At 33.6% G+C, this 53,766-nt stretch overlaps 2 protein-coding genes across 3 annotated transcripts; one reads left to right on the forward strand and one right to left on the reverse strand.

The window, feature by feature from the left end:
* Window positions 1–1,388: 1,388 nt before the first annotated feature.
* Window positions 1,389–4,671, reverse strand: LOC105060709 (uncharacterized). Of its 2 annotated transcripts, none has more exons than XM_019845850.3 (5): window positions 4,521–4,671; window positions 3,713–3,764; window positions 3,561–3,633; window positions 3,381–3,446; window positions 1,389–1,658 (listed from the first exon to the last, which is right to left on the reverse strand). In XM_019845850.3, exons 2-5 carry the CDS (start codon window positions 3,742–3,744, stop codon window positions 1,599–1,601), a joined length of 231 nt encoding a protein of 76 aa, XP_019701409.1. In that variant the 5' UTR covers window positions 3,745–3,764; window positions 4,521–4,671; the 3' UTR covers window positions 1,389–1,598. The 2 variants fall into 2 exon arrangements, with proteins under 2 accessions (XP_019701409.1, XP_073103707.1); XM_073247606.1 differs by lacking the exon at window positions 4,521–4,671 and adding an exon at window positions 3,956–4,506.
* A 4,131-nt stretch (window positions 4,672–8,802) lies between these two features.
* Window positions 8,803–31,116, forward strand: LOC105060710 (vacuolar-sorting receptor 1). The gene is made up of 12 exons (XM_010944519.3): window positions 8,803–9,318; window positions 21,405–22,097; window positions 22,382–22,470; window positions 22,623–22,692; window positions 22,761–22,844; window positions 22,952–23,028; window positions 23,103–23,184; window positions 29,099–29,181; window positions 29,320–29,386; window positions 29,671–29,799; window positions 29,885–29,994; window positions 30,647–31,116. Exons 1-12 carry the CDS (start codon window positions 9,009–9,011, stop codon window positions 30,746–30,748), a joined length of 1,896 nt encoding a protein of 631 aa, XP_010942821.1. The 5' UTR covers window positions 8,803–9,008; the 3' UTR covers window positions 30,749–31,116.
* The last annotated feature ends 22,650 nt before the right edge of the window (window positions 31,117–53,766 follow it).

The raw sequence follows: 53,766 nt of genomic DNA on the forward strand, positions 1-53,766 counted from the left end.
GAGAGAAAATCCATGAAGAGAGAGAAAATTTTAGAGAGAGAAAGTAGAGAGAGAAAGTGGAGAGAGAAACTTTCGTATCCTTCCGATGAGGCACTCATGATCGAGATCATCAGAGGTCCTATCAGGGTAACTAAATATGAATCAAGTGTTACAAATTTTGAATAGGATCGAACTGGGATCAGATCTACTACACGAATTTTGGAGCAACCTCAGATCATCTTATTTTCATCTTCAAGTTTATTCTAGGATTCATGATGCAATCAGAGAGAAAGAAAAGATCCTAGAGAGACAAAATTCGTAAAGAGAGAGAAAAGTCTAGAGAGAGAATCTAGAGAGAGAAAATATAGAGAGAGAAGGTAGAGAGAGGAGAGAGAAAAGAGAGAGAAAGAAGAGAGAAAGGAGAGAGAGGAAAATTCTCTCCTTCTTCTTCTTTTTTTATTTTATTTTATTTTATTTTTATTTTTATTTTCTCTTTCTCTTTTTCCTTTTTTTTTTTTTCTTTTCTTTTTCTTTTTCCTTTTTCTTTTCTTTTTCTTTTTCCTTTTTCTTTTCTTTTTCTTTTCTTCTTCTTCTTTCTTTCTTCTTTTCTTCCTTCTTCTTCTTTCCTTTTCCCGCGGCCTCCCTTGGCTGAAACAGGGGAGGACCGTGAGGTCCCCCCCTCGGTGGCTCGGGCTCCGGTGGCTTGGCCGGAGATCCGACAACGGCCGACGATGGGGTTCGGCCGGCGGCAAAGAGGAGGACGGCGGCAAAAACAAAGAAAAAAAAATCAGAAAACAGGGGATCCGTCCCCTTTCTTCGTGATTTCCGGCCATTGGCCGATCGCCGGCGGTCGAAATTTTCAGAGAAGAGAGGGAGATGGGGGTTCGGTCTCGGGAATGGGACGCCGCAACCGGCGGCGCCGGTGGCCGGAAAAGAGAGGGAAGAGTTCGGCCGAAACAGAGCAAAAACAGGGTCATTTTATTCATGAATTTTCCGGCGATCCTGACGGCCGGCGAGGGTGCACGAAGCCGTGGAAAAGATGGGAAGGAAGAGAGGAAAGAGGAGAAGGGCTTACCTCCGACTCCGGTGAGGTCTCCGGCGAGTATTTGAGATGAACACGATGAGGACATCCGCGGCTTCAACGGAAAAATTCGAGAAAAATAAAAGAAAAATCCGGTGCTCGTCGTGACCAACCTTAGAGGGAAGGAGAGGGGGGTTTTATAGGATGTAGGGGAGGTCGAATCCGCCTCGGATTCAACCTCTCCACCGGTGATTTGGGTGGAAGAAGACTCCCAGCGGGAGTCTTCTTCATCATTTTTTTTTTTTTTTTTTTTGTAATGTTTTGGGCTTTTTGGGCTGATTTGGGCCGGGGTGTTACATAAATTTTTCCTCCTTTTCTTGCACTCCTGTTGATCCTCCAAGAGAAAATAAGAAATATATAACAAAAAACTTTTGGGAACACGCAGGTTAGGCAACTTGATGATCATCACAATTGATTCCTCAAAGAAGGCAAAAGCTATGCAGGGATGAGCTGGTGACAGCAGCTTAATTTCAACGGTCGCACCTTATGAACGGCAAGCCTGAGGAACGAGACAACACCAGTGTGATTTTCCAGTTTATCAAGGTGCCTGTGGTGATATACTTTCACCCTTTTTTGTATTACTTTCTCCTTTACTCCCCTGCAAAAGAGAATGGGGGCAACTAAAATAATTGACGAAAAAAAGAACAAGAAAACTAGACAAAATTAAAAACCAAGATGCATGTATCAAAATTATTAAAGAATGCTTTCTACCTTCCAATTCCATCTAAGATACTAAAACCATTTTGTGGAAGCTATCAAAATGGCACGCAAATAATTTTCTGAATATCTTCAAAGACATCCAGATCCTTCTTAACAATAGTGATCCTATATCAATGTATGCATGCTCATCAGTAGGCTATGTTATATGAAGAGGTGATTGTAACAGATTTGTCCAACCAACTGGTGATATATGGTGGTTTGAAGAGGCAAGTCCAGAGGATCCACTGGAATGAAAATGAAAAAGTGCTTTTCATGATAAGTCAGTCATGCTGGACAACAACAAAACGACATTTTTAACAGAGTATTACTTGAAATAATCATATATTGTTTTTCTTTTCAAAGTCTCCACTAATTCTATGCAATGTTTATTTTTTTAAAAGAAAATGTGCATAGAAAACTGATACCTTCATGGTCTTAACCGCATGAAACTATGTATCACAACCTGGTCTCTGGATATATCTCTACTGGAAAAATAGAAATTCAAAAAGGACAAAAAAAATGTAACATGGCTGAGAGAACTACAGATCTCTGCAAAGTCCTCAAGAAAGAAAATGATATAAACGTGCATGTAAATAGATAGTCAGAAAGATAATTAAATAAACAGAACACCAGCCACATGCATAACCCCTAACTGTAAATATTGGCATATTTTAGAGGAATAGTAAGAACCAAGCAAAGCAACCCAGTCCAAGCCTGAGACCGCTGTGGTCTAGACCAACCTGCTTGATGTGCATCCCCAAATACAAGTTTGGCATTCTATATGAACATTCTTTGCTTCTATGGCAACTACAACGATACTCCAACAATAATAATGAAGAGGCTCCCACTAAGGAGAGGTGCTTAAAATATAAGTTAAAAAACTAGAAAAATGATTTAGAACCATCATGACATATTTAAGTTAAAAAAAGCTATGAAAAGTTACATCAACAGTGCTGTACATCTGTCAAAAAGATTTACTATGCTTCAGATAGCAGAGTTATATGAATAAAACTTAGAACTGACAAAAGCAAATCCCAAGCACATATAGCCACCCTCAGCAAGCCCCTCCAGACTTATAAATGCATCTTTTACCAATAATGCAATACAAACTACAGAATGTTTAAAGCACCAAAGGTAACTATTGATCCTGTATTGTTTCTCATATATTAAGAAAAGTGCTTGTTCATGTTTTGAGATTATAAGAGTTCATTCATCCATCTGAACAATCTAATTTGATATTTATGTTTTCCGCAAAAAATTCAACTGTCACCTCACACTAGCCCTAATGTTTTAGGTGCCTTGAACTTTGTCAGAAAAGTTTTAATATTTTAATGGGTCAACTGCAGTTTCAGCTGTTATTAAGTCAGCTAAGTGCTAAAATTTGAGAGTATCCCACTTCGAGCCACTAAGCTTTGATTGCTGACATGCATTTTAGAGATAACAATAATCAAACTTTTATAACTACAAGAAACTAAACAAAAATGTTCAACCATGTTTATAGCACATCGATTCCACTCAAGTGTATAACTGCCAACAGCAAAAAAGAATGGCAAATATATTACTACAACAATATACTGCATTCTAGTTCAGATTTTTTTAACAAAATGGCAACAGAATGTACCTTTTTAATTAGTCCTTCAGCAGACATGAGTTCATACAGTTTGTGCATAAGCATTTCTTCTTCCACCTTCACATCAATAGGCATAAAATCAGCAAGATAATGAAAAATAACCATCAAAGAAATCTTGTATAGCTGGCATATAGAACCTAACAGAAGAACTTCTAGAACAGATAACTCAACCTGAAGTCTATGTAGCTCATGGGACATTGCACGATAAGCTTCCATAAGGACTTCACTTTGCTTGTCCAGATGTCTGCATATCAAAGGATGATACAAACATATATAATGGTTACTACAAATGTTGAAAGAAGAGTGGCATGCGAAAATTTTACTTGAACATTTCGGTTGAGTGTCTTGCATCCATTTTCAGACAGAAAAGTGAACCTGAAATAAGGTTTCAGAGGTGCAAATAACAGTTAGCCACAAAATTCATGGCAGAGATCGCATATTCGAGGCAAGAATAATGAAGTTTCAATAGCCGTAGCCAAACATCTGGTCACCACTTCTAGTCTGTGATAGTATCAAATATGACTAGCAAAAAGGAAGAAAAAGAAAAGGGAAGAATAAGGAATAACCAATGATTCCACCCTTAGTAGTAGAAAGCTTCACTTAAAGATCTCTTCAAAAACTTGTCCAAACACTTGCCCCGACACCAATTTCCTAAGTGTTTCCTGATTCGAAATTCTTTTAAGAGATTCGCATTCTCGCATCTGCTCCTCCTACTTCAGGTAACTAAGATTCCACCAAAACCAAAACTCAACCTTATCCTTATTTAAGTTCCTGATTCTTGTTTTAATCAAAGAAAAAGATCAGTTCTTTGAATAAAGTTATACATGATAACCAAAATAAACTAATTCTGGCCATCAAGCTAGAGCTCGAAGTTCTAATCTTGTAGAATAATTTCTAGCCCACTAAAATGAATGACACTAACAATTTTACGTGTTAGATGAATCAAAAGTAATGATTTCAGACCACCACAGCAAAGCCGGCACCACCACGACTATTGCAGAGGAGGCACCGCCACGACGATCATAGCGGCGGCACCACCACCCCGGGAAAGAGAGGAAGAGAAGGAGAAGAGGGGTGGCTGCCACAGCTGTGACGGGAGAAGAAGAAGAGGAGGAGGAGAGGGGAGGATACCAGTTACGATCGGAGAAGAAGAGCGGGCCGGAGGACGGGTTCTTCTCGAAGACGAGGAGGAGAGGAGAACCAGCGATAATCCGTCCCTATCTCTAATAAGCGGTGGCAGGCGAACCGGCCCAGGTTATACGCGGCTTACCGAATTATGTTATCCCAGCCAACAACTCACACGGTTTGGCAGGTTAACCCGGATAGAGTGAGGATAAACTCCCTTTATGCTATTCCCAAAGTTGAATATGCTTTATTTGGAACACATTTTAGGAGAACAAATAATTTTTCTTTCTAGAATTCAACCCCTCACCGACAAGTTCCAACAATTCTATCAAACTTTTGAATATTACATTTCAATTAAACTTTTGGTGGGTCTATGTGGGTGACAATTCAATTTGTCACCTTACCAAAAAAAAAAAAAAAAAACAATTCAATTTGTCATGGTAGCTTTGAACCTTGAACATTGGGTTATAACCATTAGACTAGCTTTAATTTTAGTCAGTTGACCAAACTTATTTCCATCTGGACTTTGGTGTCGTATCAGATAAGCAATTTCTTTTTTCAGTTCTGCGGTCAAAATTATATTTTCTATAAAAAATATTAACCTTTTTTCTAAAACACGGTGCGGTTCTATAGAAGCCACTTGCACCTTGTTTGCAAACTATTCTTTTTGAATCCTTAAAAGTCCGAATACATAATGTTATTGACGTGATTAATAGAAAACAGGGGATTTATCCATAAGATTGAGTTTTTGTTATAGGGTGTTGTACGTATAATGTGTTAATAAAATTATTTTACATGACATTGCAAATATAAAAGGATTTTTCTACGTATGTTGTTCTGAATCTTGTTAAATGACATAAAAATCACTAAAATCTCTGTAACTGAATTTATCTCCTTGAAACATGATGAGCGTTTAAATGTGAGTGATGGGAGTCAAATTTTGTTTCCTAAATTGTTGATTGACATCAAGATACATGATTACTAGAGCTATTTACTTAATGAAAATAAAAATAGCTCCTGGAGTGGCCAAATAGAGTTTAGCTGATCTTATAACTAAAGAGTCCACATGAACAATTAAAATTTGATCAGATTTTTTTATGTGTGATTTGTATTTGAATAGACATACATTTTCGAAAATAAATTATCCAATACTAATTATTGTAGATGTCTCTTCACAATAATCGTGATGGAGAAAGCACCAATTCAAATAGAATGGATTCAAAATTATGTTACTATACGGATCGGGATTATAAATTTCTGAATCACTTTTTTTTACTTCAATCAGCTACTTGTTTGAATCTTCTTCACAGGCTGAACTGACTGCTTTCGCTTTCCCGATCTTCTCCTACTCAATCTCTTTCTGAGACTAACCCTGCACTTTCAAACAAGCGGTCTACTCAGATAGGAAAGTCAAGCTCATGTGAAAGCTTCAGTCATAGGTGGGGAAGCAAGAGAGAGAGAAAGAAGCTTGGTTCGACCAAACATTGATCCTCATTCCTTTGAAAAACTCTGCATTGTCTCGATGGATGCACCGTGAAGGACCAATGCTTGTGGTCTTAGATATATTGAGAATAATGTAGATGTAATATTGGTAATGTTTGTATAGGTTGGTTAAAAATTATTATTCAAAAGAATTTATGTTTGGTTTTGAGCCCTCTTAACCATAAACATCCCCTTTTCTTTTTTTTTTGATAAATGAATCATTCAACCTCTTCTAATGTAAATACATCTAAGATAATCAAAAAATAAAACATCTCTAAAAGATATAGGAATCTCATATAAATCAATCCAAAGACGTGATCCAAAATGCTCAACAACAAATACAGCTATTCAGTCAGCTGCAGCATTCGTCTCACAAAAAATATGTCTAATAATTAAAATTATGCAGTCCAATAATACTGTCATACAGTAAGGAATGACTAACATCTCCACACATAAACCTCCTTCATCACCTATGAACCTGTCATGCATTAATATCCATGGTGGATAATTATTTTAATTTATTTAGAATTGCTTCATTTTATTCTTCTATTTTGTTATCTTCTTGTATTCAGATTTTTATTCTGTATTCTTTGAAATTTTATGGGATTGACTGGCAAATATATTCAAAAGTTTTTAGTACACTACGAGATTGACAACCGGTAGTACCAGATGCTTCCTTTAAGTTTTTAGTACAATACAACTATGATTCTAGCAGCTTCCATCCGAAAAGTTCAAAACCCTTATTCTATTGCTTATGAAAGATACAAGTTTTACTTTTTCTATGAATATTATATGCCCAACTATAGCATTCTCTTTACTTAGGTGATTGGCTTTGTTCCATATTCTTGATTGCCACTTAATTTGGTAGAATGCGAGCCATGAACATTATTTTGCATCCTTGCAGGAGTTCAGCTATATAGTCAATCTCTGTTTTGATCAATTTTCATCTTTGGTGAGACCTTGGATCTCAACTTGTCATGGGTCTTCAATGACCAAACTTGATGATGATATGAAGATATTGTCCAATATCATCTGTAAATTATGTTGGTACAATAGTTTTGTTATTGCTCTATCTCACCTAAAGACAACATGTATTTATGAGTCAAAACATTAAGGATCTGACCTGAAGTTAAAATTGCCATTATGCTTATGTCTAGGGAAATTCTTAGTTAGATTAACTTTCTATTTTTCATACAAATTTTTCTATATTGTTAATTTGATGAACAGGGATGCAATTCTGTTTTCCACAGCGATTTCTCGGATAATTCAAGCCTAATTTTGTGAAAAGGAGATGAAACGATTGGACAAATGATAACTTGTTTAGGTATGTCCTTTAAATGGTTGGATTTTATATGCTATTTCTGATGGATGTTTTGTAATGTATGTCATTTCATTCTATAGATTTGTTTGAAAGTACCTCATTCATATATATGCATTATTTACTCATCATTTTATTCTGTAAATACTTATTGATTCACGAGGTGTCTTATAAAATGTTTTTGTTTTTGTCTCTCTATATTACATGATGCTGTCATTGCTTATGCAAAAATGCTTGAGTATTGCATTTGTTTTGGCTATTGATGGATCTTCAGTCCTTTAGTCTTGTCAGCTTTTAACTACTCATGTCTGAGTAGAATGAAGAGCAACAAGTTGTAAATGACCATCATGAACAAGAAAAACAGAAAATTGATAAAATATTTTTAAAGTAAGAAAATATCGACAAAATACTAAAGTTTATAGTCCTCTTTTTAGGATTTTTTGGAGTATCATGTAGTTTTCGGATCATTTACAAAATGTTAAAATGTTGTGGTCCTTCCCTTTTCGGACTTTTTTTGGATTATTATATTGTTTTGAGAGTTGTTAAATTACCCATGTACTTCAAAACTGTGCTACAGTTTTTTTTCCTGAAACTAAAATCATGAAATTGATGGGGATGGACGTACAAGAGGCGTATAATTTATGCAAGAATAAGCACTAGTATTATAACTAGTTGTGATGAATTATCAAGATATTTGAAAGCAAGTGGAAACTAGATATTTAAAATAAAGAAGTTTTGTTAAATCATTTATTTAGGATATGCTTGAAATTTTCTATAGAATTGAACTGAAAATTTTATAGAATTGATAGATTATGTCCATAGAACTAGTAAAATCATAAGCTATAAGCTGGGTTACATAAAATATCAAGAAACAGGTTTGCATCAGGCAAAATAATTGGTATTTTTTTTTTTTTTGGTATGGAATTTGGATTAGTTTACTCCCAAGTTATTTTTGGGTGTTTTATGAATACAACCCAATCTAGCATGTAGTCTATGATTTTGCTGGTTACGCTAGTCCAGTGAAAAAATTTTATAAAATTCTCAGGTTAATATTAAAAAAAAAATCCAAACAAATCTTTACTTTGAAGGCTCCACTATAGATTTATTTATTTATTTATTTTTTAACTCAAATCATGAATATGATTTCAGCGGGTCCATTCATAAAGACACAGACAGAGACAAGCAAACAGAACGAGAGTTTGTCTATACTATATCCAATAGTTACCAGCCATTCTAAAGAAACCCATTAGCACTAAGAACTAGGAAAATTTCATATCACTAAACAAGACCTCGGGGACCAACATGCAAAACGATTTAAGAAACAAATATAAAAGAAAATTTTGAATTAAAAAATCCAGACCTTTCACCGTCAACATGCCCAAAACGTGCCACGAACGGTACGGCAGAACGATAGCCTTGCGAGCATCAACCCCCAAGCCCCGTTTCTTCAACACCGACGACCGGTGGTAAGTAGTAACAACATCTTGTTGGAAAAACGCCCACCCCACGAATCTCCGTGCTATTTAAGCAACGAAGAAAGAAAAACCCAGATACTCCTCTCTCTCCCTTGGGGCTCCCAGAGCGCTGTCTTTTCGATTAAAACCCTCCCTCTATTTTCGATCCACGCCACCTCTTCTCATTCTCTTGTTCCCATCGCTCTCCTTCTCTCAGGCTTCGGCCTTGGGTCGGGGGAGATGGGCCGATCGGATGGGCTCCTCCTAGGGTTTCTCCTCGCGGTTTGGGGGCTGGGGTTTTTGGCCTCGCCGGCGGCGGGGAGGTTCGTCGTAGAGAAGAACAGCCTGATGGTGACCTCGCCGTCCGATATTCGGGGGAAGCACGATAGCGCCATCGGCAACTTCGGAATCCCGCAGTACGGCGGGAGCATGGCGGGCACGGTGGTGTACCCCAAGACCAATAACTACGCCTGCGAGAAGTTCTCGGCTTCGGATTTGTTCAAGCCCAAACCGGGGGCGCTTCCCAACTTTCTTCTTATTGATCGAGGAGGTAACCCTTTCCGATTCCCTGGTGTTCTCGAAAAAGAACGGTTGAAGTCTGAATCTTGTTCAGATTTCTGTTGGTTTTTAATTGGCCGCTTTTAAAAGCACGAGCTTTTTTTGAGCGATTTGAAGGAACAATCTTTGGATCGGAAAGATGCGCATGAACTGTAATATGATTTGGGGTGACAGTTGTTATGATGTTCCATGAAAATTACGGTTAATTTATATATGCTTAGTTGTCTTCTCCTCTTTTTGATGTTTGATTTGATTGGAATTTCCCTGAAGTTTGCTTATTAGGAAGTTGGTACCCAAATCAACTTTTAGCTGGCGGAGTGACCTGCAACAGATGAAGTTGCATGCGGCGATGTTTACTGTCGCATGAGGGTGTTTGTGGACTAAAGACCTTGTCAATCAACATAGGTTTTTTTTTTTTTTTTTTCCTTTTGTTTGGATGTGAGAGGATTGTTTTGGGGGGAGGAGGGGCGGTGGTGGGGACAGTTGTTGGGGTGGGTGGGGGAGTGGTGCGTGAACATAAAATGCTTGGGTCGCTTATCATTGTGAACACATAGTACATAAGGGTACTGGATAGATGTTACACTTGTCTTCTTCTATTTAACATGAAAAAGTTCTGTAGTAGTTGCCATTAGGGGCACCGAGTCACATGTCATCCCAGCATTTGTTAGTTCACAACCTACATATCGGTCTATTCTAAATAGTCATGTGATTTGAACTGAAAGGCATAACCATGCATGTAACTATACTGACCATATGATTGAGAAAATTGTCCATTGTGACAACTCCAGAATGGATATTTTTCGATATATTTATGTGTCCAAGCCTCACATTTTATTCATCAAAAAGCAAATTAAGTAATTTTAACTTACATAGTCAAGTTTCAACACAGATCGCCGAAGCTTTCGTGGAGATTTAGAGCTTTATTTACCAAGTGGAGCTAAGGAAAACTAACATGCCTTCATCATATTTTAGAAAAAGATGTAGGCATTGGACTTTCATGAAATTGTGTTTATGGAGGGGTTGCTGGCTTGCCCCCTTTATTGGAGTGGGTGGGTGTCCTTTTTTTTTTTTTGGTGGGGGTGGGGAGCGGGGTTTCAAGTTAACTGAATGAGACATCTAAAGACACTATGAGGTGCATTTACTTGCAGCATGCAAAACAAGTCAGGTGTTCTTGTGGATAGGTACCTGAACTTAAAAAAAAAAAACTTCTGTGGCATCTTGATATTCCTAAGAATATTGCTAAAAGTAGCAATAGGAAAGTGAGGGTTTGTAATTTCAAAGATTATCAAAGGTATGGATGGGTCCTTGAATCGGCACAAAATACTAGAGAGAGGAGGGGGAACTTGAAGTGTTAGTTCATGTTGTTTATTTATCTATTATTTATTAAATTCTGGGTTTTGGGAGGATTTTTCCATGATCTCAAGTAAGATTATATGAATCAGCAATATAAAACCTATTTCAGAAATATTAGTAGGTTTTATTGTCCATTGATTAGGTTTCTGATTTTCTTTTGACCTGCTAAAGAGGTTTACCTTGACAGCTATCTTAGCCTGGAGTTGACTTTGTTACTCCTCTAGGAAGTGTTGAGCCTAAGCTTCATTTTTTTTCCAAAAAATAATATTAAAGGTGGTTTGTAATTTCGATATCAATTGTCCAAGATAGTGGGAAGTGGTTGTGCATCAAGAAATTGGGAAACTCAATCAGTATTTTGCTTAGAAAGCTGGGATATGTGAAGAGAAGTTGAAGGAAGTGGATGTGTTTCACATGTCAATGGAATTTGAAATATAAATTTTCTGAACATTTGCAATTTTGACATTAACGTGGTGATTCAGGAATTATTAGATTTCAACAGACCCAAAAGGGAGGAACTGTTGATTTGAAAAGAGAGTAAAAATGGGCTAAAGAGGAAGAAATTGCTTTGAGGCTTAGATCAAACTTAATTGAGCTTATAGTGAGAGAGAGTGAAATTGTATGGTAAAGTGGTGAGCAAAATATCATGGTATTCAGAGAAATATTTTCTTAGATATAGAGTAAAAGGTGTTAAGCTATAATTCTTGAGTTGAGGGGACGGCAATGAGAGAGAGGATTTTAAGGCAGAATAGATGAAAGATGCATGTTCCATATTTTAGGAGAAGAAAATCCCCGAATGACTATATGCTTGTTGCTTAATCCAAAAATCTAATATGAAAGGCAAAGTGATGAATCTTCTTAACCTTTTAACAAAGAATTTCCGTTAAAGGAATTTTTGTGCCGCTTAATATTCTCTCGAAAGAAGGAAGTCATGGATAGGAAGCATGATAAACCAATATGTTAGGTAGTCTTTGGCATCAATTCTAGTTTTCATTTTCTTAAAAACTAAAATCTTTTTTTTTTTTTTGAAAACTGAAAACCCAATAGTCAGTTGACAGAGGAGGTGGTGACAAGTGGGGGGTGATAAGGTTGGGGATAATGGAGGCAATGGTGGATATGGGTGGGTTCAGTTTTCAAATGCTTTAAAACTAGCTTTTTAGTTTCCGCAATTTCTAGTAACTGAGAAGGAGTTCTCAAAAAACTGAAAATAGAAGTTGGGTTACTAAACATCATTTCTGCCTCGCTTTCTTTTCCTGAAAAACTGAGAATTGGAAATGGGAAGTGATGCCAAATAGGACTTAGTTAAGCCAAGTGTTGGAAAGAGGTTAAGAAAGAGTTTGGGTCGGTGAAACAAATTGCCCATTGTCGAAGTTAGATGCATGCTGAACAAATATATACTCACTTACAGTTGCATTACCACTCAAGTCAATAAAGGCAAGGTGGGTTTCTGTTGCGGAAGTGACCCTCATAGAGAAAGCTTCATTCATGAAAAAAAGGGTTTTGGATGGAGATGACTAAGGTGGACAAAGAACAATTGTTATGACATCTTCATTCCATGAGCTTGTTGATTACCCATCCACAGGTTTCTTTTACAAAATGCTCCCATTTCCTTTTCATTTTCTTTAATGTACTGCTAAAATGTTTCATTGTGCTTGACTTGGAAAGAATTAACGAAAGACTTGTAACAAGAGATTTGTGATTGGAGGGAGATGCGAATATCCTGCATGTAAATCCAAATGATGCCCACATCTTCGTGAGGATTATCTTTCATTTTGGATATTGGGAAGGAAGGGGTAATGCCATACATCATGTAAATGGTGGTTGAAATATGATATGGGGAAGAAAGGCTTGTCAGACATTGGTATACAGGAGCATGTGAATGGATTGACGTTAAGTGGTTTTATAAAATATTCCATGAGATCTAGAAGTGGAATTGAGCACAAGTTGGGGAGGCATGATAGGGTAAATTTGGCTTGCTTGATAATGTGTCTAGTTCTTGACATCCTTTGGCCCCAAGCTGTTATATGCTATGCTAATCCTTGGGCTATGGCTCGAGATGATTGGTCACTGGGGTTTATAGTGTAATGTGTTGATATTCTCAAGAGAGATCATGGTTGGGTAAATGAAGTGGGAAAACAATCGCTGCGTTTTCCTTGATCAAGACCGGTGAGGGAAGAACAATTCTTGTATTTGGAGACAGGATAATAAACCAACTCTACTGGGTTTTGGTATTGAAAAGTTGCTCCTTGCTTTTATGAGCTCGATTTGTGACAACTGAGATAGGCTCCTTGGTTGTTAATTGACCTTTTAAGTTTAATGGAAAGATCAAACATCATGACTAGAAGTTGTATAAATCTGCTCAACATTGACATGGGTCCTTCTTAACTTGGTGGTACATTAAGATGCTCCGTAATTGACCTCATGAGTGATGAGTGATGAGAAAGGCTTGGATGATGATGTAAAGGTGTCAACTTTCCCAATTTGGAGGGAGTTGCATGTATATTATGATGCGGGACAACCCTAAAGAAGAGAGAAAAAAAAAATCGATCCTAATGATCAAGCTCTCTTCTGTTCATCAACAACAAATCACGTCTAGCCAGGGGCTTATTATTCCCAAGACAGACAGTATAGTTGCCTATACTCTGCTCAGGAGGCGTGATTGATTGATACGAGACTAAAGTGAGATCAATCTAAATGATACAGATGAATGCCATTTGAGAGATCAGTAAACAACTAGTAATAGAGAATTTCATAAACAGATAGCAGAAATTAAACATGCTCACGAGTAAATGCAAAAAAAAGAAATAAGAATGGAACGAGAGAAAATAAAATATTAAACCTGTGAGAAAATCCAAGAAGATGATAAGATTCCGGATCGTGGTAGTTAAGAAACTACTCTGATTAGGACTTTTAATCTTTTAACCAAACAGATCCATCGATAAAGAATTAGGTCTTTACCAACATCGGATTAAAAAAAAATCAAAGATCAACTGTTAAGAAACGAAGGTCCTTGACAGCATATGATCTGTAGAATAAGAAATCACTCCTCTCAGCACGACAGATGAAAATTCTGGAGGAGACAGATCTTCTTTTGACGGAATAGGCTTGCGTGGGTAGATGGTGGAGTCGATCAGAGTCGCAGGAACACTGAATCTTAAGTAGAAGGAATAGGATAGAAAGTGGGCCTCACACCCTCCTCTTGTGGGACGATTTTGGGTCTCACACCCTCTCCCTCTCGGAGCGATTGACACAAGTATTTGTGGAGTTTGTAAAATCATTCATTGTTTTCTTCATGAAAAATACAAGGATTTATATAGGACTCTAAGGGTCCTGTTTGTTTAGGAATCTCTTATCTTTACAAGGAAGAAATCAACCCTCCACAAAAAAGTAAAGCATTATAATCTACCATAGGAAAGAAATCAGCCTTCAACAAAATAAGTAAGTAGCCAAGAACTCTTAAGAAATTCTAAGGAAGAAATGGAACTCCATGTGGGTGCTTGATGCTTGACACAACTTGGCATGAGCACGGCACATGCTGGCATGCATATTTCTTCTCTTGGCATGTAGAGAGTGGTGGCTCCAAAGGTGACGTGGACAAATCCAAGTATGGCCCTATGGACCCAAAGCCAAATGCATTAAAATTTATTTACTGAAAATAAATAACTGAAGTAGAATCAATTTAATGAGGCTTCTTCGATCCAAATCGAACTTAAATTATGTTGCCGATTTTTGATGGCTCTGGTGTCCGCACCAATTCTCCCGGGGTGGGAAAAACTCGACCCTGTCGAGTGTGGGTCGATTCCGCTCTGGTGACGCTCAAGTAGATCGAGATCAATGCGTTGCAGCTCTTCTCGAGTGATCCAGGTATCTTTAGACTCCGGTCGACCTCGCCATCTGACCAGATACCGGGTGGAAAGGATCTGCTCATCCAAAATTCTCTCAATCTGATCGTGTTTTGCTGATATTTTGGCTGGTGGACACTCAGGGATAGGTTCGCTTTCAAAGGTTGGTTCAGGCTCAAATGGCTCACTAGGTATCCGAGTTAGTTTTTTTATAGGCGACAAGATCTGTAATGTTAAAAGTAGAGCTAATTCCAAAATCAGAAGGTAGGTCCACAACATACGCATTTGATTTGATTTTCTTTATGATCTTAAACGGACCTGCTCCTCGGGCATGTAACTTCTCCACGGTTCCGGGGGAAAACCGTTCAGGCCTCAATCGAACCATCACATAGTCTCCCTCTGCAAACTCTTGAACACGTCGATGAGAATCTGCATTCTGTTTATAAACTTTATTACTCATACTAATTTTTTTACTGATCTCTTTATGCAGACTCTTGACATGCTGTGCAAATGACTGCAGATTCGGAAATCCTAGCATGCATGGGTAGTGGGATGAGGTCTATTGATTTTCTAGGTTGATATCCATGAACTACTTCAAAAGGACTCATGCCAATGGATCTATTAACAGAGCTATTATATGCAAATTCGGCTTGGGGCAGCAAAAGATCCCAGTTATCCATATGTTCCCCAATCAAGCAACGCAAAAGATTTCCAAGACTCCTATTAACCACTTCGGTCTGACCGTCTGTTTGCGGATGATAGGCAGAAGAAAACTTTAGTTTTGTGCCTAAAAGATGTCATAGGGTTTTCCAAAAATAGCTCATAAATCTAACATCCCTATCAGAAACAATGGTTTTAGGCAATCCATGTAGTCTAACAATCTCATCAAAGTATTCTTGCAACTTTCGACGCATCAGACGTTTGGCAACAGGGCAAGAAATGGGCCATTTTTGAAAATCTATCTACAACCACTAGAATAGAATCATGCTTCCTAACTGTCCTAGGTAATCCCAAAACAAAATCCATACTAACATCTTGCCAAGGACAGTCTGGTATAGGTAAGGGTGTATATAAGTTGGTATTTTATTTTCTCTGCTTGGCCACGGCATATGTTCTACATTGGGCAACAATTCGGGCGACATCTCTTTTCAAGCTTGGCCAAAAGAACTGGGCTTCTACTAACTCTATAGTTTTATTCCTACCAAAGTGTCCAGCTAATCCTCCCGCATGTAATTCCCAAACTAAAAAATCTCTTAAAGATGTACGGGAGATACACAGCCTAGTTTCTCTAAATAGGTAACCATCCTGAAGGGTATATTCACTACGTTCTCTAGATGGCCCCTTACGTAAAGCAGTAAGTATGTCACCAAAATCTGGACACTCATAATTTTCTTTAACCTTATCAAAACCAACAACTTCTATACTAACGGTGGACAGCAAAGTATGACGACGACTCAGGGCATCAGCAGCACGATTCTCTACACCTGCACGGTGTTTCAAAACAAAAGTATAGGCTTGCAAAAACTCGACCCACCTACCGTGTCTATGATTCAATTTCTTTTGAGAATTCAGGAATCTAAGGGTCTCATGGTCAGAGTACAAAACAAATTCTTGCGGTAGTAGGTAATGCCTCCAATATCTTAAAGCTTGAATTACCGCATAAAATTTCTTATCATAGGTAGAATACTTGAGTTTAGAATCGTTAAGTTTCTCGCTAAAGTATGCTACCGGATGACCTTCTTGACTAAAGACACCACCAATCCCAACTCCTGACGCATCGCACGCTACTTCAAAAATCTTAGAAAAATCAGGGAGACGTAAGATTGGGGCATGAGTCATCTTGTCCTTAATGTCTAGAAAGGCTCTATTGGCTGCCTTAGTCCATTCAAAATTTTTCTTTCTAATGCAGTCAGTGATGGGAGCGACTATGGTGCTAAATCTTTTTATGAACCTACGATAAAAGGTTGCTAATCCATGAAAACTCCGCACGTCATGCACACTCTTGGGCACCGGCCACTCAACTATTGCTCTAATCTTTTCAGGATCAGCAGATACACCATTGGGGGTAACAACAAAACCTAAAAAGATGATATGGTCTGTCATAAAAGCACACTTCTTAGGATTAGCATACAAGCTTTCTGTTTTAAGAACTTGACACACTCTTTGGAGGTGATCTAAATGGTCTTCCCTAGTTCGACTATAAATCAAAATGTCATCAAAATATACGACTACAAATACTCCTATAAATGGTCGTAGTACTTGGGTCATCAACCTCATGAAGGTACTAGGGGCATTGGATAATCCAAATGGCATCACCATCCACTCATATAAACTATTTTTTGTCTTGAAAGCAGTTTTCCACTCATCTCCTGGTCTAATCCTTACTTGATGGTAACCACTCTTAAGATCGATCTTAGAAAAGATAGTGGATCCGGCCATCATATCTAACATGTCATCTAACCTAGGGATGGAAAAGCGGTATTTAATGGTGATTTATTAATGGCACGGCTATCTATGCATATCCTCCATGTACCATCCTTCTTTGGAGTCAGTAGTGCAGGAACCGCGCAAGGACTCAAACTCTCCCTCACAAATTCTTTTTTTATCAGCTCTCCAACTTGTCTTTGTAGTTCGGCATGCTCATTAGGGTTCAACCTATAGTGGGGCAAGTTGGGTAGGGTAGATCCAGGAACTAAATCAATGGCATGTTGAATGTTTCTCATAGACGGTAAGTAATCTGGAAGATCCTCAGGAAAGACATCATGAAACTCAGTAAGAAGGCTAGCTACTTCCTTAGGATAATCCACCTTAGAATCCTCACGAACTTCTCTAGCAACAAGCATCCAAACTGGTGATCCTTCACTCATGATCGTCTCTAATTCTTTAGCACCTATCAGATTGAGGCTTTTCTTTTGGTCCATCGCCTATCTTTCTATTAGTAGCCTTAGGTGGGGAAGGATTAATCGTGATCTTCTTATCCTGATGAGTAAAACTACAGTTGGTACGGCCATAAATCGTAACATCATTGTCGAATAGCCAAGGCCGACCTAATATGATACTTCCGACTTCCATGGATAAGACATCGCACCACACATGATCCTGATAGGAATGAAGCTGGATGGGCACACGGCATCTAAATTTAATGGGAATAGAGGAGGAATCAATCCAAGACACATGGTATGGACTGGGATGATCTACAGGAGTTAATCCTAATCGCTTAACCGTGTCGGTGGAGATGGCGTTGATACAGCTACCGCTATCAATGATCACTTTACAAATTTTATCGTCAAATTTTATGAAGGTATGGAAAATAGAGGTCCTACGCCAGTCTTCACTTTTCTTAGTTTGGGCTAGGACATACCTAACGACTCCAAGCCTAAGGTCTGACTCAGGTGTGGCATAACCTAGGATGTCCTCAGTACTCTCAAATTGCTTGGCTAAATCTGGATCAGCTTCGTAAACTTCCTCAATATTTTCTAGAGTTTCTCCTTCTAATTCTTCTACGAATAATGATCGGTTGGGGCATTGTGCAGCAAAGTAACCGTAACCATGGCATTTGAAGCAATGAGATCGAGAACTACTTTCTTTTGATAACTCTCCTATAGCTCCTTTTCTTTTATCTTCTTTTCTCCCAATAGGATTTGTAAGTGGAGGTCCGTTACTAGGAGTTTGATTAATATTAGGTCTCGATCCAGAAGGGGTTACTCGGTTGGGTTCAGGACGACGGAGAGTCGAATATCTAGAAAATCTTTCAAAATCTAAGGCAAGTTGATAAGCTTGTTCCAACGTAGTTACCTCTCGCAGAAAGAGCTCACGCTGAATATCCTCTCGTAATCTAGCTCTAAATCTAGATAAGGTAACAACTCTATCTTCGGCTACTCCACATCTCATGAGGTATTCATCAAATCTTGTGATATACTCGGTGACTGATCTATTCCCTTGAGTAAGCCTCTGTCATTGATCTAAAAGTCTTTGTTGGTAAGAGGTGGGGAGGTACTTCTCTCTGAGTTTTTCTTTCATCTCATCTCAGGTTTCTATCGGATCTTGTCTTCTCTGATTGAGAAGACGCTCAACACTTTCCCAATAAAGTCGGGTTTGCCTTACCAATTTCATCCTAGCAAACCTAACTCTCCTTGCTTCAGACATTTCGTACCATCCAAAATAGTGGTCCATACCTGATTCCCAATCTAGGTACTCTCTCGGATCTAGACAACCATCAAAATTTGGAGCTTCGACTTTCACATTCCTAAGAATATGCTCATCTTGATCGAACTGGTTATGGTGTGGGCGTGCTCCTATAGGTTGATCAAGTTCTAGATTCCTACCTCTTTGTCCTATAGGTAGTCGGGGAGACTCAGGTTCAGGTTGTTTCTGCCTAGCTTCTTCTAATTCCACTATTCTCTCATCCATGGCTTTCATAAAATTTTTCATGTTATCAAACTTTTCAGTCAGAGCATTAATGATGGCTGCTATATTGGGATCCATATTGGTGTTGGGTGGGGAAATAGGATGTTGGTACCAGGTACCTGATCTAGTGGTCATGCAACTCTAAGATGCAGAAATAAGGTGCAATAAAAATTAAAATGCTTGAAAGTAAAGTACGAAATTTAGAGTGCGAAAATTTAACTTGCGAAAATTTAAATTGCTGAATTTAAACTAAATCCCTAATCAACCTGCTCTGATACCAAATTGATGCGGGACAACCCTAAAGAAGAGAGAAAAAAAAATCGATCCTAATGATCAAGCTCTCTTCTGTTCATCAACAACAAATCACGTCCAGTCAGGGGCTTATTATTCCCAGGATAAACAGTATAGTTGCCTATACTATGCTCAGGAGGCATGATTGATTGATACGAGACTAAATCGAGATCAATCTAAATGATACAGATGAATGCCATTTGAGAGATCAGTAAACAACTAGTAATAGAGAATTTCATAAACAGATAGCAGAAATTAAACATGCTCACGAGTAAATGCAAAAAAAAGAAATAAGAATGGAACGAGAGAAAATAAAACATTAAACCCGTGAGAAAATCCAAGAAGATGATAAGATTCCGGATCGTGGTAGTTAAGAAACTACTCTGATTAGGACTTTTAATCTTTTAACCGAACAGATCCATCGATAAAGAACTAGGTCTTTACCAACATCGGATTAAAAAAAAATCAAAGATCAACTGTTAAGGAATAAAGATCCTTGACAGCATATGATCTGTAGAATAAGAAATCACTCCTCTCAGCACAACAGATGAAAATTCTGAAGGAGACAGATCTTCTCTTGACGGAATAGGCTTGCGTGGGTAGATGGTGGAGTCGATCAGAGTCGCAGGAACACTGAATCTTAAGTAGAAGGAATATGATAGAAAGTGGGCCTCACACCCTCTCCTTGTGGGGCAATTTTGGGTCTCACACCCTCTCCCTCTTGGAGCGATTGACACAAGTATTTGTGGAGTTTGTAAAATCATTCATTGTTTTCTTCATGAAAGATACAAGGATTTATATAGGACTCTAAGGGTCCTGTTTGTTTAGGAATCTCTTATCTTTACAAGGAAGAAATCAACCCTCCACAAAAAAGTAAAGCATTATAATCTACCATGGGAAAGAAATCAGCCTTCAACAAAATAAGTAGCCAAGAACTCTTAAGGAATTCTAAGAAAGAAATGGAACTCCATGTGGGTGCTTGATGCTTGACACAACTTGGCATGAGCACGGCACATGCTGGCATGCATATTTCTTCTCTTGGCATGTGGAGAGTGGTGGCTCCAAAGGTGACGTGGACAAATCCAAGTATGGCCCTATGGACCCAAAGCCAAATGCATTAAAATTTATTGACTGAAAATAAATAACTGAAGTAGAATCAATTTAATGAGGCTTCATCGATCCAAATCGAACTTAAATTATGTTGCCGATTTTTGATGGCTCTGGTGTCCGCACCATATTATCTCTTTGTTCTCCATATGGTGATACAACAAATTTGCTTATAAAGTTATACTCCATTTTTTTTGGTTGCTAAAAGTTAGGCTCCTTTTGCTGGCTTGTTGGTTTAGAGTCTTGGAATTTCCTAATGTTCTGTTTAGAGGCTTGGAGTTTCCTAATGTTCTTTTGCCTTTTCCTTTGCTGTTATTTTTCATCTTATCATGAAGGTGGTGAAACCTCCCTTTGTATATCTAGTAATACCCACTTAATTTTTTAAATTAAAAAGATGAGGTCAATCTATAACATGTGAACAAATTAAGGCCCCGATTTTTTTGTTAAAAATCTTTTAGAGCATTTATAACATGCCTTCGAGTTGCAATTCACTTCAAGATGGACTAGGTTAAGTTGTCAAACTTGGAAAATCATCCATAAAATCAGTCTATATTTATAACATTAATTTGTCGAAAAAAGAAGTCATTATTTTATTATAAAGAACTCTTTTTTTTTCATATAAATTTTATGCTTATCGTTGTCTAATGCACTAATATTTTATATGCATTTTTAAAAGATACGCTTTTTAAAAATAAATCTTGGATTCTAGATGTATTATAAATTTCCAATTAATTTATTCCTATAGAAAAACAGGTTTATGTGGATTTCAAGCAAAAATAAATAAATAAATAAAGGAATTAAGAAATTAGCTTTTCCTTGCATAAGTAACGTAGCATTGTCTGTGGTATGTATTCTTTATTTCATTAGATACTGGTGATGAACACTAATATTTTGCAATATAATTAAGCTATGGCTCCATATAATATTGATATTCGGTAACCCCCAAAGCTGGTAGACATCATCCTGTGCTGCATATCACGTTTACATATTTTAACCCAAGTTTTAACTGCTAATGAGATTTTTCTTTTCAAAGGTGTTTCCCATGCATTATACTGGTATTGATTACTCTATTTTTTGACAGAATGCCTTTTTGCTAAGAAGGTTTGGAATGCCCAGAATGCTGGTGCCTCAGCAGTGCTTGTTGTTGATGACAAGGATGAACCACTGATTACCATGGATCTGCCTCGAGAGGATGATGAAGCTGCAAAATATATTCAGAACATAACAATTCCCTCTGCACTCATTGATAAAAATTTTGGCGAAAAGTTAAAGAAGGCTTTTCATAGTGGTGAAATGGTCAATGTGAACCTTGACTGGAGAGAAGCTGTTCCACATCCAGATGATCGTGTGGAGTATGAGTTATGGACTAATAGCAATGATGAATGTGGGCCTAAATGCAATATGCTGATGGATTTTATAAAGGAATTTAAGGGTGCAGCTCAACTACTTGAGAAAGGTGGTTACAGTCAGTTTACACCCCATTATATAACATGGTATTGTCCTAAGCCATTCATTTTTAGTAAACAGTGCAAGTCCCAGTGCATCAATCACGGGAGGTACTGTGCACCTGACCCTGAGCAGGATTTCAGCACTGGTTATGAAGGAAAAGATGTGGTTGTTGAAAATCTGAGGCAGCTCTGTGTGTTCAAAGTTGAGAATGAGAGTAAAAAACCCTGGATCTGGTGGGATTATGTGACTGATTTTCACATTAGGTGCCCGATGAAGGAGAAAAAATATAACAAGGAGTGTGCTGATGCTGTTATCAAGTCATTAGGTGGGTTTATTTTCAAAGTTGACTAATATAGTTTAATTGGTCTGACTTAACATGATAGGGAGATGCTATAATTCCAGTTCTGTTATTATGCCTAGAAATCCTCTTTCATACTTCATATATGAAGATATACCAAAGATGGTCTGACATATTAAAGCACTAGGTTTCTCCAAACTATAAATGTGTGACTCCATGCATGTAAATTGGTTAGCCATTTTCATTACAGTATGTAAAAGCATCAGTTTATCATTTACTAGGACAATTATAATATTCTTACATTTAAGCAGGGCTGGATGTCAAGAAGATAGAAAAGTGCATGGGAGATACAAATGCAGATTCTGAGAATCCAATTCTGAAAATGGAGCAAGATGCCCAGGTCAGTATTTCATTATGTATTTGGTAGATTGATCTGTCAAATCTATTATGATGAATTTCACTTTGAAATTGATGCCTTATAATTCATTCTGAGTTTGTATTGCTAATGGAATTCCACACCTAAATGTTAGATGATGAAAATTATTTGTACAGGTTGGAAAAGGTTCGAGGGGAGATGTTACCATATTGCCTACTCTTATCGTTAATAATCGACAGTATCGAGGTTGGTCTTGGATATGTTATGTATCTGGTTTTTTAGGCTATTGCTGGTGCTAACATATAAAATTGCAGGAAAATTAGAGAAAAAAGCTGTCTTGAAAGCTATTTGTGCTGGGTTTGAGGAAACTACTGAGCCAGCTGTTTGTTTAAGTGATGGTAGGATTCCATAGCTGCTAAGTTATTTTGAAAATATTTTTCCATTCACATTATAAAATTTTATATTTGAAGCATAGGTTTCTGACTCATATATGCTTGCAATACAGACATACAAACAAATGAATGCCTGGACAATAATGGGGGGTGCTGGCAAGATAAAGCTGCCAACATGACTGCTTGCAAGGTTTCAAGTGAACAAGTATATAATTCACACGTTTCTGGTTATTTCTCTGTTCTAATGGTTGGATTGCCTTTCAGGACACATTCCGTGGCAGAGTTTGTGAGTGTCCGGTGGTTGATGGTGTGCAATTTAAGGGTGATGGTTATAGCCATTGTGAAGGTGATCCTTTTTCCCCCCCATCTGAATTGAACTCTGACAGTTTAAATCTCAGTAATATGCTGGAGCAGTCTTATATCATTTGCAGCATCAGCATCATCATCATCATCATCATTATCATTTTATTTTCACGAATGAGTGCTTATCAGAGCAAAACCAAGTATGTGTAAAAAAATTCAAGTTATACAAGGGTTAAAATCTATGGGTTTGATTGATTGGCAACTTTTAAGTTCACAAAGATATTACCTTACTGTTTCTGTTGCATCGTTTGATCACTTTTTCATTTCTTTCATGGTATTTGAATGTATCAATCAGCTGCTGGTGCATGCTAAATGAAGCTGCTTGTTGGTGGTATTTTGTTGAACTTGTGCATTTCTTTTCTTGCTTGTGAACTGATCTGTATAACCATACATGATGTGCCTATGAACTCATAAAAAAGAAAAAAAAAAAATCTTCCAAAAATAACTAAGAGCCTGTTTGGTATTGCTTTTGTTTTTTGTTTCAGTTTTCGAAAACCCAAGAGGAAAATGAACTAGACTGAGAAACATGTATGATGAAAACCAGTTGTTTTCTTGAATTGTGTGTATACTCTTTGAGCCTTTTGGTAGCAAAGAGTTATTGCTTTAAACAAAGAGTGAAACTAAAAGCAAGGAACAAAGGTAGGTTTTTTCAAATGCTACCTTCAAAATCAATTGCCATGTTATTTGACTAATTTGTAGAGAAACCAAAATACAAAAAGGGCAAGAATACCGAACAGACCCAAAAATAGTGTACCATAAAGAAATCCCAGAGGCATAAATTATCCAACCTCAACCTTTATGAAATTGAAACTAGTCAAGTCAGATACTCTAAGGATGTACATTTTATATATAATACTTCCGCTGCTATTTATGTTTATATGTGGGTTTATTGAAGCACAAAATTAATTATAGAGCACTTTGTAATGATTCCAGATGTTTTAGAGCCTCTGGGTTTTTGAGAAAGGGCATATTTGTTGGAGAATTAGTGTTTTGAGGTATCAAGATCTGTCATATCCATTGAAGAATAAAAAGATGGTATAAGGGTTTATCGCAACTTTATTGAGATTGTGCATCCTAAATCTAATAATAAGTGGTAGGCAATGCTCAAGTATATGATCTCCTATATCTGTTGGACCTCATTACTGTGTTTGGAGCAAGGGGAAGGGTGGAGCAGTGGCAAGTAACTAAAATCCTACCAATTCAAAATGCCAAAACCTATGTTCAGCCATCTGATAAGCTAGTTATAATGCACGTGCAAATGCACATGGTTACTACTAAGATTTAGATAAAGGATAAATTCTAAAAGGATTTTAGAATGGATTATGCACTGATATACCAAGATCTTTGGTCGGAGGGCAGGAAAGAACTTGTTTTCACTGATCAGCAAAATGAAAGTGACAAAAAGCGGACTTCAACAAAGCACCACCTGCCAAGCTGTTATGGACATTGAAACCAGAGGAGAGCAGAGCAGGTTCTCCCCACACCCCCCCCCCCCCCCAAAAGAAAAAAAAAAAAAAGAAAGCAGAACCAGTGTCATGAAAGATTTTTTATGTTATGTTCTTAACGTTGATGGGCTTAAGTTTTTCTGTGACCAACAAATCATTATGAAATTGAATTTTGAAGTATGTGGGACTCCGTTGATGCATGGAATCATGGAAATCCAACTTGAGTAGAGTTTTGCCCTTGGTCTCTTTCCTAGAGTCCATCAACATTAGAATCTTTCTTGTAGAAGTTTAGCATGGTAAACCCCTAAAAGAGATATTTAATTAGGCTTATAATGAGAACTGAAAAATTGGGGGGCATAGCCACATTTATATAGTGTTGGGATAACTCATTTTTTCTGATGTCTAAAATGCCTAAAAATTACAATTCAAATGCTTTGCAGGTTTCTAAAAAATGCATCCAGTGATCACAGAACCACTTCATTAATACAACACATAAACCTGTGGATATTTGTCAGTTTGGTTAAAGAAACGACACTAATCTCAGAAACATCTGAACCAACCAAAGAGCTGTAACCTATTGTCAGTCAACAGTATGATTATCAACTAATGGATCAAGTGAAAGAAAAAGAAGTGGAAAAAGAGATTACATGGTCTTGTGGCATAGAAAAACAAGCATATGGTGATATAGTGTTTAATTGATGCTGATATTCATTGCACAGCAGAGGAAAGAAGAAAATGGGAATAAGGGGTAAGTCTTGTAGGAGAATAAAGGCAGGAAAGTCAATCACAAGGTACTCAAATCACTGACAGTTCATTCTGTAGATGAGTTGTGGGAGAAAGATGCACGTTTGGATTTTTCTTTTGCTGCAGCATTTCAAATTCTAATTCTAAATTTTTTATTTCTGAGAGGGTTTTAAGGATTGGAAAGGATTCAAATAGGATTTCCATACCCCTTGTTCTTGTATGCTTTTATGATGGGGGCTTCTAGTGATATGTCTTGTCATTGATTCACTGCAATCGCTGTTTGGGTTTTCAGAATGTTGAAGTGTCTGTAGGATTAAATTGTCTCTGTATGCAGCATGCTTATCAGCTATTGGATTTGCATTTATTTTGCATCGTCTATGAAATTTTAGGTTAAAAAAAAAAGGTTTCCTAAGTAGTATCAGACTTGAATGGTAACTAGACAACTAACCGGTGTTCTTTTTTAGTCTGAGTAGTCAACGTGCATTAAGTATTTGGGTTGTCTAAAGGCTTGGAGAACCATGAGAAATGAAAGAAGCTAGTGAAACAGCTGTTATCATTATATCACAAGGCTATGCATATAAATTTCTTTCCCTTGTGGTTGGGCAATCTCTCTTGCTGGGTTGTTCTCAATGTGCTATATATATGCTTATTGTCTTTGTTTGGGATTCTGGCATTTACATTTGGTGGATGCTGTCTAGGCAAAATATCAACAATGCAAAAAGAAAGATGCTCAAACAAGAACTTTTTTTTTGTCATCTGTCTTCTAAGTTGTAGAGTAATTTTTCCCTTCTTTAAGAGAACTGTGTTTTAGTCCAGTAACGATATTAAGGATCAGTTTTGACTCTTCATTTTCTTTTGCTCCATACCTTTGTGGGTGCTACAACTTATGTATTTGGCGTATTTATAAGGCCAACCGCCATTTTGGGCTTGCATCTGTCTCAAGGAGTAGGAGTCTTCATCAAATAAGTGAATGTAAGTCCCTTCTCTCATCAAGGCAAAAATGAGACAATACAAAGGGATTTTGAGCACAAAATAGGTAGGATAGGTAGAGGACATTAGAAAGAATGAAGGAGCAATATGCAGGACTAATTAGGGATGGTCTGCAATGTTTGCGAGGAACGACGGCAAGGATTTAATTAGGGCTAGGTCTAATGTTGCTTGCTATCCGAAACCTATATATGGACATCAGTGAATAATCTTTGAGATGAAGGGCTAGTAGATGGTCAAATAGACCGACCCTAGTGTTTGGTGATTGGAAAGGATAGGAGAAACAATATTCTAAAACAAGGTATGCCGAACCAATACTAGGTGCCGTACTGGTCAGCGACCAGTATGGTATGGTGTATTGGTCATCTGACCGGTATTTCATTTTCTTTTTTCTTTTTTTTTTATTTTATCAAATGTTTTATTTTTTTCAATCTATTTTTGTTTGTATTTGTTATTTTAATCATTATAATTGTTTGATTTAGGATTTTGATGTTGTCTTGATATCTTTTTTTTTTGGTCATCAAATGGACTTGAAGTATAATTAAAATACTTATATTTGAATATACATATAATATAACAAATGGAGTCCCTTTAATGGACTTAAAGTATAAAATATGTACTAACATCTAAAATTTTGTTGTGTCTATGATGTCCAAATCCAATTAGTTTCTGCTCAAACCAGATGCTGATATTTTGAAGCTTTGTTTTGGTGTTAGCTATTATATTGTTGACATTGTTTTTTAATTTATTCAAGTATAAACTATGTAGTGTCAATTTTTAATGGTTTTTCTCTTCTTGAGTTAAACGAAGGGATGGATAATAATTATAACATTTGACAGGCCAGGGCTTCCGAGAAGGCCCTTATCGCAGTATGCCAGAAAGATCATTTCGAATTATGGTACATTTCAAAAGAATGATATTTTTACATAAAATAAAGACATCTCATAATTACATCAAGGGTGCAAATTGGTTCAATTGGGGTGTTGGATTCTGCTGACCTAGGTTTGAGCATGCTCCTGCTCTAAATTTGGTCAATCTTCTTCCTATCACAATTTTTCAAAAAAATAAAAATGATAGAAAAATCCATAGTTACATGCATTTGATTCTATATTCTCTTAACCTGAAATATATGAGAAAGTAATTCCTCAAACAAATATACTTGGGAGTTCTACTAAAACATAAAGAAAACTTTGTGATTGTTCTATGTTACTTAAAAGGCTTCACGACTATGAAATATAATGTTTTTAACAATTAAAGTCTAGAAGTAAGTACTGTAATTGATGTTATTTTTCAATAAAGCAATAATATTATTGCAACTGGAAATAGAACTTTCTGGAAGGCAATAAAACTGGCGATCTGTTCTTAGACTTGGTTTAGCCTCTTCAGCTCCTGGAAGACTTAGCTCCTCCTTAGAAGGCCTCAGCACATTCCAGCCTCATGTTTAAAGTTTCTAACTGCACTTAATTTTCCTTTTTCTGTGTTTCTGAGATTCTACTTCGAAACTTTTGTAATCTTCCTTCCCTTACTGAAGTTTGGTGGAGTTCTTACTTCATTTTCTATAATAGAAAAGCAATAATTCTGCCTAAAACTTGTCAAGGCTATGCCAATAAATAATCTGTATAGCAAGTAATACTCTAAAATTTTGTGTAGTAACTTTTCTTAGCTTATTTTATTTTCTGTTCTAAACTTTTTTCTAAATTTTCTCTTGGTTTTTGACTTAAACTCTGGAACTTGGAAGACTTCTTAAACTAACTGCATCTGGAACTCCACTGACTTGGCCAAAACCAAAACCTAAATTCAATGTTCAAACCTTGACTAGATGAGTTAGTGAACTTATTTTAACCATGACAGGAATGGGTGAACAGAATCTTTTGCTTCCTTTTATCATAAGTTTAGTTTAAGCTGATAGTACCCTCCTGAGCGGCACCATTGGAGAAGGGACAATAGTGGTGTGCTTTCATCGCAGCACCATAAGCTTAGTTTAAGGGATGGTTAATTTACTTAAATTAATGGGTTAAACTAGAACTTGGTTTTTTTAGGTTTTAAGTCATTCTGGCCTATAGTAGAGGTAAGGCCATTCCTAAGATTCAGATTGTTGGTGAAATAAATAAATAAATAAATATGTGTGTATATATATATATATATATATATATATATATATATATATATATATATATATATATATATATATAGTTTTGTATTTCTCTTCTTCCATATGTCTTTTGTTCACCTCATACACCAATACTTGAGTATTGCCTCCAAAAAAAGGAGACGTTTGACCTGGGACATGGGTTTCCCATGTAATATTTCTCCAGAAAATGTAAAAATATTTCAGATTTAAACATTAAAAATTGGATATGAGCCTAATTTCTTGATTCAATCATTCCAAAATTTTCTGCATCATAATGGCTAACACGACAATTGCATAATGTTGTTAATTGTTATATTGCAATGTAACATGGATCCAACAGACATTGATTCTTTGTTATACATATTTGAGCATAACTCTTGTACCCAGAAACTGTTTGAATGGCAATTAAAATGTCATAATGATGGGAGTCGTCGCGGCTAGAAAAGTTGAAGTCAGGTGATTAACTGGAGGAAATTGCTTATGGTGTACAGCCTTATCATAAAAAGCAACAGCTATCGTCGTTTTTTGATGCATGCTTTCTCCATTCTACACTGTGATACCTTTCAATTAACTCTTCACCTTCTCTGCAGCAATTGGTCCTGGACGGTGCAGGATAAATAATGGAGGTTGTTGGCAAGACACACATAATGGCAAGACCTTCTCTGCTTGTCAGGTTGGTTCCAGGGAGCTCTGGGTTGCAAAATACTGTTAATCAAATACATGGTTTAGGGACAGGGATTGGCCGATCTTCATGATGTACTTTTTTTTTTCCAAAGTGATTTCAGCAAATTCATGTCCTTGGTGGGTACAGGATACTGGAGACAGCAAGTGCAAGTGCCCCCTTGGATTCAAAGGTGATGGTATCAAAACTTGTGCAGGTAAGCTGCTTAGTTAACTACTATTCATTACAATAATGTTGTATCAGATATTAGATATATTAAATATGTATGTGTATATATCTTTATATGTATAAGTGTATAATATATGTATGTCTGTATGTGTATTGCAGTCTTTCTTGTGGAAAATGATGTAATTTATTTGCTTGACATCTCAAGTAATCATATCGGCGTTAATATTGCAAAAATAATTTCTCCTATATGTCAGATGGCAAACCCTGACAAATTGTTTGCCTTATGTAACCATTTTCATTTGTTATCCGCAGATATTGATGAATGCAAGGAGAAGACAGCATGCCAGTGCCCTGAATGCAGCTGCAAAAATACATGGGGAAGTTATGAGTGCACTTGTAGTGGAGGCCTTCTGTACATGAGGGAACATGATACTTGCATAAGTGAGATTTGTAATTTATCATAAATAGATACTCATATCCTTGTAAAACTTCATTATTTGATATTGTTTGGTTGGTATATATGCAGGTAAGACTGCAAGTGAAGCCAAGGCAACATGGACTGCTCTTTGGTTGATCCTAGGACTCTTGGCTTTTGCTGCTTTTGGAGCATTTATTGTGTATAAATATAGATTAAGAGTAAGTTCATCATATCCAGTCCATTATATTTAAATTGATTAGTTTTGTGGTATCTATAATGGAGATTTTGTTCGAAGTCTCTCTTTGGCGTATAGTTTGTGGGCCTTAAAATGAGATGCAGTTTGCTCTATCAAATCTGTTCTTCTTTATACTTCATATGAATTATTTCATCTAGAAAACCTCAAATTGGCTTTTACTTGTTTGCCTTAGCTTAAAATGAATAGAAGGTTTTCCTACCTGCTGGTTAGCCTGGAGGAGATTAGAAGCCACCTTTGTTCAAAGTTGGCTTAGGATTTCTTGTGAAACCACGGAAATTCTGCCAATATCACATATGTGCCAATATCACATATGTGACAGTAGAATCATTCATTTCTGACATTAACATCTTTAGAATCAAATAACTGCAAATTAGATGTCTATGCTTTATTTCTTTAATGAATTTATTAGCATGAGCTTGATTTCAATAACTGAAACTTTCTCCCTGCCTCCATTTTCAGCACCCACTGAAAAGTTTGATGAGTCCCCGAGAATTGTTGTATTTAGCATTCCCCCTACTAGATAACTTTTACTCTTTGCTAATCTGAAAATTATCGTTTTTAGGCTATCTATTTTGATAATTCTTGACCCTGCATACCTTTTCTGTTCGTTGCAGTCATACATGGACTCAGAGATCAGAGCTATTATGGCACAGTACATGCCACTGGACAGTCAAGGAGAGGTCCCAAATCATGCCAATGAAGAAGATCGTGCCTGAAATGGAGGTTCGGTTTTCACGAAGGATTACCTACTTATTAACTCTCTGCCCCAACGAGAAAGACATACAGAGCTTGGTGGACGAATAAAAGATGAACGAGGGGAGTGCCCACAGAAGGAACATTAAACATTAGATAGATTTATTAGGGCTGAGGAAAATTGTTTGCAAGTTAGGATGGATTGAGGATTGTAAAGGTCTTTAATTTTTATCAAGGCACTACATGTATAGCTTTTTGTGCGCATCATATCCCAAATCTTACTTGTAGTTTGATAACATGTGTCCCTCTTTAATTTCTGCAGGTCTAGGAGGATGTTTACTCCGTGTGTGTACAAGTTTACATTGCAAGCATGTAGTTTTCATTGATAGCATCTTGTCGGAATTTTTGGCCAATATTCCGGCATCATGTGCAAAGAATGCAGCTGACCTCTATTCCATGTTGAAGGCTTGGATCATAAGCGTCGCCATCCTCTCTCTCTCTCTCTCTCTCTGTCCCAATGGCGAGCTAAAGCCTTTTCATGATCTGGGAAAACCATCGCTGTTACATGAAGTTCGCGGTCAAATGCGGAGGTTTCTCCCACATTCACTGGCTGAACCATGTTACGTGGATTGGGCTAAGACCTAAACTTTGGTTAAAACAACATCTGTATTGAGCTTGTCCTGCTCATTTTATGCCAAAATGGAACCAAATGAAGCCCATGACGGACGCGAAGGTTGCTAATTTTCGCACGAATTTTACTGAATCTGGGATTAGCTGACCTACTTGAATTATTACGATTCAGTTTATGGGTATTCAGGAGAGGGCCGCTCCCCAGTGAAGAGCTCAACACCTACGGACTTCTTTCTACTGCCAAATAAATTATGGTGAAACCCAAGTCGACAGAATCCCGATTACCGAGTTAACCTGGTTTTTATGGGTCCAGCAAGAGAAACCGGGCTCAATTATTCTATAGCCCATATGAAACACCCCACTGTCTATTTTTGCGAAATTCTTTGTACACTGCCTGCGGTGCAGAAAATATGATGTGGAGCGCATCGCCTCATCCGATTGGTCTATGTAGTATTTTTGTGGCATGATGTAACGTGCATCATTTCACATCAAATCGAGCCTCTGAAGGCATGAAAAAAATGGAATCAGCATGTTGTTTCATTGCCGAATATATTTAAATGTACGTCACATTGCTTTTCAAATTAAACATGATGAAAACATCTTTTTCCTCTAAAATGAAGTATTTTTACTATTTTGAAGTCTGATGGGACATTACAAACGCTGCTCTTCTCTCTTTCTTCTTCTTCATTTTGTTAAGCTTCTGCCTGAGCATCTAGATGTCCGAAATTTATTCTACAGTAAGAATTGTGCGTCCGAGGATATTGACTAGTATTTAGATAATATTATCCATCCATACAACATGTCTTACCTATCAGGTAGGTTTAAATAGAGTTCTTTTTTTAGTTTTGAATACAATATATCATATAAATTTTTTTAAAAAGTTATATAATAAATGAAGATGTTATAATTTTTATTCATGATGGTTTTTGACAATATTATTACATTCAAAGTCAAAATTATGACATCATAGGTTCATATTATAATATTATAGGTTAAAATTATGATATCCTGCAGATAAAATATCTCCTCAAGATAGTTTTAACAATATTATGATATCCTAAATCAAAATTACGATATTATAGGTTAATATTATGACATTCTATAGGTAAAATACTTTTCAAGTATATCTTTTAACATTTTTATGATATCTTGAGTCAAAATTATGATATTCTATGTTAACATTATATAACATTTTGTAGATAAAACACCTAAAAATAATTTTGATAATATTACGATATGCTAGATCAAAATTATAATATTTTATGTTAATATTATGATATCTAAAAGATAAAACATCTCAAAATTGATATTTTTGATAATTTTATGATATTCTAGATCAAAATTATGACATTCAATATTAAAATAAAGATATCCTATAGATAAAATATTTTTCAAAAATAGTTTTGATAATATTATAATATTTTAGATCAAAATTATCATATTTTAAATTAATATTATGACATCCACACTACAACAAAATAGGTTATTAGCGGTGAAAAATTTTCATCGCTAATAATCTATTTTCATCACCAATAATTATTAGCGATGAAATATTCATCGCTAATAATTATTAACGATGAAATATTCATCGCTAATTATTCATCGCAAATAATCGCATCGTTGATAATATTTTACGATAAAAAAAATATTTCATCGCTAATAAACAGTATTTGCAACGAATAATTTTCATCGTTAAAATATTTTCATCAAAAATTTTAATCGTAAAAAAAATATTTGCAACGAATTATAATGTCGCTAAAAAATAAAATATTAATAGCGATGAAAATTTTTTCATCGCTATTAATTTAATTAAAATATTTTTTGAAATAAAATTTTTAAAAATTTTTAGCAATAAAAAATTTCTGTCGCAAAAAATATTTTTTGCAATGAAAATTTTTTGTTGTTATTAATTTAATAAAAAAAATTTTAAAAAATAAAATTAAATAATATTAGTGATGAAAATCTTACGTCGTAAATAAGATAATTTTTGACGAAAATTTTCGTCGCTAATAATTATTTACGATGAATAATTGTTCATCGCTATTAATTATATGTAAAATTTTATAATTTTATATTTATTGAAAAATTAAATTATCATACTAAAATATTTTTGATGACCAATATTTCTTCAAAAATAATTTCATCGCTAATAATTTAATCATATTTTTTTTAAAATAATTTATGAATATATTTTTTTAATTTATATGTATAATATTTTTTATTAATTAAAAAAATTAAAATAAAAAATTTACATAATAAATAAATAAGTAAATTTTATTATTTTATTATATTAAATTAAAATTACAAGAGGTTTCAAATAAAAATAAAAAAGTACATGAAAAAGTCGTCAAGTGTCGGTATATGGAGAATGAGCTGAGAAAGGAGGGCACTCGAAAGAGCTTGGACCGATCTGCTGCTGCCTTATCAGCTATATCATCTGCTCCATCTGTGCCATTCGCTCCATTATCTGGATCTGGAGCTACTGATACTCGTCGACACGTGCAGCCAACTCTTGAGCTTGCTGCTCAACTTGCTGTCGATCCACAGTAGCTTGCCTCTGCACCTCCATCAGCTGAGCCTCGCACGCAAAATGGATGTCAGCCCTAGATGAGCGTGACAATGAGGGAGCAGTGATCCTATACTTTAGACTCTGAATATAATAGGATCTCGTACCAAGCACCTGATCACAGATCTCATCATCTGTGGGTGCGGTCAAGCCCTCAGGGGTAGGTTGGGATCTCATGTCTGTCATACGATCCTGAAAATTAAAGTTATAGCTATTTTAATTTTATAATAAAAATCAGACGGTGAATAAAAAAATAATTGAAAAAATTTACAAAGAGCTCCTGGCTCCCCGTCGTCCACTCTCCTGACCGTCGCTGGTGGGTCTGCTGATATATGTTGATCCTACCAAGAAGCTCGCTACTCTCAGCAATTTGAGAATTAATTAAAAAAATTTTAAATAACTACAGAATTATATACTAATTAAAAATTTAAAATTACCTACTATGTGCTCCATGTGATGAGCGAACGATCTCAAATCCCCACAATATGGTACCATCTGTCTCATCCGATTCACGGCATTCTGAGCACATCTTCTCTGTACAGTACCAGTCAAATTAGTAGATAACAAATTTAATTTAAAAATAAATGATTCAATCATTAAACTCTAAAAAAAGAAGAAGTTTGGATGTGTAACCCGATATGCCAGATTCTCATAATGCCGGCATATGATAGTCCAGTCATCCATAGTGATGCTGTCATAGGGCTGCTGCTGTGCTGCCTCCTCCCTATGATCCTACACCACATGGTACCAATGCTGATGCGTGTGATGGTGATAATCTCTGAAATGCAGTGATAAATGAGTGTTCACGGCTCGCCTCACATGATCCTCTTCAAAATCAATAATGTTGAATACACCCTGCCAATAACAAATATTAGAAGAATACTATGCAAATTAAATATTCATAATATAATTTATTTTATCTGTAAGTGGGTGTACAAAACCTTTCTCTGAGCCGGTAGAATGTGACGCCAATCGAAGAGCATCACGGGGGCATAGCTGTGGCATATGATGCCCAGCTCAGTTTGTCACGGCTCACACCATCCCCTAATGGGTCTGGTGTAGCTGGCCGGTATCTCGATACGGAGATGCTGTCCTAAGTGCTCGCATTTCCAACACTCTAGAGCAAGATTTTTCGATGGACCTCATCCTAGCCTCACTACAGATGAAGACTGGTTTGAAACAATAATAAATAACTCATTAGTATGATAGCTATCCAAATAAAAGAATAAAATTTTATTATATAAAAAGTATAATATACCACTCGGGCCCGTCTCACTAGGACCTGCCTCACTGGGACCTGCCGGTGCAGGACCCTCTGATAATGGAGCCAGTGTCGCAACGGAGATCGGTGAAGGCGCCTCAACCTCCGGGCTAGACTGTGAATGCGAACGTCGTCTCTGTCTCCTGGTGCCATATCTACAATAATTGATATATAAATAAATATAATATTGAATAATAATAATAAAAAATAAATAACATTCTAATGAATACAATTATATCACATACCATTATTACAAGAGAAGATTGAACGAAGAATATATATCTACTCATCAATATTCGTATCTTTCTCGATGTGTAGATCCTTCTTCAAATTATAATAATTTATGTATATATCGTCTTCTATCTCATCGTCATTTATAAACTGATCATCGCCCTCCGACTCATCAAGATTAAATACAAAATCAGCTTCAACTTCGTTAGATGGTAGATTAGCCCTATTCAAAGGTGCCGTTATAAGTTCTTCATCAATCAAAAACTCAGCTAATATTTGTTCTTCTTGCTGAAAAGCTTTCTCTTCATGTAAATTCGAATTTTCATCCATCTCTAATCGGGTTGGTATGTCATATACGCCTCTAGATATTATTTTTTGTACAATATACCAATTACCTTGATACTTTAGATCTTTCAAATATATTATTTGTTTCGCTTGAGTTGCTAATATATACGGCTCATTTTAGTACCATGTTCGTGCAAAATTTGCACTGATAGAGTGTGAATCGATATGAATATCGATCTTTTTATTACTAATATCCCACCATTCACACTAAAACAAGAATACAGAATTACTAGATCCATACTTCAGTTCTATGATATCTACCAGTACACCATAATAATCAATCTCTTTTTCTCCTTCATATCCTGTTGTAGCAATCTCACTATTCTGGATCCATCATTGCATCTCAAGCTTTCTTGTATAAAATCTCATTTCTCCAATGATACAGGATGCATAGTGATTAATCCTTCGATCGGGACCACGTGCTAAATCATACAACTCATCGGGTGCACCCACTTCTTTATTGAAATACTTATGTTTCATCTACACCATAACATAAAAAATTATGTTGGTTCAAATAATATTATTTATAATTAAATAAATAATGTATCACCAATGTAACTTACAAGATCATCAAACTATTTTATAAATTTTTTCCTATATCGATCATCGACATCCGTATTATTCTCTCTACATAGTATACTCTTGTGCTCACTACAGCAAATTATGATTTTTAATTTTACATCGATATGAAAATTTTATTTAAAATATTAAACAGTATGCTAAGATGGTATTTACTTAATGAAATCTTCAATTTTTTTATAATTATTTAAAATATAAAAGTGTGCCTTGGATAGCTCGTTCACGTCCATAAATTCATCTCCTTACATCAATAGGTCGAACCATTTATTTAAATATAGACAACGTCGGTTCATTGTCACCCCATTCACGGTCTGTGTTACAATCTGTATGATTGAATCTTATTTCGATATCATCAAGATACATCGAGCAGAATATGACACACTCCGAAGCTACATATACTTCTGTTATAGATCCTTCAGGCCTTGTTTTATTGCGCACATACTTTTCTAAGATACATATGAATCTGTAAATAAAATAAATTAAAATTTTATAAATATATTTACGTGTTATAATTGATATGATAAAGTACGTATAATTTTTTTATCTTTCAATATGATACATCCATCGATAATGTACCGGTCCGGCCAAAAGAGCTTCTTTTGAAAGATGAACAGCCAGATGCACCATAACATCAAAAAATAATGATGAAATTTTTTTTTCTAACTTACAAAGAATGAGTACGATATTCTTTTTCGATCTCTCAAGTAGGTTAATCTTTAATTTTTAGTAACACAGTTTTCGAAAAAATACTTCCAGCTCAATCAATGCAGTTTGAACATCACCACCCAAATAGCCACGCATGACCACAGGAAGCAAAGATTGCATCATCATATGGGAGTCATGACTTTTCATGCCAGAGATATTGCCATCGTTGTTCCCAACACACCGCGATATATTTGAAGCGTATGCATCAGAAAACTTTACGGTTTTGAACTATTTACAGAAATTCTTCTTTTCCTCACCAAACAGCGAATAACATGTAGGTGGCATAAAAAATCTCTCACCTCGATGAACTAAATGCAACTCCGGTCAGATTCTCATTTTCTGTAAATCAAGAAGAGCTTTTGTATCATCTTTTATTTTTTTTGGATGTTCAATACAGTACCGATGATATTATCACAAATATTCTTTTCAATATGCATTACATCCAGATTATGACGAAGTAGTAGCTGCTTCCAATATAGTAGTTCGAAAAAAGATGCTTCGCTTCATCTAATTCAGCTCAGCTTTAGAATATTTTCGCTTGCGAGTACCTGATATTTTTTCAAATTGGGCATTTTCAATGACTTCAAGTTGTTCTAAAATTTTTGCTCCACTTAACTCCTTAGGTGGAGAACATCGGTCGGACTTATCATCAAAATATTGGTTATAACGGATCCTCCAAGAATGATTAGCAGAGAGAAACCGTCAATGACCTATGAAATATAATTTCTGTCCGTGCTTTAAATGTAAGGAGGATGCATCCCTATTGCATATTGGACATGCAAGATATCTTTTGGTGCTCTATCCAGATAAGTTTTCATATACAGAAAAATTATTTATGATCTATAGAATCGAAGCATGCAATTTAAAATTACTTCAACTCACAGAATTATATATCTGTACCCCATTTTTCTATAGCTCCTTCAGATCATCGATTAAAGGTTGTAGATATACATCAATTTCATTACTTAGTGCTTTCGAACCTGGAATCAACAGTGATATAAAAATAAATGATTCTTTTATACACTTTCAAGGTGACACATTATATACAACTAGCATCACAGGCCACATACTGTAAGAGGTGCTCAGATTGCCAAAGGGATTAAATCCATATGTCGCTAGACCAGGTCGGATATTACGCGGATCACTCACAAAGTGCGGATGCTTTGCATCGAAGTCTTTCCACACTAAAGAGTCGATCAGGTGGCTAAGTATGTTCTCCTCCGAAATTCGCTGCTCATAATGTCATCTCATTTCTTCAGCTGTCTTTGTGGACATATACAATTTTTGAAGTCTTGGAATCAATAAAAAATATCTCAAAATCTTTTGAGGTATCTTCTTTGCTTTTCTATTATCGATTTTGTATCTAGGCTCACCGCATTTCAAATATTCAGTTGCTTGTTCGTTATCCTTATAAAATAATATACAGTCATTTTTACATGCATGGATAGGAATATAGCCAAGTCTCAATTTCCGCATATATATTTTTGCTTCAAAATATGATTTCGAAAGTCTCTTTCCATCGAAGAAAAGCTGCTTTAATCAATATCAAAGTTTGATCAAATGACTTCTGACTCCATCAGTTCACGATTTTAATATGAGGCAATTTTATCAAAAATTTTAACTTGAAAAACTTTATACAATTTGGATAGAGTGACTCTCGTGCATCCCTTACAAGCTTTGCAAACTGTTCAGAAGTCCCTTCTACCTCAAGTCGATTATTATATTCATGATCAAAATTATTTTCAGATGTAGTAGTACTTATGCGTATATTTGAACAAGTACCCTGATATAAATTATCTAATAATTCTCCTATACCACTATGTTCGACAGGTCCAACAACATCACTATCATCTTCAGTATCGTTATCGTCGTGCATCACTTTATTCGGATCACCCTCCTTATGCTATATCCAACAAGTATACTTCTTATCCATACCATAATATAGCAGATGCTCCTCAACAAATGTTATGTGACGATATATCAAATTGACACATCTCTTGCATGGACACTTTATCGGACTAGCACTGTCAGCCTTATGCCGTGCAAACTTAATAAAATCTCGAACTCCTTTTCGATATTCAAATAAAAAAATACCCCTAGCATTCATTCAATTTTTGTTGATATCCATCTAACAATGAACACAAAATCATTAACAACCAAAAAAAGGTTCAGTGGTATTCTGGATCCCGATCCGAATTTCGGCCTGAATCACGATCCAAATTTCGATCCGGATCCAGACATGGATCAGTTTATATAAAATAATATATATTAAAAAATACAAACTGAAGAGTAGCACAGAAGATATCCTTCCATCAATTTAATAAAGTAAAAATGCATGATCCTATCTATTTCAAATCATTACTAACAGGTGTGACCTTATCTCTTTCAAAAAAATAATAATCTTATTATTATTATTAGTGAATATTTTATCTTATTTTTGTAAAAATTGTGACAGCACCTTCTCATGGTTCTCTAAGTATAAGATGTGAATATGGTGCCTACGCACCCTATCCACTATATACCAGGAGAACAATAGACAGATAACTACTGAATACTATATAATGATATAAAATATCAACTATTAACAATAATAATATTATTACTTTTTTAAAAAAATCTGAATATGGGACATCCAAGAGTCGATCTCGATGAAAATCGATTCTTGAACGGAAATCTACAGCTCAATGCAATTTAACTACCATCTTTGAACATGCATTCGAAGATAGATTTCTAATTTATCAAAAAAGAATAATTTTGTATTGAAATTTTTTCATCAAAAATTTCAATAGAGTTTTTTTTAAAATAAAAATACTTTTTATATTTAATTATAATTTCAGCAGCATACAAAACAGCATATAAAATAATTAAATTGTAATAAGTAACAGCAATGTGTATTGTGTTAATGAAAAAAATAATTAATCAAATAATTAAATAATTTCAGCAGTAACACTAAAAAATAATATGTAATAAATATAATTAATTAAATAATTAATCAAATAATTTTTTCGACCCCATCTCCCCCGATCGCCCCCTCCCCAGCCCCATCCTTGTCGGCCCCGGCCTCATCCCCACCGGCCCGGCTTGGCCCCATCCCCACCGGCCTCGGCCCCATCCCTACTGGCCCGACTTGGCCCCATCCCCACTGGCCCAACCCCATCCCTGTTGGCCCGACCCGGCCCCATCCCCATAGGCCCCTCGATGGCCCGAGAAAACACCAAAAAAAAAACTTACCGACGACGGATGCAGGCACCGCCGGCCCGGTTCGACCCGGTCCCATCCTCGCCTGCCCCAACCTCATCCCCGCCGGCTCGACCTGGCCCCATCCCCATCGGCCCCAGCCCTCACCGCCAGCCTGGCCCGACCCCATCCCCGCAGGCCTCGGCCTCATCCTCGTCGGCCCCTCGGTGGCCCGAGAAAACACCAAAAAAAAAAAAGAAAAAAAAAACTTAACGGCAGTGGATGCAGGCACCGTCGGCCCGACCCGACCCGACCCCATCCCAGCCGGCCCCGACGCCATCCCCACCGGCCCAGCCCGGCCCCATCCCCGTCGGCCCCCTGGTGGCCCGAGAAAACACCAAAAAAAAAATTACCAGTGGCGGATGCAGGCACCGCCGGCCCGACCCAGCCCGACCCCATCCCCACCGGCTCAGCCCCCCGGTGGCCCGAGAAAATACCAAAAAAATAAATAAATAATTTACTGATGGATGCAGGCGTCGTCGGCCCTGCCCGACTCGGCCCCATCCCCGTCGGCCCAGCCCAGCCCGGCCCCATCGCCGACGGCCCGCCGGTGGCCCAAGAAAACACCAAAAAAAAAAAACCTTACCTTACCGACAGACACCGATGGCGATGATGGCGGACAAGGCGGCGGCCGGACGGTGGATGCGGCGGGGAGAGGGGGGAGAGCAGAGAGGGGGAGGAGGGGACCAGTTTCGTGCGAAATCGAGGGGGGGACGAAAAGAAAATGGGTTTCGAGATAGGACTTGACGGGACGTGACCTATTAGCGACGAAAATTTTCATCACTAATAATTTATTTTCATCGCTAATAATTGCATGAAAAATATTATTTGTGATGAAAGAAAAAATTTCATCGCTAATAAGGTTATTAATAATGAAAAAAAATTTCATCCCTAATAGTTTCCACCAAAAAAATTTATTTTTTGCTAAAAAAGTTTTTTCATCAAAAAAATTATTTACGATGAAAAGCTTTGCGTCGTTAATTATGTTATTAGCGATAGAAAAATATTTTCATCACTAATAATTACTAAAAAAAGTTCTCTATTTTTCTAAAAAATTTGCGATGAAAATAAATATTAGCCATATGATGCAATTTAACTCCTTCATTGGTGGGTCTTCCATAGAAAGTTTATATACATATATATAGCCAAATAAGGATCAGAAAATAAAGATGAGCGATGTGATGCAACTTAGCTCCTTGGTTGGTGGGTCTTCCATAGAAAGTATATATATATATAGTTAAGTTAGAATCAGATCCACAGTATTTGGACTCAGATATGATCAGATCAAAATTTTGTAATAGAAGTTCTAAATCAATGATTCAAACCATTGAATGTGATCTAATATCTCAAAGCTGCTTGCATATAAAAAATCATATGATTTCTAATCCTTAACTTATGTATCTATGAGTCAAAAATTGAATAGTCTAAATAAAATTAAATTAGATATATTTTTTTGATTATTTGATGCATAGGTTAGGGATCTTCAAATCATATAATATTTTTGTATACAAGCAGTTTTGAAATAGTAGATTACATCCAATGATTTGGATCATTGATATAGGATTTTCGTTGTTCATTTTTGATTTAATCGGATCTAAATATGTATATATTGCTTTGAAAGGATAAACTTATATCTCTAAAGGTTTCACGATAGGTACCTCAAGTATTCATGAGTGGTCCTTGCCTCTAAAGATCCCACCATAGGTACCTCAACGACTCATACGTCATTTTATCATGTCAGAATCTACTTATATTTTAGACCATGACTGTGAAGTTATAATATAAGATGGGCAACCAACATAAAAGTAAAAAAAGAGTTTAGAGATATAAGTTTGGTTTTATTTAGAATTGAATGAACAGTACTGATTGATATTTATATGAGAATGGGTTTAGAATTGAGATCCAAGTCTTCCAATGAAAAATTATTTAAACTGGATCACGTTGTCTAAGATGCATATCAGGTGACTTTATTTCAATTTACTTATCTAATCTATTATTTTCATCATAAATACATATTATTTATGACGTAATATTTTTATCGCAACTAATCTGTTATTTTTAAATTTTTAAATTTTTTTAAATATTAGCGATAAAATATTTTCATCATAAAAAAAATATTAGCAATGAAAATATATTTTTTCATCCCTAATAGTCGAGTTTTTGAAATTTTAAAATTTTTTATTTTTCATATATTAGCGACGAAAAATATTTGTCATAAATCATCAAGGATTTTATGATGGATAATTGAAATTCTGTCGCAAATATGAGATTATTTACGATATAAACTTTTCATCGTAACTAATTTTTTATTTTTAAATTTTTAAAACTTTTTAAATATTAGCGACGTAAAAGTTTCATCATAAAAATATATTTATTAGCGACGAAAAACTTGCATTCTATCACAAATAAGCTACTTATTTACAACAAAAATATTCTCATCGCTAATAATCTAATTTTTAAAAATTAATTTTTTTTTATTTTTTCATATTAGTGATGAAAAATATTCATCATAAATAATCAAGAATTTTGTGATGGAAAATAAAAATTTCATCACAAATATGAGATTATTTACGATGTAATATTTTTGTCGCAAATAATTCATATTTTTTTAAATTTTTAGTTTTTTTAATTTTTTTAATTATTAGCGATGAAATATTTTTATTGTAAAAATTTTGGTATTAGAGATGTAATAATTTTATTCATCAAAAATATGTTAATTATTTATGATGAAAATTATTTTATCACTAATAGTGGAGTTTTTGAATTTTTAAATTTTTTTATTTTTTTCATATATTAGCGATGAAAAATATTCATCGTAAATGATGAGTATTTTATGATAGAAAATATATTTTCTGTCATAAATATTTTGTTATCTATGACATAATTTTTACGTCATAAATAATTTTTTATTTTTTATTTTTAATTTTTTAATTTTTTTATATATTATTGATGAAATTTTTGTCGTTAATAATTTTTATTTACGACATAAATATCATTTTCGTCACAAATAAGATAATTATTTATGATAAAAAATTATGTCACAAATAATCTTTAATATTTAAAATTTTAAAATTTTTTATTTTTCTTCAAATATTAGTGATAAAATTTTTTAATCATAAATAATAAATATTTATGACGAAAAATTACTTTTCATCACAAACACTTGTATTATTTATGATAAAAAAATTTTCATGAATAATATTTAAAAATTTAAAATTAAAATAATATTTTATTATTTATAATAAAAATAATCATCATAAATAAATTATATTTATGATAAATTTTTTTCATCATTAATATTATTTATTTACCATGAAAATATAATATCATCGTAAATATTTTTTTGTTAACGATGGAAATTTTGAAACATCGTAAATAGTATTATTTGTGATGAAATTTTTGTTTATTATAAAAAAATTCATCATAATTTTTTTTTTGTAGTGCCAAAAGATAAAATATCTTAAAATTAAAATTTTTGATAATTTTATAACATCCTATATCAAAAGTATGACATTCTATGTTAAAACTATGACATCCTATAGATAAAATATCTCTCAAAAATAGTTTTGATAATATTATTATATCTTAAATCAAAATTATAATCTTTTATATTAATATTATGATATTTAAAAGATAAAATATCTCAAAATTAATATTTTTTGATAATTTTATGATATTCTAGATCAAAATTATGATATTTTATGTTAAAATTATGATATACTATAGATAAAATATCTTCTAAAGATAATTTTGATAATATTATGACATCTTCGATTAAAGTTATAATATTTTATGCTAATATTTTGACATCCAGAAGATAAAACATCTTAAAATTAATTTTTTTTGATAATTTTATGATATTCTAGATCAAAATTATGATATTATATGTTAAAATTATGATATTTTATAAATAAAATATATTTTAAAGATAGTTTTGATATTATTATGATATCTTAAATTAAAATTATAATATTTTATATTAGTATTATGATATCTAAAAGGTAAAACACTTCAAAATTTATATTTTTTAATAATTTTATGATATGTTAGATCAAAATTATGATATTCTATGTTAAAATTATGACATTCTATAAATAAAATATCTTTCAAAGATAATTTTGATAATATTATAATATTTTAAATTAAAATTATAATATTTTATATTAATATTATAACATCAAAAAGATAAAACATCTCAAAATTGATATTTTTTGATAATTTTATGATATCTTAGATCAAAATTATGATATTTTATATTAAAATTATGTCATCTTATAGATAAAATACCTTCTAAAGATAGTTTTGATAATATTATAATATTTTAAATCAAAATTATAATATTTTATATTAATTTTATGATATTTAAAAAATAAAATATCTCATAATCAATATTTTTTGATAATTTTATGATATTCTAGATTAAAATTATGATATTCTATGTTAATTTATGATATCTTATCGATAAAATATCTTTCAAAGATAGTTTTAATAATATTATGATATCTTATATCAAAATTATAATATTTTATATTAATATTATGATATTTAAAAGATAAAATATCTTAAAATTAATATTTTTTAATAATTTTATGATATCTTAAATCAAAATTATAATATTCTATGCTAACATTATATGACGTTCTGTAGATCAAACATCTCCTAAAGATAATTTTGATATATTAAAATATTCTATATCAAAATTATGATATTTTAAATTAATATTATGACATCTAAAAGATAAAATATCTTAAAATAGATATTTTTTGATAATTTTATAATATTTTACATCAAAATTATAATATTTTATATTAAAATTATGACATCTTATAGATAAAATTTTTCTTAAAGATAGTTTTGATAATATTATAACATCCTAGATCAAAGTTATAATATTTTATTTTGATATTATAACATCCAAAATGTAAAACACCCTAAAATTAATATTTTTTAATAATTTTATGATATCTTAGATTAAAATTATAATATTCTATGGATAATATTTTTTAAAACTAGTTTTGATAATATTATAACATCTTAGATTTAAATTATAATATTTTATGTTAATATTATAATATCTAGAAGATAAAACATCTCAAAATTGATATTTTTTGATAATTTTATGATATCTTAGATCAAAATTATGATATTTTATATTAAAATTATAATATTTTATAGATAAAATATCTTTCAAAGATAATTTTGATAATATTATGATATCTTAAATCAAAATTATAATATTTTATATTAATATTATGATATTTAAAAAATAAAATATCTCAAAATTGATATTTTTTTATAATTTTATAATATCATAGGTCAAAATTATGATATTTTATGTTAAAATTATGACATCCTATGTTAAAATTATGACATTCTATAGATAAAATATTTTCAAAGATAATTTTGATAATATTATAATATCTTAGATTAAAATTATAATATTTTATATTAATATTATAATATCCAAAGATAAAATATTATGAAATTAATATTTTTGATAATTTTATAACATCTTAGATCAAAATTATGACATTCTATATTAAAATTATGACATTCTATAGGTAAAATATCTTTCAAAGATAGTTTTGACAATATTATGACATCTTAGATCATAATTATGAGATTCTAGGTTAATATTATGATATCTTGTAAGTAAAATACCTCTTAAATATATTTTTTAATATTTTTTTAATATTTTTTATCAAAATTATGATATTTTAGATTAAAATTATAATATCTGATAAGTAAAAAATATCCTCGAATATAGATTATGATATTTTGGATCAAAATGATGACATTCTAGATTGAAATTATGATATTCTAGTTTAAAATTATGATATTTTACAATAAAAATAGCTTATGAAGTAAGAAGATGCCATAATTATGATATTTAAGATTGAAATTATGATATTTAAGATTAAAATTATGGCATACTATGGTATATGTTCAAAAAATCTTATATTTATATCTTTTACATGTATTTTTTGACTTCAAATCATTTTCTGTATACCTTCTACAGAGATTCCTATAAATGATTAGTTAGATGAGGCTTAATGTCATGGTTGTCTTGAGAATTTATCTTCTTCTAATACATCGTATGCATATAATGAGTTGGTGGAGTTGTAAAAAAGAAAGAGAGTCGAGATGTTGCTCTTCATCACCACTGCAAGACCACCACTAACAGATCAAAGAACCTTGTTCCTAGTTTGTTGGAGAAATAATTTATGACAAAGAGAGGAGCATAGGAGAAATGAGGGAGGACAGAGCCATGGATGAAAACTACATGTTATAAATTTCTTACAGGATGTCATAATGTACAAATCATATATTTTAATTTTATCAAAATATGAAATATACTGTAATAGATGGTTTGAAAAACCTATTATTTTCATAAAATATTATCTTAAATTTGAAATACATTGTAGGATTCATCATAATTATGTAATACTTTCTACTTCGATGAAGTTTTGTGTATATGATTTCATAATTTTTATATAAGATATCATATTTTTGAAAGTACTCCATTCAAAAATATTTTTTATATCAGGATATCATAATTTTAACATATAATATCATAATTTTGATCCAAGATATCAGAATTCTATATTCAAAGATATTTTTTGAGATAAAATATCATAATTTTTAGTTATAATATCATAATTTTGATCTAAAATATCATAATTCTATATTTTAAAAAAAATTATATCATAATATTATAATTTTAATCTATAATATTATAATTTTAATCCAAGATATCATAATTCTAGATTTGATAATATTTTTTATATCAGGATGTCATAATTTTAACCTATAATATCATAATTTTGATCTAAAATATCATAATTCTACGTTCGAAAATATTTTTATGCTAGAATGCCATAATTTTAGTTTATAATTTTATAATTTTGATTTAGAATATCATAATTCTATAAATACATTATAAGATTTATCGTAATTATGTAATACTTTCTACTTCGATGAAATTTTTTGCGTATAATTTCATAATTTTGATACAGGATATCATATTTTTGAAAGTACTCCATTCAAAAATATTTTTTATATCATGATATCATAATTTTAATATACAATATTATAATTTTGATCCAAAATATCATAATTCTATATTCGAAGATATTTTTTGAGATAAAATATCATAATTTTGAGTTATAATATCAAAATTTTGATCTAGAATATCATAATTCTATAGTTTGAAAAGTTTTTTATATCATAATATTATAATTTTAATATATAATATCATAATTTTGATTCAGAATATCATAATTCTATTTTTGATAATATTTTTTGTACTAGGATGTCATAATTTTAATCTATAATATTATAATTTTGATCTAAAATATCATAATTCTATGCTCGAAGATATTTTTGTATCAAAATATCATAATTTTAATCTATAATTTTATAATTTTGATCTAAAATATCATAATTTTATATTTAGTAATATCTTCTGTACCAAAAAGTCATAATTTTAATCTTCAATGTCATAATTTAATATTTTTTATACTAAAAAGTCATTATTTTAACCTACAATTACATAATTTTAATATACAATGGCATTCTGGGTAAAACTTATGATATTTTAGTTAAAATTATGATATTCTAATATAAAAAATATTATAGAATATAATTAATAATATTATAGATCAAAATTAAGATATTATAGATTAAAATTATGATATCCGGTATAATAAAGATTTTCAAACATAGAATTATAATATTTTGGATCAAAATTATGATATTATAGATTAAAATTATGACATTCTGATATAGAAAATATCTCTGAATATAGAATTATGATATTTTGAATCAAAATTATGATATTATAGATTAAAATTATAATATTTTGATACAAAAATATCTCCATATGCAAAATTATGACATCCTAAATTAAAATTATAATACAAAAAATTATGATATCTTAATATAAAAAATATCGTTAAATAAAAAATTATAATATTCTGGATCAAAATTATGATATTGTAGCTTAAAATTATGACATCCTAGTATAGAAAACATCATCAAATATAGAATTATGATATTCTGAATTAAAATTATGATATTATAAATTAAAATATGATATTCTAGCATAATTTTTTTTTTCAAATATAAAATTATGCTATCTTTAATCAAAATTATGATATTATAAGTTAAAATTATAACATTTCATCCCAAAAATATCTCTAAATATAGAATTATAATATCTTGAATCAAAATTATAATATTGTATGTTAAAATTATAATTTTTTAATATAAAATATCTTTGAATGAAGTACTTACAAACATATAACATCTTGCATCAAAATTATAAAATCATGCATAGAAAATTTCTCCGAAATAGAAAGCATTACATAATTATGATGAGTCCTGCAATATATTTCAAGTTTAAGACCATATTTTATAAAAATAATAGATTTTTTAAACTATCTGTTACATTTTACATTTTGATGAAATTAAAATATTTGATTTAAAAATTATGATATTCAATAAGAAATTTATAACATATTATTTTTATCCTTGACCCTCTCCTCCCTCATTCCTCCTATGCTCCTCTTTTTACCATAAATTATTTCTCCAACAAGTTAGAAATAAGGTCCTTTGGTCTATCAGTGGTGGCCCTACAGTGATGACGAAGAGTGACATCCCGATCCTTATTCCTCTTTACACTTCACCAACTCATTATATGCATGCGGTGCATTAAACAAGATAAATTCTCAAGACAATTATCATATGAAGCCTCATCCAACTGATTATTTACAGAAATCTGTGTAGAAAATGTATAGAAGATTATTTGAAGTTAAAAAATTTATGTAGAAGACATAAATATAAGGTTCTTTGAACACATACCATAGTATGCCATAATTTTAATCAAAAATTTTATAATTTGAATCTGAAATATCATAATTATAACATCTTTTTACTTCAGAAGCTATGTTTATTGTAAGATATCATAATTTTAAACTAGAATACTATAATTTCAATCTAAAATATCATAATTTTGATCAAAGATATCGTAACTTACATTCAGAGATATTTTCTACCTATCAGATATTATAATTTTAACCTAAAATATCATAATTTTGATCAAAAATATTATAAAAATTAAAAAATATATTTAAAATATATTTTATCTATAAAATAATATAATATTAATTTAAAATATCATAATTATGATTTAGAATATCATAATATTATCAAAACTATCTTCAAAAGATATTTTACCTATGAGATGTCATAATTTTAATATAGAATATCATAATTTTTATCCAAAATATCATAAAATTATCAAAAATATCAATTTTAAGATATTTTATCTTTTTGATGTCATAATATTAATATAGAATATCATAATTTTAATTTAAAATATCATAAAATTATCATAAAATTATCAAAAAATATCAATTTTGATATATTTTATTTTTTAAATGTCAAAATATTAATCTATGATATCATAATTTTGATATAGAATATCACAATATTATCAAAATTATTTTTAAAAAATATTTTACCTACAGGATGTCATAGTTTTAATATAGAATGTAATAATTTTAATTTAAAATATCATAAAATTGATAAAAAATATCAATTTTAAGATATTTTATCTATAAAAATTATAATATTAATTTAAAAATATTATAATTTTAATCTAGCATATCATAATATTATCAAAACTATCTTTAAGAGATATTTTATCTATAAAATATTATAATTTTAATATAGAATATCATAATTTTGATCTAAGATGTCATAAAATTATCAAAAAATATTAATTTTCAGATGTTCTATATTTTGAATGTCATAATATTAATATAAAATATTATAATTATTACCCAGCTATGCAACCCAAGAGGGGAGGTGAATTAAATTTTAAAAATTTTAAACTTAACTTACAACTATGAAGATTATTTAACAATGAGCAAAATAAGTATGGAGAGTGTAATTTATGCAAGGTGTAGAAGTTGGATACAGGAATATAAGAGGATAAAAAAATTTAAAAAGAGAGCAAGTAAGCACAACACAAACAAGAAGATTTATAGTAGTTCGGTGCCAACCTTGCACCTACATCCACTCTCCAAGCTCCTACTTGAGAATTTAAATCCACTAGACTGTATTCAACCCGAATACAACGTCGGAACCTCCGACTCTAGCTATCCCAAGCTAGAACACTTATTTCTCGGGTACAAGCTAACCCAATACAATCCGATTCAAGGTTCGGATCAACCTTTTCACGTTTTGGATTCCTTTCAAAATAAACTAAACAACTCAAAAATAGAGTATAGGAGTTAATCACATAAAAGTACAGATGTAGCTCCTTAATGAGCAAATAATGCTTTAAATATACTTTACACAATTAGAAGGAAGCTCTTTCTGATTTTCTCAAGGTGGTTGGAGACTTGAATGAGCTCTTGAGAAGTTGGTGAACTTGAAATAAAAGCTTCTTTAACTTCAAAAGGGCTCTTTTCTTAGAGCTGAAATGAATGCTTGAAGAACCTCTTCAAAATCTATTTTTTGTCTTTGATTCCCTCCTTTAAGTGCCTTTTATAACTTCAAATGATGGTGGAGAGTAATATGAACTGAAATAGAACCGTTAGAGCACATTAAATGGGCATTAAATGTAGCCAGAACGAGCAAAAAACTAGCCGTTGCGAAACTTTTCCGTCGCAGGGGTCGACTCATGCTCATGAGTTGACTCATGGGGTCACAGGGGTCGACTCATGGGGTCAGCTCATATGGCACAAAATAAAAATTGACAGTTCTGTATTTTTGGCTTGCACAGCAACAGAGGTCGACTCATAGGGTCGACTCATGCACAGGGGTCGACTCATGGGATCGACTCAATTGGATGTGCCAACTAAAAATAATGTGCCGTTCATCCCCTTTTGCCATGAGTCGACTCATGGGATCGACTCAAATTTATAAACATGATTTTTTTCAAAATACACATCCAAAAATATTGAAATTGCTTTCAATAGATTACAAATCTTGTGTTCTTGCTCTTGAGGCTTTCGAATCAGAACTTGATAAAATTATAATTTTATCTCTGAAATACAATGATTATTTTTCCAAACCAAAATCATTGGTAATCCCCTCAAATACTTTGTAATCATCAAAATTAATTCAAGGAGCAACAATCTCTCCCTTTTTTATGATGACAAAATACTTGAGTAAAAGCATATATAAAGTATTGAACATGAATTTCAAATTTATGAAGATGCATCACTTAAATATTATAGCAAAGTATTTGAACGAAATGCATCATAAGCAGTTTGAAGACAAATTTGAAATTTGCTTATAAGTTCATTTGCTTGGAAAAAAAAGAAAAAAAAAAGCTGATGATTTTGATTCTTTGACACATGTGCCCATTTGCTTAACAATTTACTTATTGCTCATTCTTTATTGCTTATTGCTCAATCTTGATTTTGATTCTCTACTCCCCCTTTTTGACAGCATCAAGAAAGATTCTCTACTCCCCTTTTTAAGATCATATTTTCTCTATTCCTCCTTTTTGATGGGATCAATGTTACTTCTTTAGCCCCCTTCTTTGATTGTTTATTTCTCTATTGCTTATTGTTTTACTCTCCCTCAATATAGCAAACGTAAAAGATATACCAATTTGCTCATTTAGAAGATATTACAATTTATAGTATTTCACAACACAAATATAAGTTATTTTTCATATCTCATAACTAAAAGCAATTCAATTTGATCACATTCATAGACATTCATTGAAGGTCAAAGTATCTATATATATATATTCAAAAAGTGACTGAATACATAGGTATTTCAATACATATGAGTCAACTTAGAGTACAAAATTCATGGATAGAAACTATCCAAGAGTCAATCAGTCAACACATTACATAGCCCACAAGATAGATCTTAGACAAAAACAAAAGAAAGGACAGACTACACTGGATCTAATAGATGTCATGGCTGGAAGGATCGGAGTCTGATGAATCAGAGATAGGGTGAGGAGATGTAGGATCATGTCCACGAGCTCGACCTCGATCGTGTCTGTCTCTGCCACGGGTAGAGGTGCCAGCACGAGAAGAGGGGTGAGAAGATTCTGAAGCCTGAGAAGCTATGGATTGAGCTACGAGTGAGAGTCTGATAGTGTCTAGAAGATTCAAAGCTCTCGAGACAGACTGCATCAGGGCACTGAACTGAGTAGAAGCATGTTCACTAGAGCCCCTGATCTCTCTCCTCAAGAAGTCAAAACCACTCTCTAAGACTCCTCGAAGTCAGGCCGCCTCTGCAGATAGGTCTGAGACCTCTGTGATGTCCTTATGTGGCTGTGGATGGGTTAGAGCTAACACTTACCCCTGCAAGTCAAGTACTCTGCCAGTCAGTCTCAATATGTAACCCTCAAGCTGCTCAATGCGTACCGACTGATCAGTAAGCATCTGAAAAATAGTGGAGATGTGAGGGATCAGTATCTGATCAGATATATCCTGAGATGTCGATCCTTGTGCAAAGACTGAAGTATCAAACTGTCGAGATAGAATGGATACTACATGCTGGGATATGATCTCAATTTGATCATCTGCCAATCTGAGCTCTGAAGGATGTGCTCTGCTATCCGGCTGTGGAACTGAAGTATGTCTCCTCGCAGACTCTGACGGACCAGCCTCATGATCAGAAACAAACTGAATATCTGGTGATACTACTCTGTGATCACGAAGGGGTGAGGATGGTCCTTCCTCCTCTGCTTTATCCTCAGCTCTCTCTTCCACACCTTTTATCCAACCACCATCAGTTTTAGAAAATTTCATGCGGTGCAATGTGTGGCGGTTGATAGTGTCGGAGTGGGATAGTCTCGCTACAGCCTCCCCCTCAAAACTAACTCCGAACCTCCTAAAAATTAAGGTGAGAGCCATGCCAAAAGGCAAGTATGCCTTGGACCTGTTCAAGGTCTCTCTCATGGCCTCAAACATCAATGCAGGGAGGTTCAGGGGGGTTTGTGTGATCACATGGTACATAATACAGATGTCCCTATCAGAAAGAAGATTGTGTCTACCACTTCTAGGGAAAAATAATTTGGTTACCATGTGGTGTAGCAGTCTCATCTCAATAGAAAAAATCTTTGCCTCTAATTTGTTCAGACTTCCAGTGAAGGTTCTCCCTAGGATAACATTTATTCCTTCTTCTTTAACTGAGAGCTCCATGTTGGTATACCCCTCACATGGTAAATGAAGTATCTGCCCCAAAAGCACAGGATCTAGGCTAATGTCTACACCCTTCACTGTGGCTTTCACTGTTTCATTGCTGTACTTCAAATTTAGGTAAAACTCTCTGACAAGATCGACATATGTATTTTCTTTCAAGGAGCAATAAAATTTCTATCCTTTGTCCTTAATCTTTGATCCAATGGTGAACCCTTCTTTTTTAAAAAATCTGAAATCAATATTTTTTTCGGGTTCTACTTTCTTATCAAAGAGGGGTACCTTACTAGGGCTGATTGGTGACCGAGT

Source organism: Elaeis guineensis, chromosome 13 (genome assembly GCF_000442705.2).
Source record: "Elaeis guineensis isolate ETL-2024a chromosome 13, EG11, whole genome shotgun sequence".
Classification (NCBI taxonomy): domain Eukaryota; kingdom Viridiplantae; phylum Streptophyta; class Magnoliopsida; order Arecales; family Arecaceae; genus Elaeis; species Elaeis guineensis.

Bases quoted from the DNA above. Each gene is read 5' to 3' on its own strand.
- LOC105060709 (XM_019845850.3), bottom strand. From the start codon at position 3,744: ATGGATGCAAGACACTCAACCGAAATGTTCAA. The intron at 3,634-3,712 runs GTAAAATTTTCG...TTTGATATGCAG, and splicing joins CACTCAACCGAAATGTTCAA to ACATCTGGACAAGCAAAGTG. The intron at 1,659-3,380 runs GTACATTCTGTT...TCTCTTTTGCAG, and splicing joins CTGAAGGACTAATTAAAAAG to GGGAGTAAAGGAGAAAGTAA.
- LOC105060710 (XM_010944519.3), top strand. From the start codon at position 9,009: ATGGGCCGATCGGATGGGCTCCTCCTAGGGTTTCTCCTCGCGGTTTGG. The intron at 9,319-21,404 runs GTAACCCTTTCC...ATTTTTTGACAG, and splicing joins TCTTCTTATTGATCGAGGAG to AATGCCTTTTTGCTAAGAAG. The intron at 29,995-30,646 runs GTAAGTTCATCA...TGTTCGTTGCAG, and splicing joins TGTATAAATATAGATTAAGA to TCATACATGGACTCAGAGAT.